This window comes from Pan paniscus, chromosome 19 (assembly GCF_029289425.2).
Source record: "Pan paniscus chromosome 19, NHGRI_mPanPan1-v2.0_pri, whole genome shotgun sequence".
In the NCBI taxonomy this organism is placed as follows: domain Eukaryota; kingdom Metazoa; phylum Chordata; class Mammalia; order Primates; family Hominidae; genus Pan; species Pan paniscus.
In genome coordinates, this window is record NC_073268.2 from 17,245,388 (window position 1) to 17,312,546 (window position 67,159).

At 52.5% G+C, this 67,159-nt stretch overlaps 5 protein-coding genes across 19 annotated transcripts; 4 read left to right on the forward strand and 1 right to left on the reverse strand.

The window, feature by feature from the left end:
* Window positions 1-9,286: 9,286 nt before the first annotated feature.
* SP6 (Sp6 transcription factor) lies at window positions 9,287-12,862 on the forward strand. Its single transcript, XM_055101378.3, has one exon. It carries the CDS (start codon window positions 9,344-9,346, stop codon window positions 10,472-10,474), a length of 1,131 nt encoding a protein of 376 aa, XP_054957353.2. The 5' UTR covers window positions 9,287-9,343; the 3' UTR covers window positions 10,475-12,862.
* Window positions 12,863-16,414: 3,552 nt separating this feature from the next.
* Window positions 16,415-20,079, forward strand: SCRN2 (secernin 2). 9 transcript variants are annotated; one of them, XM_063598963.1, is made up of 8 exons: window positions 16,415-16,562; window positions 16,927-17,100; window positions 17,398-17,579; window positions 18,127-18,326; window positions 18,764-18,979; window positions 19,074-19,239; window positions 19,320-19,500; window positions 19,723-20,079. In XM_063598963.1, exons 2-8 carry the CDS (start codon window positions 16,927-16,929, stop codon window positions 19,924-19,926), a joined length of 1,323 nt encoding a protein of 440 aa, XP_063455033.1. In that variant the 5' UTR covers window positions 16,415-16,562; the 3' UTR covers window positions 19,927-20,079. The 9 variants fall into 9 exon arrangements, with proteins under 9 accessions (XP_063455033.1, XP_063455035.1, XP_063455036.1 ...); XM_063598965.1 differs by having other exon boundaries at window positions 19,768-20,079; XM_063598966.1 differs by having other exon boundaries at window positions 19,320-19,434.
* Window positions 20,080-20,186: 107 nt separating this feature from the next.
* On the reverse strand, window positions 20,187-26,218 carry LRRC46 (leucine rich repeat containing 46). The gene is made up of 8 exons (XM_003827479.6): window positions 25,778-26,218; window positions 25,572-25,677; window positions 23,244-23,352; window positions 22,372-22,418; window positions 21,996-22,105; window positions 21,669-21,738; window positions 21,296-21,438; window positions 20,187-21,021 (listed from the first exon to the last, which is right to left on the reverse strand). Exons 1-8 carry the CDS (start codon window positions 25,785-25,787, stop codon window positions 20,651-20,653), a joined length of 966 nt encoding a protein of 321 aa, XP_003827527.2. The 5' UTR covers window positions 25,788-26,218; the 3' UTR covers window positions 20,187-20,650.
* MRPL10 (mitochondrial ribosomal protein L10) lies at window positions 26,180-34,319 on the forward strand. 3 transcript variants are annotated; one of them, XM_003827480.5, is made up of 5 exons: window positions 26,180-26,317; window positions 29,110-29,279; window positions 30,573-30,737; window positions 30,995-31,139; window positions 33,312-34,319. In XM_003827480.5, the coding sequence occupies exons 1-5, from the start codon at window positions 26,266-26,268 to the stop codon at window positions 33,563-33,565; spliced, it is 786 nt and encodes a 261-aa protein (XP_003827528.1). In that variant the 5' UTR covers window positions 26,180-26,265; the 3' UTR covers window positions 33,566-34,319. The 3 variants fall into 3 exon arrangements, with proteins under 3 accessions (XP_003827528.1, XP_034797429.1, XP_034797428.1); XM_034941538.3 differs by lacking the exon at window positions 26,180-26,317 and adding an exon at window positions 26,324-26,466; XM_034941537.3 differs by lacking the exon at window positions 26,180-26,317 and adding an exon at window positions 28,523-28,636.
* Window positions 34,320-35,924: 1,605 nt separating this feature from the next.
* Window positions 35,925-50,419, forward strand: OSBPL7 (oxysterol binding protein like 7). Of its 5 annotated transcripts, none has more exons than XR_608649.4 (24): window positions 35,934-36,102; window positions 37,403-37,564; window positions 37,672-37,797; window positions 37,986-38,039; window positions 38,669-38,782; window positions 39,152-39,262; window positions 39,382-39,499; window positions 40,421-40,524; window positions 40,908-41,000; window positions 41,085-41,217; window positions 41,298-41,392; window positions 41,578-41,673; window positions 42,426-42,563; window positions 43,164-43,257; window positions 43,944-44,191; window positions 44,375-44,512; window positions 46,957-47,020; window positions 47,120-47,198; window positions 48,313-48,457; window positions 48,571-48,715; window positions 48,801-48,927; window positions 49,131-49,253; window positions 49,392-49,571; window positions 50,083-50,419. XR_608649.4 is itself a non-coding variant. In XM_003827477.5 (23 exons), exons 2-23 carry the CDS (start codon window positions 37,490-37,492, stop codon window positions 49,498-49,500), a joined length of 2,529 nt encoding a protein of 842 aa, XP_003827525.4. In that variant the 5' UTR covers window positions 35,925-36,102; window positions 37,403-37,489; the 3' UTR covers window positions 49,501-50,419. The 5 variants fall into 5 exon arrangements, 1 of the variants encoding a protein (XP_003827525.4); XR_010110533.1 differs by having other exon boundaries at window positions 35,941-36,371; XR_004667127.3 differs by having other exon boundaries at window positions 35,941-36,102; window positions 50,000-50,419.
* The last annotated feature ends 16,740 nt before the right edge of the window (window positions 50,420-67,159 follow it).

A 67,159-nucleotide genomic window follows, 5' to 3' on the forward strand; every position in this document is an offset into this window, starting at 1 on the left:
CCCATAGCTTTCCCAGCTCCTCTCTCCCGCCCATCACTGGTGTTGGGAAAACACATTGTCTGGAGGTGCGAATAGAGGAGGAAAGGGGGTCTCCTGCCAAGTAGGGTGCTGGCTGCGTTCATTGCTGTCCAGGCAGGGTCTACACACACCCCTGACTGATCCAAAGGCCAGGGGAAGGTGTGTGGGCCTGAAGGTCCAGGTTGAGGGCTGGGTCTTTTTCCTCTCCCAAACTCCCCCCCAACCCCAAGATTCTCCCATCTTTTGGACTGGACCTGCTACCTAAGCATATGGAACCGATTGAAAGAATTTGTATGCTCACCTTATAATTTATGCAAATCAACTCTGTAATTAACTATAATTTGGAGGCATCCTTTGGTATTTGAGACATTTATCCATGAGGAAATGCCCTAGTGATAATGCTCCCGTATTAACATTATTTACTCCACCTGTGTGGTCTCCTCAGCTTGTTTCCCCTCCCCACTCTGATTTTCTGTGCTGGAAGGTGGGGAGGGACAGGGAAGCCCCTCCCTGGAGCCTGCCTCAGTCCTGACGCCTGGGTTCCCCCAGGGGGTTGTGCTGGCCCTGTCCTCCCAATTTTGCCTAAGATTGAAGAAAGAGGTCCAGCTCTGCCTCCTAAGCCCTCTAATACTCTATTCTCTCCTGCTTGATGGGTGGCTTTCTGCTGAGCTTTTACCTCTTCAGGGCCTCAGTGTTCTCATCTCTGAAATGGGGAGAGGAAGGACCTGTCAGGGCCTTTATGGGATAATTGCTGAAAAGTTAATGAAGAGACTGGGAATCCCCAGTCTAGAGGTTGCTGAGGGTATAGGGGAGGAGCAGGAGAAGAGTTTTGGGTGAAGACTCCCTGGCTCATCCTGGGAGGGAGGTAGCATGTAAGTCTTGGGGTACTGGGTGCTGGTGTGTGTAGAGGGGGTACAACTGCTCCTGTCCTCTGCCAAGGGCATTGGGCTGTGGTCAAAAACAGGATGTCATCCCGTGAAAAGTCCCCAGGCCACTCTCCTATGTGGGTCAGAGTTCACAGCTTCAGTGAGCTTTGGGAAACAAGTCTTACTCTTCTGTTTCATCTCCGTTCTCCTTCCTGGTCTTTTGTCCATCTCTGCCCTGGGACATGTTTGTGTTAGCCAGTATACCTAAACTTACAACCACCCTAAAATTAGGCTCATATAAATAGAGATCTGGGGGCTCCCCCTAAATTCACCTTCAGGCCCCTTCTCCCTTTTCCAGGCCACCTGCCTACCCTCTTCACCCTCCTGGAGTTCCAGGAGTCCTGAACTGTCTGTAGCAGTTCTTGGCTGGACTCTGCCTCTGGTCTTTCTGGTCTTAGGTGACCTCTTGTCCATCCTAAGCTTCCCCACTCCATCCAAAGTCAGGGAAAAGGTCCTCCCTTCCCATTTGACAATGAGAGATCCCAGGTCCAAAAGATAGATTACACTGGGTCCTCTTGGGGGATCCAAGTTGGGAAGTGAGTATGTAAAAAGAGGATGAAAAGGGAGCGAGAGAAATTGTGGCTCAGAGAGGCCAACAACACTGACATGAAGCTCTGCAAGGAGGAACTGACTTGAAGACGTGTGGTGTGTGTGTGTTTGGTGGGGGGCATGAGCCTTTCAGGTCTCAAAAATGGAACTTCTTTCTTTCTTACCAAGTCCATGGAGGAAAACTCAGGAAGAGGGGATGGAATTTGGAGAGTTCCAGCCATCCCAGCTCTCCACCCTAGCAATGCTGTCATTTCCTCCATCCTGCAAGAACTGCTTTGTCCCTCTCCCACTGCCCAGCCAACTCTGCGGAAGGAAGGAAGTGCCCCCAGCCCCCACTCCCAGCTGAAATCCTCCTTTCCTGGCAGACCTCACGGACTCAGATCTCACCCCCTACCACTCCCCTAGGAGAGCTGGGGGCCACTGTTTCCTGGATTATCCTAAAAGCTTCCGAGGCCGTGAGGACTTGGCAGCATCCCTGCTCCCTCCTTCACCTCCCCCTTTGGCACTGCCTGTCACCTCCTTTATAAAGCCTGGCTCTTTTATCACCGCCACTTGGCCCTCACTGCCGCCGCCAGCTCTGGGCTCCATGGACTGGTAAGAGAGGCTGTTCCCTGTCCAGTACAGGGGACCTCCACAAAGAGGATCAGGTCTCCACTCTAAAGTGGGGGTCATAGAGAAGGGTCTGGTTCTCTCTGAATTGGGAAGGGGGAGATAAGAGGGAGATCTTGGTGGGGTTTGCATGGAGAACCAAAGGGATCCCTTGGAGGTCTTTTGACTGGGCTGGGGTAGTCAGCCCAGTGGAGAAGTGGGGTAGGGATTCATAGCTGGGAACTTTATTCCGAGAGAAAGGAAGGGCAAATAAATGTTAATAGAAATACAGGGCACACACACTCACTGCCCTGAATGACAGAACACCTGCAAGGATAGTAAGGGAGAAACCACTATCCACATCCTATGGGGAACTGCATTTACGGTGGAGGAGAGAAGACACCCTACACTCAAGCCCACAGGTACACACAGGCATAATATGTACACACATTTGTAGATATACACACACCGACATACAGATGCACTATCCTCAGGTGGGTTCATCTTCTAGACTGAAAAGCGATGGTGGTAGCTAGGGATTTTGAAATTTATAATAAAATTAGTGTCCAGCATTGTGCTTGGCCTTAAGTAGACCCTCGATAAGTGTTTGTTGAATGAAATAAAGGATGAATGAAAGAAAACTATTTGACCCCAGCTTTAGGCTCTATCTGGTTTTCTAAGAATCAGGAGAGTATGGTGGGGAGAGGAGGGGAAATAAGGAATATGTTGGCATCCAGGGTCATCAGCTTGCAGGCTTGGAAGTGCAGCCCGGAGGTGGGAGTGGGAAATAGAGGAGAGGAGTGAGTGAGAAGAGGAAAACAGGACCAGACTCTGGTCTGGTCCCAGCTCTGCTTCTAACTTGCTACTAACGTCCCTGTTTTGGGGTTTGGTTTCCCTACCAGTAAAACGAGGGCTTGGACGAGACAATTTGGGGCTAGACCAGCTTTGATATTCTCATAGTGCAATCTCTACAGGACAGTTGAAGTTTGGAAGGGATCACAAGTGTAGAGTCTGACTTGTCTCAGCAATTCAAGATGGGATCTGTTTGTCCATTAGACTCAAGATAGGAGATGGCTTTGATCTAGGGATTCATTTAAGAATGCTGTTTCCTCCGCCTTCAGGCTCTAGGGGAGCCAGACTTCCAGGGTCATCAATTCTGCCATATTGAGGCCAGATGGACTAGTAGGCAGAATACAGGCTTTGGAACCTGAGAGATCTGAACTCAGTTTCTTCTTCTGTCTTTTAACAACTCTGTAATCTTGGGTAGATCATTTAACTTCTTTGATCTTTGGCTTCCTCATCTGTACAATGGGAATAATAATAATTACTTTGCTGCATGCCCATGAGAATTAGAGATATTTGTGTAAAGCATCTGGAACATAGTAGGTGCTCAGTAAATAAATGCTGTTTGTGATAAACACGGAGACTAATGAGGTTTCTCCAGGTACAAAGTGGATCACTGACTATAGATGAAGCTTGAGAAGAAGAGGGGTGGCAGGAATGGGGGTTGGACGCTTGCAGGGGAAATCTGACTATTTATTTGAGAGAATGAGGAAGAGCAGCAGAAATGGCCCAAGTCCAAGACAGATCTCAGTTTATACAGGAGATGTGATGGGCTGTGTTGTTCAATTTTGAGTAGCAATAAGTATATGGGCAATAGGCTGTGGTGACCTTGCTCATTAAGTTAACATCAGACCATGCGCCGTCATTCCGTGGGAAAACATTTAGCAAGTGGGAAACCAAAAGGGCTGGAAGCAGAGGACTGCAAGTAGAGGGGGACTGGAGGAAAGATAGTGCCAGTACCCTGAGTGAGCAGCAGAAACCTAGGCAGAGCAGGAAATCAGAATGGCTGGGAGTTTCCAGAGACAACTGCATTGTTGTTGAATTTCCTGCTGATGAGCTGCAGGCAGATGGAGGGTCTTTGCTGGTGGAATTCCAGATGGCTACAGGTCTGGTTGGATCGGGGCAGGGCTAAAGGGGGCCTAGAGTGAAAGTAGCAGGGAGTGTCTACCATCCTCAGGCTGAATCCCTGTTGCTTTCCAGGGAAAAGGCAGAAGGGGCCAGGAAGAGAAGGCAATCTGATGCCTATAAATGGGAGGGGAACTTGGTCCCCTACCCAGAGTCAGACCCCTGCACAGGCTTTAGCACCTTAGGAACAGTAGATGCAGCACCAGCAGGCAGCTTGGAGGAGGAGGCAGGAATGCCCAGAGGTCAAATCAGGAACCAGAGTCCCCCACTGGGGGCTCTGTTTTGGACCTGATGAGTGTCTACTCCATTCCAGAGGTAGCTGTGAACTAGGATACAAACCCAACTGGCCAGGATTTGTAGGCTGAATGGATGGAGACAAAGCTGCGTTGATGAAGAGGATTGATTGTCAATTTAGCCATGGCCACAAAGATCCAGAGCAGTTCCTGTGAATCCACATCCAGAGACCCAAGTAACAAGAAGGCAAAAAGCAAACCCCGACTGATCAGAAATCTCAATCCCCCGATGTCAGGCGGCACCTCCGGCTTCCAAATACCTGTCACTTCTCTAGCTTGGTGGCTGCTTTTACAGCATTTCGCCAAGGAAGAAACTGAGGCTTAGAGGCACCTGACCTGCCAGGGTCAGTTTAGCAAGTGCAGGGCTGGGGCTAGAATTTAAATCCGTCAACTTCTAGTCCACAGGTCTTTGTGTATACACCTTAATCCAACCAATATTTACTGGGAACTGACTTATTTAATAATTATAACAAGGATATCTTCCATTTACCCGGCGCTTACCAGGGGCCCCTTAGGCTAAGCATTTTTAGGCATATCAATTTCTTTAAGCCCCCAGGAGACCCTACCAATGTGTACCCAGGTTGTCCGGATGAGGGAAATGAGCCTTAGAAAAGAGGGAGATGCACAGATGAATCCGACATCGATTCTGGATAAGAACGTGTGTGTGTCTGAGGGGTACCATGCACATACGCATACACACATGGATTGATTTTCACCCCGCTTATGCACTCAGTTTAGCTGTTTTTGAGTTACAGTTTGAGTGTGTCCCAAACGGGCATGCAGGACAGGTAAACCAATGGCGGGGGGGAATAGGGGCTGTAGAGGCGAGATTAAATCAGCCTAAATTCAAGTATGAAGTCGACTGTAAAGAGGAAAACGAAATTTTAAAAAGCCGACGGCAAAGCGCACAGAGGAGACCAATCTGAAAAATGAAAGAAATAGGGAAATTCATCTGCATTGCCCTGTGAAAAAAGGGGTCACATGGAGAGATCAACACTGCGGCATGGGAGTGAAGCATGGGGCCACTTCAGCGGCCAGGCAGAAGAATGCGTGGGTGGAGGACGGAACTTCCCTACGCACCGGTGCTTGGCGGGTCTCGGAAATGTCGACCCATCCAGATCTTGAGGGAAGTTTTTATGAGCTCCGCGAGCGCGCTGAAATTTTACCAGAATATTGCACTGGGCATGTGCATTTTTCTCAAAGGAATCCAAGACCCCTCCCCAAAGTTAAGAACCTTGGGTTTAGTTATTCTGGTGAGAATTAGGAAGGAATGGTGGCAAGGGATAGCTCAATTCCTTCCAGAAGTGTCCCTTCCCAGGGCCATTCAGGCGCCTGCCCATTCTTCAGAACCGGGTGCTCGGGGGCGAGGGTGTGCGTAGGCTGAGCATTTCCCGAAGGACAGGAGGGCGAGGAGAGGCGAATTTGAGAGGTGGATTTCTTAGGCACTGGGGTTGCTACCTAAGGGGAGGAGCAAAGTGACAGCTGCTGGGACCTGGGACCGGAGTAGGGGGGCAGAAGAGACCGGTGGTGGGCAGAGGCTGGGAGAGGGGAGGAGAGGAGGTGGTCACCCAGAAAGGTCAGAGAGGGATACCCCGAAAGGGAGAGGGAAAAAAGGACGGGGAAGGGTGGTGGTGGAGAGAAGCGGCGCGGGGTGCGGGGGGTGAGGCAGGGCAGGGGACGGGGGTCGGGGGTCGGGGGTCGGGGGAATGGCGAAGGAGGGCAGCCAAGACAAATTTCACACGGCCTAGGCCTAGAGGCGAACTGGAAACATACTTGGCGCTCAATCTTGTTTCCTTCTTTCCTCCCAGTTCCGGGGCAGGGCTGCCCGTTCAGAGAGGGTCAAGGGCCATCGAGGCAACCTAAGGGTTGCTGCCTAAGGGTGGCTCTGTCTCACCCCCAGGACCTGCCCCCTTATCCATACCCCCTGGGTCTTAGTCCTGCGTCCTCTGCTAGACCGAGCCAGCTCCAGGGCAGTTTTCCACCCGGCGGGGCGGGTCTTAGAACCTGGGAATCACCCCGCCCGGGCCCCTCTCCCTGGGAGTGGAGGGGACCAGGGAGGAGCGAGGGAGCGGGCGGCGCACGCCCTAGTTATCTTTCCTCTCCCACTCCCGCCCGCCCCCTCCTCGCAGCCCTGGCTGGGCCTCCGGTCCAGCCGAGCCCTCAAGGGTTAAAGGCGGCCGCAGGTGAGGTGGGCGGGGCCGCGAGTCCGGGGGAAAAAGCAGCGCTGGGGAGAGGATGAAGGCAGAGAGCGCGGGTGAGTCACGGGCGGAGCTGGCCTTGTTCGCTCGCTGTCTCCTGCCCGCCCTCCGTCCTCCGCCCTCTCGCCGGCGCTCACCTCCGCCGCCTGCCGCCTGCCGCCAGCCGCTGGGTCTGGCTCGCCCTGGGCTCCTGCCCCTCACCGCTGGAGAGCTCGCCGGCGCACAGGGCCCATGAGCGACCGTCTGTAGCGCACCAGCCAGCCGTGCCCGGAGCCCGCCGCAGCCTCGAGGTAGGAGCGCGGGTCGGGGTGGCCAGGGGTGAGCGCTACGGAGATTGTCTCGAAAAAACGCACTCCGAACGCGCCCCAGCCTCCTATGGCCTTGGGAGCGGTGTGGTCCTAAAGGATCTGAGAGGTTAGAACCCCGATGGAGGGAAAACTGGGCGGACGGGAGAGACTGGAGGGACTGAGGAGGCTGGAAACCGGGGCAACTGGAGCGACTGGGACAACCAGAGGACCGGGACATTGAGAACTGGGAGTACTAGCCGGTGATCCAGAGAGGCAGAGCCGAATGGGGCATAAGGGTGCACCGACTTGCCTTCCCACTTCGCGGAGCGAGAAGCCTGCGATGTACGCTGTGCTCTCTCCTTTCCTGAAATCTTTCTAGGCCTGGAAGTGAACCGGACACATACTTGGCACTCAATCCTGTTCCCTTCTTTCCTCTCAGCTCTGGGGCAGGACAGCGCTGCCCGTCTGGGGCAGGTGGGTCAAGGACCATAGAGGCAACCTAAGGGTTGCCACCTAAGGGTGGCTCCATATCACCCCCAAGACCTGCCCCCTCCTCTATTCTCCTGGGTCTTAGTTTTGCATCTTCTGCTAGACTGAGCCAGCTCCAGGGCAGTTTTCCACCCAGTGGGACGGGTCTTAGAACCTGAGAATCACCCCGCTTTGGGTTTCTGAAATCTTGGTAGCAGGCCATTGCATCCCAGGCCTGGGCTCTCCAGCTCTCTGCCAGGAGAAGCCACTCTGGAGCCCAGATTATCCTAGCCTTCCCATCCTCCAGCCCCTGGGGCAGTTCCCAGGCACCAAAAGCTGTTAGGGTCCCTGGCTTCACAGCTCCCGCTCAGCCCCTTGTGTGCTGCCCCACCCCGGCCTGGGGCTCCGTTCCTGCAACTTCACCCTGTTTTTGTCTTGTGGTGAGGCAGCAGGAGCCTGAGTAGGTGCCCCCGTCCTCCTCTCCCTCTCTCTCCCAGGCTATCAGTGCCACCTCCCTGGTCCCAGAGGCAGAAGATGGTAGGGTCAGCTAAGCCCTGCTGTAGGAAGGAAACAATCCTGCCCTAAGTCACTGGTCTCCTCCCCCACCAGTAGAGAAGACCCAGGCACACAAACCTGCCCAGCTGAGGCACCAGGGCTTCCAGGCCTTAGGGAGAGGTGGTGAGAAAAGAGTGAACTTCAAGCCACAGATATGTGATTGAGAAAGCGTTGGGGGTCTTTAGCGTTCTAAGGGTCTACAGAAAGACTGGTTTACAGAAAGTAACAGACTGAGAGTCCAGGAGTTAGGAGACCTGGTTTATTGAATGAATAAATGAACATCCTTGTCCAAGTCACTGTGCCAAGTCATTCAGTCTGCTTCCTTCTCTTCAAAATAAGAAGATTGGCCTGGAGCAGTGGTTCTCAACATTTGCTGCATATAAGAATCTTCTGGTGGTGGGGGAGAGCTTCTGAAAAATGATCCATGCCTAGGATGCACTCACTTATGTCATCTTTTTGGGCAATTCTTGCTCTTAAGTTCTGTGGTTATGACTTCTCTTGTTGCCCTCCTCTTCCTGCACTCTGACCTTGTATCACTTAAAGGGGTGCAATTGTATCTTCCAGAGCTTGCTGTCAAGCTCTTCTCTGGGGAAGCCATTCCCTCCCAACTTTATATCTGGGCCTCCCCTAGCATGGAGAGGAAGATGGGTAGCAGTCAGAGAGTTGCCTGGCACTGGTATGAGTCACGAGAGGGATGGAAATTTGGTTTTCTCTGGTGGGGGTATCTCCCAGATTCCGGGGGTATTTGGTGGCCAGAGAGCTGCTCCCCAGGGAGGTGAAGTCCCTGCTTGAGGGAAGGGGGTGGGGGCATGTGAGTCGGTTTAGTGGGCCCGATGTGACCAGGCCAGGCGGGGAGCAGCGTAGACAGTGAAATGCTTTTCATTACTGAACATGCTTTGGGAATGGCATGAGAACTCTTTCAAAGACTCAGGACCCGTTTGGGGCTTTATGAGGGGCAGGTCACCTGAAGCTTTGGGTTTCAGAAATAGACCATCCCCTCTCCCATCTGTATCCTGAGTTAAACTGGGGAAGCTGAGATGGGTCTAGATCCTCCATTTGGGCTGACAGCAGGTCTGCAGGGGGAAAATGCCACTGCCCCTTGTGCTGGCCTGGGCAGCTGGGGTGGGGATGGTTCTAGCACTGTGCTGTAGGTGTATCTGACCTACCATCCTGGGAGTGGCCCAACTCTAGGGATGAGCTGGGTCATACGGCAGGGATCACCCAGAGGAAGGTAGACCTCCATCATCCTCTGTGCTTGGATGAGAACCTCACATCTTGGACCCTTCCTCGCACTCCCGAATTCTCTAAACTCATCTCTAGTCCTCGTTCAGAGGTGCATCCTTCTTTTACACCTGGGGCCAGAGAAGAGGACCTGGGTTAGGAGGGAAAGTGAGCTGGTTATTTCCCTTACTTTTCTGCTTCTTCGCCTCCTTTAGGTCCCGTCTGAGGTGCCCCTGACCGTCCCTGCCCTCACCCCACCCCGGATCCCGGCAATGCTAACCGCTGTCTGCGGCTCTCTGGGCAGCCAGCACACGGAAGCGCCGCACGCCTCCCCGCCGCGCCTCGACCTGCAGCCTCTCCAAACTTACCAGGGCCACACGAGCCCTGAGGCCGGGGACTACCCCTCCCCGCTGCAGCCTGGAGAGCTGCAGAGCCTCCCGCTGGGCCCGGAGGTGGACTTCTCGCAGGGCTATGAGCTGCCAGGGGCCTCCTCGCGGGTAACCTGCGAGGACCTGGAAAGCGACAGTCCCTTGGCCCCGGGCCCCTTTTCCAAGCTCCTGCAGCCGGACATGTCACACCATTATGAATCGTGGTTCAGGCCGACTCACCCAGGCGCGGAGGATGGCTCGTGGTGGGACCTTCATCCGGGCACCAGCTGGATGGACCTCCCCCACACTCAGGGCGCGCTGACCTCACCTGGCCACCCGGGGGCGCTTCAGGCGGGCTTGGGGGGCTACGTCGGAGACCACCAGCTTTGTGCCCCGCCACCCCACCCGCATGCGCACCACCTCCTTCCAGCTGCCGGAGGGCAGCATCTCCTAGGGCCGCCCGACGGGGCTAAGGCCTTGGAAGTAGCCGCCCCGGAGTCTCAAGGGCTGGATTCCAGCCTGGACGGGGCGGCGCGTCCCAAAGGCTCCCGGCGGTCGGTGCCCCGCAGCTCAGGCCAGACCGTCTGTCGCTGCCCCAACTGTCTGGAGGCGGAGCGACTGGGGGCTCCGTGTGGGCCCGATGGGGGCAAGAAGAAGCATTTGCACAACTGCCACATCCCGGGCTGCGGGAAAGCCTACGCCAAGACGTCGCACCTGAAGGCGCACCTGCGCTGGCACAGCGGCGACCGTCCCTTCGTGTGCAACTGGCTCTTCTGCGGCAAGCGCTTCACGCGCTCGGACGAGCTGCAGCGCCACCTCCAGACCCACACCGGCACCAAGAAGTTCCCCTGTGCAGTCTGCAGCCGCGTCTTCATGCGCAGCGACCACCTGGCCAAGCACATGAAAACCCACGAGGGCGCCAAGGAGGAGGCGGCTGGGGCGGCCTCGGGAGAGGGCAAGGCCGGCGGCGCAGTGGAGCCCCCCGGGGGCAAAGGCAAACGCGAGGCCGAGGGCAGCGTGGCTCCCTCCAACTGATCTCCTCGGTGCCGCCTCCCTGCGGGTCTCCCGGGGGGCACTGGATGCGAGCCCCCAGGTCCGACGTCCTTGGGGGTGGCTTGAGGAAGAGGGGAAGGTGCGTATTTATTCAGGGAGGAGGAAAAGTGGTGCAGGGACAGGGAGATGGGGCGCTAGGGGTTCTTAGTCTCTGGGGCTACTAGGCAGGATGAATTTGACTGGGCCGGTAGGAGCTGCGCAATGCCCCTCTGTTCTCCCCTGCCTCACAGTTTCCCTCGCCCCTGGGCTGGGGGGTTGGGGTGGGACACCCGTACCGCGGCTGGCTGGCGGGGACAGGCTAGAGGAGACAGCAAGTCCCAGTCCCCGGAGCAGAGAGAAGTGGGGCCGGCCCGGGGCGCTGGTGGTGGCTGTCTGGACACGTCCTTAGCGCCTGGGAACCAGGACATAAAAGCGCCTCCGGAGCCGCCCTGCGGCGGGGTCCCTTTCATCCCACTTAAAGTGCTTCTGCCCCTAGGGTTTCCGGAGGGAGAGCCGAGATGGGATGGGGGAGCCTGGGGGTCCCCCTTGGCAGGGGTGTCTCTCTCTGGTTTGGAGGGTTGTTGCTGTAAAAATAACTCCTTTGATGAGCTTCCTTATTAACCCTTTCAGACCCAGTCAGATGGAACCATGAAGGAAGAGGGAAAGAGGGCTGCCATTCCTGACAGCCTCCCAGCCAGGGCTGGCGATAAAGGACAGAGTTAGATGTAGGGGGCGAGTAGGGAAGTCCCCTTCTAAAATGAGAGATAGGGATTTGGTGGGGTATGGAAGGAACTAACCCTTTCCCTCTCCACCTCTGATTCAGCCCTTAATTCTTGGTCTATGATAAATAAAGTTCAGTAGTCTCACATTCCCCATCTATTACCCTAGGTGTGTTTTCAAGGCAGCCAGCGGTAGAATCCATGTAGTTCCCACCAGTTGCCTTCCCCTCAGGGATGGAAGGAAGAGGGTTTCTTGGGCTGGTTGAGGGCAGATTGGGGGTGTCTCAACAGAGGGACCTCCACTGGTTCCCACTCAGAGTGGAGGCCTGCAGCCTACCTGACCATCTCTTTAGCTGTCACCAGGAAAATAAACCCCACTGTCTCTCTAGCTGGGCCCTTGTTTTTCCCTTGCCCCTGCCATAGCGTGTTCATTAGGGGATTCCTTCCTCCCCCTCATCTCACAGGGGAAGGGAGAGGAAAGAGTTGTTCTCCCACTGGAAGGGGTTCTGCCTTCTGAGGTGACATCCAGGAAGCTGTCCCCACTCCCTTCTCCTTTAGATGCTAGAAACACATTTTGATTCTGATCATGGGGTGGGGGAGAGAGGAAGGGACGGAGGGGAGAAGCCCAGCAGAAGCTGAGCCAGGCAGAGGGGCAAGAAGCTGATATGAGGAAGGGTCTGACAGGCCACAGCCCTTGCAGCCGGAGGGCTTTCCCACACTCGAGAGAGGGGCCTTACAGTCCCTCTGACACCCCTCCCCCTTCCCCTTGCTCCCTTTCTTCACCCGGAGCCCTCTGCAGAGATTAGCTGTGTATTGATTTTTAAGTTATAAGCAAAGGGTATTTTATTTAATATTAGGTTATGTGTGTGCATGTTGTGTGTACCTGTGTGCATGTATGTGTGTTTCTCTACTGAGCCTGGGGTCTCTAGCCAGGGAGACCCCATCTTATTCACCATGTCCAAGATCCTGGGATCTGGGCCCAGCATCTCTTCCTCCCTTGTAGATGCTGGAGCCCAGCCAAGGTCTGGGAGCTATATGGGAAGTGGGGGCTGGGATCTGGGTGGGAATATGTGTTTGTATACAAAGGGGCCCTCCTTAAAAGGGACAGGATGACCTTCCCGAGGAACTCATTGGCCTGGGGTAGTTTAAGAAGTAATGTTCTTTCTTTCTTTCTCTTTTCCCTACCTCCTGCTGACCCAACCAGAGATCCCCTTCCTTGCTGAGAGGGTTGGGGGCAGGAGGAGAGTTGGCAGTGCCCGCAAGTTGCCTGGCCAGGTGGAGAGGGGGAGAGAGGAAGGGCACTGTGGGTGTAAGATGCCTTTCTCCTCCACCCATCGAAACCAGCCACCCCCTCCCTGTGCCAAGACAGCCTTTTCCAGTGGCCATCCTAAGGGGAACTCCCAAATGGGTGTTGGTGGTGGACATAGATGCTCCCCCCAATGGAAGCCCCAAGCTCTGAGGTATGCTGGTAGAGGCTTTGGATAGGTTTTCTTCTGCTCCCCTCTTTTATAGATCTAGGCTGCTTGGCTGCCTGTCTTTCTAGGCAGTCCCCCTAGAGGAAAAATGTAGGAATTTATTTTTTCTTTAACTGCTGTGAACTCACTTTGAGGGGGTAGGAGGAGGGAGAAACAGCCTGTGTTTTTTATGCAATAAAGTCATCAACTACATCATGCTTCCTTTGTGTTCCAGCTCTGTTTCCTTTTTGACTCAGTGTCCCTCAGCAGTGAGGACCAGGTCTGGGCCACAGAGTGGGGTGGATGCTTCCCAGTGATCCTGCAGCCCCTTGGAAAGCCTCATGTCTATTGAGTTGGGTTGGAGCTGGGGTCTGATCCTGCCCCAGAGGTGGCTGGTACAGAAGGAGGGAGGTTCTTCCTCTGGGTTGATACCCGGGCTGTCCCTCCCTGGTCTCATACCTGTGGTTATGAGAAGTTTCTAGATATCTCTTTCCTCTTCCACATACAAGCCCCTTCTTTCCCTTCCCCTGCTAAGAACACTGGTTCCCTCTTTCCCAGGCACTGGCTCCCTCACTCCATCCCCATGGAGGGTGCATGTCAGTCCATCCCCTGCCTGTGACTGAGCTGGGGGTGACTGGCAGTGATTACTTCACCCAGGATGATCCTTATCAGGGACAAGGCGATGAAAGGCAGCCGAGCTATCTGATGGGCTCCCGCCCAGCTGGAAAGTATGAGGGAAAGGCTCCTACTGTAGCTCACAGCTAGAGACCCACCATGGTTACACAACCACAAGGCACACAAACATACCCGCACTGGACCCACGTGCACCCGCCCCCAGAGATATGCAGAAATATCTATCTGTACACATCTTCCCAGGCCTCCCAGTGCTTGATACAAAGTTGGTGCCTAATTCACATCAAATGAGTAGAAAGCCTCATGATTCCAGAGCCCCAAAGCCAGGAAGGTTGACAGAAGATAGGTTTTGGGCTCTAAGGGGGCTGGGGGGCGGGGGTTACTGTGTTCTTTCACCTCATTCTACCTTTTTGCCAAAAGTATTATTTTCCCCTAGTGGGATTTCTAGATCCACCACTCTAACCCTAACCCAATTTCTCGAAGCCAAATCTGGTACTCAGGCTGGCCCATCCCATAACTTAATTTGGGATCCTGGGGTCACAATGTTTATGGCTACCTTAGGATAGGGGCATCAGAATGAATGATTTAGGGGTTGTAGAGGAAACCAGACTGGTTTGGGGCCAATTGTTTTGTTTCCACCTGCTGCTAGATTTAGAAGGCTGGGAGGAGGAAGGACAGGAGTGTTTTCCCAAGACCTTATGCCAGCCCCACTCCTCCAGGTGCCTCTTTTGTCTTCCTGGTTCTAGGGGAGTTAGACCCCAGGAACTTGGTGAGTCCCCTCCTCCTTTACCCCCATCGCTGCCCCCAGGGACAGGAGGGCAGCTGTGCGGCCGGCTGGGCCTGTCTGGGCAGGGCTGGGGCCACCCCTCCTCCCCATGCAGCTCCTCCCGCTGACCTGCATTCTTAGCAGGGGCCTTTGGTGGGGCTCTGACACTTGCTTCCTTGCTGGAAATGCTGCCTGGCTGGCCTGCCCCCCATCCCCCCCACGACGGAACCCAAAGCCACCTCTGACCCCCCTCAGATGGGGTGCCTGGCAGGAGGATCATGGAGGGCCAAGGAAGGGGTTAGGGAAATCAGAACATCTGGGCTGGCTCTCTGGGTTCCTCTCCTGGGAAGTGGAAGTAGAATCTACTCCTAACCTCTAGGGTGGGTGAATGAAATAAGAAATGAGAAAGTGACAGAGAAGACAGCCTGGGAACTGCAACCTGGGGGTGCGCTGTGGCCTCTCTCTGCCTCTCCTCCTGCCTGTTTCCGCCCCACAGTGGGAAGCCGGGGAACTGCAGGAGATGAACCCGCCTTCCTGCAAGCTGCTTCAGGTGCCCAGATTTCTCAGCACACAGCTTCGATGTTTGCTTCTGGAATGACATTAATTGGCAACCTCACAACCCCTCCCCGACACTGTATCAGAAACAGCCTTCACCTTCCCATTAATCCTAGCGTGACTGACCGCCAGCACCCTAGCAGAGTAGGCTTGAAAGAAGGCCAAACTCCACTAAAACACTGTTAGAATTGTTTTCTTTCTTTCTTTCTTTTTTTTTTTTTTTTTTTTTTTTTTTGAGACGGAGTTTTGCTCTTGTTGCCCAGGCTGGAGTGCAATGGCGCGATCTCAGCTCACTGCAACCTCCGCCTCCCAGGTTCAATCGATTCTCCTGCCTCAGTCTTCCCAAGTAGCTGGGATTGCAGGCATGTGCCACCACGCCTGGCTAATTTTGTATTTTTAGTAGAGATGGGGTTTCTCCATGTGAGCCAGGCTGGTCTCGAACTCCCGACCTCAGGGGATCCGCCCACCTCAGCCTCCCAAAGTGCTAGGATTACAGGCATGAGCCACCACACCCGGCCCACTGTTAGAATTGTCAAGCAAATACAGTAAAGTCAGAGGATACAAGGTCAATGTACAAAAGTCAATAGTGTTCCTATACACTAATAACAAACTATACAAAAAAGAAATCAAGAAGATAGTCCCATTTACAATAGCTATCAAAATAATAAAATATTTAGGAATAAATTTAACCAAAGAGGTGAAAGATCTGTACTCTGAAAATAAGATATTGATGAAAGAAACTGAAGAAGACACAAAGACATGGAAAGATATTTCGTGCTCACGGATTGGAAGAATTACTGTTGCTAAAATGTGCATACTACTCAAAGCCATCTATAGATTCAGTGCAACCCCTGGAAGCAGATAACCTACAGCATCTCCCCTCTCTCCATTCTGGAGGGCTCCACAGAGCAAAAGGGTGTAAGATGCATTTGTCTTAATGATGGCTATGGAGAGACGGTTTGTAGAGAAAAATGAACTGAAAATCAAAACATTTGGGATCAGAGTGTACCTCCACATGACTGTGTGTCACCTTTGGCCAAGACTTCTTTGTGGTTTCAGTTTCACTACAGGTAAAGGCACCAAATCTTTGAACTAGAAAGTTCTAAATTTCCTTTTAAAGCGATCTTCCTATGGGTTTGAGCACTATCAGACAGATAGGTCCTCTGGGATCAGATGGGTTTTGTGCACACTTTCCCTTATTTATTTATTTTAAGAGACAGGGTCTTGCTCTGTCACCGCGGCTGGAGTACAGCGGTGTGATCTTGGCTCACTGCAGCCTCAATCTCTCTGGCTCAAGAGATCCTCCCACCTCAGCCTTCAGAGCAGCTAGGCACGCACCACCACGCCCAGCTAATTTTAAAATATTTTCTGTAGAGGCGAGGTCTTGCTGTGTTACCCAGGCTGGTGTTGAACTCCTGGGTTCAAGTGATCCTCCCACCACCGCCTCCCAGAGTGCTGGGATTACAGGTGCGAGCCCCCCCGCACCCAGCCTCCACCACTCTCGTATTCTGTATCTTATTCCCCTGGGCGCCTCCAGCCTGGGATTGCGCCTCTGGGATTCAAACCAGGACTCAAGTATCTGAGGTTCTTCCTTAATCTCCAGATGTCCCAGCAGTCCCCTTTCTCTGACAAAGTCTCCCTTTTCACGCGGGATCCTTTCCACCCCCAGCTCCAGCTCCCCGCAGTGACTCCGTGGGGTTAGCAGCCTTTGTCAGGCCTCAAATGGGCGCCTGGGTAGGTAGGACAGGGAGCCAGGTGGGACTCGCAAGGCCGCTCTGCTCCGGGAAGTGGTGCAGGCGCGCGCCCTGGTGGAAAACGGCGGAGCTGCAGGCTCCGTTCCGGCTCCGACCCCGAGGCCGAAGGCCTTCCAGGTCACCTGAGAGTCTCCGCCCAATGGGGCGGCCCTGGCCAGAAGCGGAGGAGGTGGCACCCGGGACCGAGCTGGGGTCTTGGAGGGAGAGAGGGTGAGGGGAATACAGTACTGGGGGTGAGAGAAGGGTTGGACAGAAGAGGGTCGGGTATCTGGGCATGCGCAGGGCCGCAGGACTCTTGGTGGGGTAGCGAGGGGGACGGTCCCACGACTGCTCCGAAGGGCCGGGACTCCCAGTGGGGGCGGGACCCCCGGAGTGCCCGCCTGCGGACTCCCAAGCCTGGAGCCTGGGGAGAGGGTGGGCACCTCCGTTCCCGCACACCTGTGCATGGTGTGTGCGCCGAGCGTCCAGGAGCCACGGCGGTGTCTTCCTTGCGCGTCTTTTACACGTGTGGGGGTAGGCTGCTCCTCGGGGCCGAGCCGTGGCCAGGGTTATGGAGAGGCCCGCCTCTCCCCAGATGGCATCGTCGAGCCCTGACTCCCCATGTTCCTGCGACTGCTTTGTCTCCGTGCCCCCGGCCTCAGCCATCCCGGCTGTGATCTTTGCCAAGAACTCGGACCGACCCCGGGACGAGGTGCAGGAGGTGGTGTTTGTCCCCGCAGGCACTCACACTCCTGGGAGCCGGCTCCAGGTGGGTTAGACTTTATGGGGTGCTGGGAGGTGTGGCAGATCTCTGCATTCTTTTAAGACCTTCATCCCTGCTCCCCACACCTGGGAGGCTGCCAGAAGTAGTGGAAGAGCATGAGCTTTAGGTCTACCAACCTGGACCTGAGCCCATTATGTAGCCTCAGTCTACCTCAGTTTCCTCTTCTGTAAAATGGGAATGAGACCTTCCTCAAAGGGATCTATAAGGTAATTGGCAGAGTGCCACACTCGAGGGGCCGCCCCTCTATGAGTGGACGCTTCCTTTCTCCTCCCTCACCTCCAGTGCACCTACATTGAAGTGGAACAGGTGTCGAAGACGCACGCTGTGATTCTGAGCCGTCCTTCTTGGCTATGGGGGGCTGAGATGGGCGCCAACGAGCATGGTGTCTGCATTGGCAACGAGGCTGTGTGGACGAAGGAGCCAGTTGGGGAGGGGGAAGCCCTGCTGGGCATGGACCTACTCAGGTGCAGACCCTGCCCTTCCTCATCTGCCTGACACACCAGAAAACTAGGGGCTGAGTTTTGACCTGGGCCCATCCATCCCTCCCCCAGCCTGGTTCACAGGGGCCTCCTCCTCTCTGCAGACTTTGCCCTTGTGCCTTCGTGAAGAAGGCTGCAGCAGCAGCCACCTTTGGGCCTCTCCTGGCCCAGAAATAGAGCAGTGGTTATTTATTTATTTTCAGTTGAAATCTTACATAGAGTCCCAATTTATAAAACCAGTAATAGTGGATGGAGCAGCTCTGGGTGGAGAGAGGTTAGGGGCTCAGGACACTTCTCTCTCTGAAACTGTGTTTCAGGCCTTTTCATGGAACCCTCAAAGCATAGCACATGGAACCAGAGCATTGAAGGCCACTGGCATAATTGCATTTGATACGATCAGTGCCAGCAGATTTGCTGTGTGACTTGGGCCTATCACCAAACCTCTCCGGGCCTCTTCTGTCCCCTGGAGCTTCTGCCACCAGCCATTGATCCCTCTGTCACCCTTCTGTCCCTTGGCCCTCTCTCTTGCCAGGCTGGCTTTGGAACGGAGCAGCTCTGCCCAGGAGGCCTTGCATGTGATCACAGGGTTACTGGAGCACTATGGGCAGGGGGGCGGCTGCCTGGAGGATGCTGCGCCATTCTCCTACCATAGCACCTTCCTGCTGGCTGACCGCACTGAGGCGTGGGTGCTGGAGACAGCTGGGAGGCTCTGGGCTGCACAGAGGATCCAGGGTGAGGTGTTCCCTTTCTCCCAGCTTTGGGAAGTGGGAGAGATGGTAGGGGCAGGGAGGGGCCCGATCCAGGTGCAAGCCTGTCGGGACATCCAGGGAGATGGGAGATGAGCCCACTTGGGAATTCTCCTCCCCTTCACTTGGTTAAGTCTTCCGTGTGCTACAGCCTGTTGCTTCCTCTGGGAAGCCTTCCTGGACTTCCCTGGGTGGTCAGGTTTCCTGCTTATATGCAAGCAGGTACTTCTTTTTCATCGCATTCAACACAGTTGCATGCTTACGTTTATCTCTGTGATTATTTTGTCTGCCTCCCCCACCACAACGTAGGCTCCATGAGGGTAGGTAGTTCTCTTCTCCACCATGTTCTCAGCACCTCGCCCAGTGCCTGGCATAGAATAGATGCTCAATGGTAAATGAACCACTCCCCCATCTCCTCCACAGAGGGGGCCCGCAACATCTCCAACCAGCTGAGCATTGGCACGGACATCTCGGCCCAACACCCGGAGCTGCGGACTCATGCCCAGGCCAAGGGCTGGTGGGATGGGCAGGGTGCCTTTGACTTTGCTCAGATCTTCTCCCTGACCCAGCAGCCTGTGCGCATGGAGGCTGCCAAGGCCCGCTTCCAGGCAGGGCGGGAGCTGCTGCGGCAATGGCAAGGTTAGTGAACGGTGGAGGGGGCCGGGGGCCAGGAGGGCCACAGCAGTGCCAGCCACTCTCCCCTCCCACAGCTTCCCCCTCTACTCCTTGGCAGGGGGCATCACGGCAGAGGTGATGATGGGCATCCTCAGAGACAAGGAGAGTGGTATCTGTATGGACTCGGGAGGCTTTCGCACCACGGCCAGCATGGTGTCTGTCCTGCCCCAGGATCCCACGCAGCCCTGCGTGCACTTTCTTACCGCCACGCCAGACCCATCCAGGTGGGAAGAATGAGGGTGGGGAAGGCTGGGGAGAAGAGAGGATCTGATATATCTCCGTCCTTCCATCTGTGCCCCTCTAGGTCTGTGTTCAAACCTTTCATCTTCGGGGTGGGGGTGGCCCAGGCCCCCCAGGTGCTGTCCCCCACTTTTGGAGCACAAGACCCTGTTCGGACCCTGCCCCGATTCCAGACTCAGGTAGATCGTCGGCATACCCTGTACCGTGGACACCAGGCAGCCCTGGGGCTGATGGAGAGAGATCAGGTATCCCCCAGGGAGTAGGGGCTACCTTGAGGGGATGATAGACCTCCCCCACTCCCAGTGGGACTCTGGAAATATGAAGGAACTTGGGAGTGGAAGAGATTTCAGAGCTGGGGAGAGCAGTTCCTCCCTTCAAAGCCAGCAACTGCCTTTGGGGAATGTCGGGGGGTCTCTCCTTTCTCCTGCTTGTGTGAGGTGGTACACAGTCCCCCCTTCACCTGGCAGGAAGCCTGTCCCGGACAGACTCATCTCAGCTTTCCCTTGGGGCAGGATCGGGGGCAGCAGCTCCAGCAGAAACAGCGGGATCTGGAGCAGGAAGGCCTCGAGGCCACACAGGGGCTGCTGGCCGGCGAGTGGACCCCACCCCTCTGGGAGCTGGGCAGCCTCTTCCAGGCCTTCGTGAAGAGGGAGAGCCAGGCTTATGCGTAAGCTTCATAGCTTCTGCTGGCCTGGGGTGGACCCAGGACCCCTGGGGCCTGGGTGCCCCGAGTGGTGGTGAAGTTGGAGCAATCCCTTCACGCTCCTTGGCCATGTTCTGAGCGGCCAGCTTGGCCTTTGCCTTAATAAATGTGCGTTATTTTCTCTTCAGTGAACTTTATCCCAGGACCAGTGGGGGTGGGAGAGCCAAGTGAGGCCCAAAGGCAGCTGTGGGCTGGCTGCGGGGCCTGTGGTTGTGTACTCATTCCTATGAGTGGGTGAGTGATGGGGACTGGGCAGGAGGACAGGGAGGGGACAGGAGCTGGCTGCTGTTGGGGATGACTAGGACCACAGCTCCTTGGTCCTTGGCTTGGACCGGGGAAGGGCATTCCCTAGGGGTGGCAGTGAGATGGCATGCATCTTCCATGAGGTGGTGCCCGCTTCCTGCCCAAGTGGGAGCCAGAAAGCCAGCGGGGGCCTGAGGCATGCCTGCCCTGTGGGTAGCTCCCGAAAGATTCCAGACTCGCTCTTTAGAATCAGGTGGCTCACTGAGCTCTGTATTTTGTTTCCTGGAGCTTTCACTGGTTGCTTCCCCTGAGATACCCCAAGTGACATAAAAAGCATAGTCAGGGCCTAGAGACACTTTACTGGGGATGGGCTTCTGTCACAGGTCAGAGGTCTGAGAAGGGGGGCAGGCCCCACTCCTCTCCATTAGTAGAGAAAGGTTGACAGAGAATCATTTCTTGCTTCTCTTGGCCGTAGTTTTGGTTGTTCTGGGGGCCTCAGCCACAGAGGCCTTGGGGGCTGTGGCTGCTTGTGCCCCCTTCCTTCCCCAGAGAGAGCTTTGGTGGCCCCTGGGAATCAGACTGCATGGTTTCTTGGTGGGAGAGGAGGCCTGGGGTGAGGAGACGGCCTCAGGGACTGTCTCCTCCCCTTGCGCAGGAGTGGCAGAAGGGCTGCTGTCCCCAGCCATGGGCACCCCAGGTAGCAGGGGCAGGTCGGTGAGGGTGGGCTGCATCTCCATCCTCAGCAGGTGCTCTGTCAGGGCCGTCTGTTGCCGGTGCTCCCTGTGCCTGCTCAGCTCCTGCTCCAGCTCCTTGAGGAAGCCTGGGAGGGGTCGGGGGTGGAGGGTACAGGGTGGGTGGAGCCCTGGGCTCAGCAGGAGGGTCTCTGGGCTCAGGGAAGTCTCTGGCTGGCCCCTTGTCCCTTGTGGGAAGGAGCCTGAGGCTGGGGCCCAGGACTGACACCTGGCTCTGGCCCAGATGTTGATCTGAACTTGGGGCTCCCCTCCCCAGACGCCACTGCCGCCTTAGCTTCCCTCATGTCCCACAGGGCAGAGGTGGGCTCTGGGGAGGCTGAAAACCTTGGAAAGCAGGGTCACCTCGTTCTGAGCAGAATGGGCCACTCAGCTCTGGGAACTCCTCATCGCTTGAGGCTTCATCCTCCTCATCCGAAATCCAGCGCTCCACCACAGGCTGCCCGTCCAGGTCCAGGAGAAGTGGCAGGGCTTCTGTCACCAGCTCGCTGCAGAGCAGAAGGAGCAGAGGTTACCCAGGAGGGCACCCTGGCGTGGAGGATGCAAAGACACGCACCACAGCACTCACACCCGGAGGGGTGGTGGCTCATGAGCTAGGTAGGAGGTGGGGGAGAAGGTGTCATGGACAGGACCCCAGGTTTGCAGGCTGAGAGGGGCCTGGGCTGAGTTAGCAGGTAGAGCTCAGCCATGACCTTTCTTCCCACCCTCCAATCCTTACCGGTAGCCATCCTGGTTGGTGCAGCTGTTTCCAGACAGGTTGAGGATGAGAAGGCTCTGGGGGAACTCATCTGCACACAGCAAAGAGAGAGGAAATGGGGTTCTCACTTGATCTTAGCCAAAAGACCATGAAGCGATGGGAATGGGGTTCTCATACCCACTTTCTAGTCCAAAGCCAGTACCTCTAGGCACAACCCCTTGAACTCCCTGAGGATGAAATGTGGACCTGCAGGGGCATGGCTAATAGAAGCACGGGCAGATGGGTGCAGAGGGGAGGGCAGGCCCCACAGGGGATGTGTTTGGTGAGCCAGGGCGAGTGGGTTCCTACCCAGCTTCAACGTTTCTATCAGGTTCTCAGAAAGGTCCAGAAACTGGAGGCATGGGAGGTCGAGGAGGTTTTCCACCTGCCTGATTTGGTTTCCTGCCAGAGACAGGAAGCTGCAGGGGAAGGAAGGGGTACAGAGGCAGAGCTGAATCATGGAACAGCTGGAAGAAAACAGGAGGGCACCTGACACTGGGGCCCCTGGGCTAGGCAGCTGATGACCAGTGGGGACACATGGCCTTCTGGGGTGAGGGAGTAGATCTAGGCTTGCTGGTCCTTGACTGACAAGGACCCAGGCTTGGAGAAATCTGAACCAGTTCTTTGGGATATGGCTAGGTTCCCCCAACCCCTCTTCCCCTGCCTGAGCCCTGGCACCACATACCGCAAGGAGGGGATGCAAGCCAGGTTCTCAATTTGCTGGATCTTATTCTGCAAGAAGAAACCGAAGTGGGGAAACCAAGCTGAGATCAGATGCGTCGGGGGCCCTTTACAGGGACAAAGCGCCAAGACCATGTCTACTCTGCAGCTGGAGATCTGGCACTTTGGGAGTGATCACCCCACTCCTTGAACAGGTTGCCACTACCTTAAGAAAGATGATTTTCTTTCCCCATGTGGATGGTTAAGGGTGTAAACCTGGGGTATCTAAACCTGACTAAGTATACTCTTCTGATTCCACAACCAAAGAGTGACCTGGGAATCAGAAAAGGAAACTAAGAAGCCACCAGGAAAATGGAAAGGGCCTTGGTGGTGGCTTGCATACACAGAGAGAACAATGAGCATACAGGAACGTGATGGTTAAAGTTTCTATGGGGAAAGTTGAAGCGAGCTGGGAATACTCAACCAGGGGAGGGCTGGAGATCAACCAACCACCACCACCACCACCACCACCAAACAGCCTTCAAGTAGGATCTGAATGATGTACAGGAATCTTCATAGTTTCCTCTTCTTCAAAACAGGAAATGGGCTGGAGCTATTTAACGTGAAAGATTTAGAGTAGATGCCAAGAAGAACTTCTAGATCAAGAGAAGTGCCTAAAGAACAGTGGAAGGAGCACAGGTCATGTTCAGGATCTATTTTGAGGGAATTAGTTTTTCAATTCAGGACCCTATGTCATTCATCTGGGAATGGTTTAAATGAAGGTCTGCCTGCCTGAACACCAGGGAATGGGCAAGATGACCTGGTTGGCTCCTTTCAGATGAGACAGATTAGGTCCACAGGGGTCAAGGGGAGGGGAAGGGTGGAGAAAGAAGTTACCCCTTGCAGATAGAGACTGTGAAGATTCTGGAGGCCTTCTAAGTTCCTGATAGTAGTAATCCCCTCCCGGTCCAGGCGGACAGTCTGCAGTTCATCAAGAGTGTGAAACCTGGGAAAAGAGTCAGTAAGGGTGGTGTTAGAGCACCACTCATGTGGTCTCTTAGCAGGGAGGATGGGAGATGGAGGAGGGAAGGGGTTTCAAGGAGGGGTAGTTGGCTGAGTGATTTTAATCAGATGTGAGAAACGTCTTGACATCTTGAGGTGGTGTCTAGATCATGAAACTGGCTTGACTTGCAGACTTGTATCTCTATTGTTAGCACTGGGAAGGGTGAGAGAGAGGAGTAAGGGCCCTCTGGGAAATTGGGGGATGGCAGCTTATGGTTCCTGGAGAGATTCAGAGGCAAGAGAGACTTTCCTCTGGCCAGCTTGGATGGTGGAGGCAGGGGTGGGACAGAGATGAGACACTGCAGAAAGATCCTTCCTCACCTTCCTTTTGAGTGGTTCATGGAGAAAAAAGCACTTGTTCCATCCACCCATTCATTCATTCCACAACATTGCTGAGTGCCTACTAGAGACAAATGACAGAGTCTATGCCCACCACTAATAAAGAAGCAGGGCAGGCTGGCCATGGTGGCTTACCCTGTACTCCCAGCACTTTGGGAGGCCGAGGCAGGAGGATCGCTCGAGCCCAAGAGGTCGAGGCTGCAGTGTGCCATGATTATGCCACTGCACTTCAGCCTGGGTGACAGAGCAAGACCCTACGTCATAAAAAAAAAAAAAAAAAGGCTGGGCGAGGTGGCTCACTGTAATCCCAGCACTTTGGGAGGTCGAGGCGGGTGGATTGCCTGAGGTCAGGAGTTCAAGACCAGCCTGGCTAACATGGTGAAACCCCATCTCTACTAAAAATACAAAAAAAATAACCGGGTGTGGTGGTGCACACCTGTAGTCCCAGCTACTCGGGAGGCTGAGGCTGGAGAATCGCTTCAACTCAAGAGGCAGACGTTGCAGTGAGCCGAGATCACACCATTGCACTCCAGCCTGCGCAACAGAGTGAGACTCCGTCTCAAAAAAAAAAAAAAAAAATAGGAAGAAGGCCAAACATCTATGACAAGTGGATAACAGAGGCAAGTACAGGGGAAAGGAAGAAGGAGGAAGAAGGGAAAGAAGGAGAAAGATTAAAGAAGAGGAAGAAGAAAGAAAGAAAGAATAAGGCCAAACATCTCTGACAAGTGGATAACAGAAGTACAGGGGACAAAGGGAGTACATAGGCTGTGCACTAAGTTCACAGTAGGAGGAATCAGGGAATGCTTCCTAGAGGAGGTGACAGATGAGTAGGCATTAGCCATGAAGGTAGGGGGATATGGGGAGAAGGCATTTCAAGCAGAAGGAATAGTATATGCTAATACAGCCCTTCTGAAACTCCAATATGCCCATGCAGATCCTAATTCAGTAGATCGGGCGGAGGGGCTGAGATGTTCCACTTCTAACAAGCCCCCTGTGATGCCAATGCTGCTGCCCTACCCCTGCACCCCCTCCCGTCCACACATACTCTGAGTACTAAGGTACTAAGGTGTGAGTACACAGTGTGGGAAATTGTACACTTGTGGAGAGTGGCCAGAAATAAGGCTGAAAAGCAGAAGTCAACTCATGCTTAGGTATTGCGATTTATTTGGGAGGAAGTTTCTATCAGTGAATGCCTGATTAGATTTGTTATTTAAAAGGATCACTTTGGCTACTCAGGAGGCTGAAGTGGGAGGATTGTTTGAGGAGTTCAAGATCAGTCTGGCCAACAGAGCAAGACCCCATCTCTAAAAAAGTAATTAAAAATACTTTACTTTTTGTTTGTTTTAGAAATAGGGTCTCACCCTGTTGCCCAGGCTGGCATGCAATGGCATGATCATAGCTTACTGCAGCCACAGGTACCTGGGTTCCAGTGATCCTCCTGTCTCAGCCACCTAGGACTACAGGTGTGCACCACCATGCTCAGCTAGTTTATTTTTATTTTTAGAGATAGGATTCTGTCTCTATTGCCCAGGCTGGTCTCAAACTCCTGGGCTCAAGTGATCCTCCTGCCTCAGCCTCCCAAAGTGGTGGGTGTGTAGGAGAGAGGTGAACACGGCCTTATCTAAGACAGTTGAGTGAGGATGGTGAAAAAGAAATGGAATTATTTTGAAGAAGGGAAAATCAACTGGGCATTACCACTGATTGGATGTGTGGAGTAAGTAAGGAGAGAGACAAAGATCAGTTGACAAATCAGTACACGTCAGGGACCTGGTCATCCTGAGTGTTTCAGCCTTCTAGCACCCCTTTTCTCCCCCATGCACTCACATCTTCTCTGACAGTTCCCCATCTTCAGGGAAAGTCAAGTTCCGCTTAGTGATAAGGGCTTCAGTGATGCAGACGCCCCCTTCCTCTGGACCCTGGGCTGACTTCCCTGTGAAAAGATGAGTCCAACTGTGACACTTCCTCACTCTTGGAGGCCTTACCCCGCTGTTTTCCAGCTGCTCTACCCACCGTCCCACCTCCCTACTCACCTCCAGACATGATCTAAAATAAAAGGCTGCTGGTCTGAGGCGGGAGAGGAACGAAAAGAGAGGTCTGGGCGGCCCCTAAGGATGGCAGAACTCAGGATGGCAGGAGGAGAGAGAAACTCAGAGACTTAGGAGAGGAGGAAAGGGGGTTGATTCAGAGAAAATTGCTGGGGTGAGGTGGAAGACAACAGTAAATTGATGTGAAGGGTCTGGAGTTTGAGGGGTGTGGAGGGGCTTTGCTGGCAGCAAGCTGGGGTGTTGTGGGCAGGAGTGGTTGAGAAAGGAGCAGTTCCTAGGAAGCCGGAGTCGTTGCTAAGAGACTGGACGCCGAGTGGGGAGGTAAAGGCGGGCTCCGTTGGCCCGGCCTAGCGCATGCGTGTTACAGCTACAGCCGGCGGGTACGCCCACTGCTTCCGGCCCCGGGGTTCGCTACCCCACAATCCTTAGCTCTTTCCGTCTCCACTCGGCTTCCGTCCATTCTTCCGGTGGAGATGGCTGCGGCCGTGGCGGGGATGCTGCGAGGGGGTCTCCTTCCCCAGGCGGGTAAGGAGTGGCCCAGGTCCTCACGGCGTGTCTTGCGGCCGCTCTCTAGTCCTCATCTGCCCTCCTCTACTACTGATTCTTCCCATAATCTCTGACCCCAGCTAGATCGCTGGCCTCCTTACCCCGTCCAGTTCCTTGTGACTCGACTGGTAATCACAGCAACAACGTCCAGATGTTGTCTGTCTCCAGCGTTTCTTTTGCCTGGACCACTCCTCGCCCAGACCTTTGCATTATGTCTCCATCTTAATGTGTCAGTCTAAATGTCACCTCAGGTCTTCCCTTGACTCCTTAGCCCCGTCGCAATCTGTAATTTTGCATTTGTTTAGTTGCTTGTTTCCTCTATTAAACTCCGCAAGGGCAGAACCATGTTCATTCAGCATAGCCAGCAGGTGGCATGGTGCTGGATGTTAGTAAGCGTGCAGTAGATATTTGTTTAGTGAATGGATTTGAGCACTTAATATAGGCCAGGCACTGTGATAACTATTTTTATATGTGTTAGCTCATTTAAATCTTTTAAATCATTTAAATCTAAAGCACCCTGTGAGAAAGACATTCTCATCTCCTCTTTACAGACGCAGCAACTGAAGTTCAGACCAGTTGGGTGGCCAAGGTCACAGCTAGTAATTGGCGGAAGAGAGATTAAAATCCAGTTTCGGCTGGGCGCGGTGGCTCACGCTTGTAATCCCAGCCCTTTGGGAGGCTGAGGCGGAGGGAACACCTGAGGTCAAGAATTTGAGACCAGCCTGGCCAACATGGCGAAACCCCAACTCTACTAAAAATACAAAAATGAGCCGGGTGTGGTGGCGCGTGCCTGTAGTCCCCGCTACTCAGGAGGCTGAGGCGTGAGAATCGCTTACACCCAGGAGGCAGAGGTTGCAGTGGGCCGAGATCGCGTTGCTGCACTCCAGCCTGGGCAACAGAGCGAGACTCCATCTCAAAAAAAAAAAAAAAATCCAGTTTAATTTGATTCCAAAGCCTGCCTGCAGTCTTAACAGTTAGGTTTTGTGGCTGCTGGCAATAAGACCTCTTACCCCAGCAAATATCTATACTCTCAGACTGTTAGAGCCGAGCCGCCTTCTATCTGGACCTTTTTCTGAGGTCACATCCCAGTCTTGGAAATGACTGAAAGTGGGAAGTTCTAGTCTTGGCCCTTGTGTTGAGGATTAAGTGGTCACTTTGTCTCAGGGCTTTTGAGTGCCTCCCTTGTTTTCTGTGGGGTGCTCTGTAGCATTACCTGTAAACAGGAAGAGAGGAGGAAAGAGAAACTTGTCTGAGAGCTGTGAGAATGGTGTAACATTTTTTTCTCCTCTTCAAATCATAGGACAGGGTGTCAGAGCAGCGGTTAGAGCGGTGGTTTTCAAACTTTAGCATGCGTCAGCATCACCAGGAGGGCTTGTTAGAACACTATTTGTGACCCGTCTTGGTAACATAGTGAAACCTGGTCTCTACAAAACAAAACAAACAAAAAACACTGTTTGCTAGGCTCCACCCCAGAGTTGCTGATTCAGTAGGTCTAGGCAGGGCCTGAGAATTTATGTTTATTTTTCTTTCTTTCTTTTTTTTTTTTTTTTTGAGACAGTCTTGCTCTGTCACCCAGGCCGGAGTGCAATGGCACGATCTCGGCTCACTGCAACCTCTGCCTCTTGGGTTCAAGCAATTCTCATGGCTCAGCCACCCGAGTAGCTGGGACTACAGGTGTGTGCCGCCACGCCTGGCTAATTTTTGTAGTTTAGTTAGAGACAGGGTTTCACCATGTTGGCCAGGTTGGTCTTGAATTCCTGACCTCAAGTGAGCTGCCCACCTTGGCCTCCCAAAGTGTTGGGATTACAGGCGTGAGCCACCACACCCAGCAAAATTTCTAACAAGCTCTCAAATGATGCTGATGTTGCTGGTTGGGGTGGAGGTGGGGCATACCTTGAGAGCCACTAGATTAGACCAGGGGTTGGCGTATTATGGCAGGGCCAGTCACTGTGTTTTATAAAATTCTATTGGTACATAGCTTCTGCTGTCTCTTTACATATTGTCTGTGGCTGCTTTTGGCAGAGTTGAGCGTTAGAGACAGATTACATGGGCCCCAAACTTAAAATATTTACTGTTTGACCATTTTAAGAAAAAGTTTATTTAACCTTATCCCCTTTTTCTTTTTCTTTCTTTCTTTCTCTCTCTCTCTCTTTCCTTCCTTCCTTCCTTCTTTTTTTTTCTGAGACGGAGTCTTACTCTGTGCCCAGGCTGGAGGCATGATCTCGGCTCACTGCAACCTCCACCTCCCGGGTTCAAGCGATTCTCCTGCCTCAGCCTCTCAAGTAGCTGGGATTACAGGTATACACCACCACACCTGGCTAATTTTTGTATTTTTAGTAGAGATGGGGTTTCACTGTGTTGGCCAGGCTGGTCTCAAACTCCTGACCTCAAGTGATCTCGCCCGCTTCGGCCTACCAAAGTGCTGGGATTACAGGTGTCAGCCACCACACCCAGCCCCCCCTTTTCTTAATGTGTTCAAAATATTTTCTCCTTTGTTCTCATTTTTTTCTCACATTTCTGCACATTGAGAAGAGCTGGAGAAATGGGAGCCTCAAGAGATTAAGTAATTGACCTCGGGTCACTTACTGAAAGAGAAGAGAAGCTTTGGAAATTCAGGACTTTTGTCAGACAATTCCTTGTCCCACTCTTGTGCTGAGTCTAGCTCTGTGAGCTGTGCTTTTCTCTGCTAGAGGGTGTGTTTTTTCTCCATTTGGGATAAACTAGGGCCTCCAAGAGGTTGCCTCTAACCATGTTGCTATATCCCCTCCCAGGCCGGCTGCCTACCCTCCAGACTGTCCGCTATGGCTCCAAGGCTGTTACCCGCCACCGTCGTGTGATGCACTTTCAGCGGCAGAAGCTGATGGCTGTGACTGAATATATCCCCCCGAAACCAGCCATCCACCCATCATGCCTGCCATCTCCTCCCAGCCCCCCACAGGAGGTAAGGAGGAATTTGGATACATGTCACTTGGTGGTGGGATGGTGGATTAAAGTAATCTTGTCTCTGGCCATAGTGAAGTAGGACACTCAGCCATTGTCATGCACGTCATTATTTCAGTTTGACTGCCTGATCCAGATATTTTAAGATGAAATCCACACTTGATTCTATATTGGCTTTTGGGCTCTGGATTGGGTGGGCCTCCTGAATTTCCTTCTTGTCTCCAAAAATGTGTGTGTGAGAGCTACCCTAGCAGGTGGGGCTGGGGAGAGTATCTCTCCGATCTTTTTTTTTTTTTTGAGATGGAGTATCGCTCTTGTTGCCCAAGCTGGAGTACAATGGCGCGATCTTGGCTCACTGCAGCCTCTGCCTCCCGGGTTCAAGTGATTCTCCTGCCTCAGCCTCCTGAGTAGCTGGGATTACAGGCATGCACCACCATGCCTGACTAATTTTTGCATCTTTAGTAGAGACAGGGTGTCACCATGTTAGCCAGGATGGTCTTGATCTCCTGACCTCGTGATCTGCCTGCTTCGGCCTCCCAAAGTGCTGGGATTACAGGCATGAGCCACCCTGCCTGGCCATTTTTTTTTTTTTTTTTTTTTTTTTGTGAGACAGAGTCTCTGTCACCCAGGTTGGAGTGCAGTGGGACACTCTTGGCTCATTGCAGCCTCTGCCTCCTGGGTTCAAGCGATTCTCTGCCTCAGCCTCCTGAGTAACTGGGATTATAGGCACATGCCACCATGCTCAGCTAATTTTTTGTATTTTTAGTAGAGATGGGGTTTCGCTATGTTGGTCAGGCTGGTCTCGAACTCCTGACCTCAAGCAATCCGCCTGCCTTGGCCTCCCGAAGTGCTGGGATTATAGGCATGAGCCACTGCGCCCAGCCAAATTTCTCAATTTTAAACTAACACTGCAAAAGAGTTATATTTATGATTGGCAAAATAATTCAACATGAGTACAGTGTCAGATTGATAATTGAAGTAATTTTAGCAATATTATTGTCAAGCACTGTTGACTAGGGCAGACTGCAGGACTGTTTTCGGGGGAGTGGAACTGAGCATCCTCAGGTTTGAAAAACACTGCTAAAGACTGCAATTATCTAATGAAAGTGAAAAGGTTAGAGTAGTGGGAGATGTTACATGTCTCTGAGAGTCAGAGGCCCAGTTATCCTACTTGTTCCCCGATCTTTTGCACATCTGGACATCACTGGAAGCCCTAGAACCTACCACAGAGGGAGCAAGGTTGCCAGGAGAAGTGGCAGCTGATGTACCCTTGGTCATTGCTTTCCAACTTCAGGAGATAGGCCTCATCAGGCTTCTCCGCCGGGAGATAGCAGCAGTTTTCCAGGACAACCGAATGATAGCCGTCTGCCAGAATGTGGCTCTGAGTGCAGAGGACAAGCTTCTTATGCGACACCAGCTGCGGAAACACAAGATCCTGATGAAGGTCTTCCCCAACCAGGTAGGGAGCAGGCCCCTTGGCATGGGTTGCCTATCTTCCCCCCACCCCCACCAGACTCAGACCTCACCATCTGCTCCCCAGTGATGATACTTCTTACTCCTCCTCTCCATGAGTCACCCTCTAATCTGGTGTCTAACCTATGATTAGGGGCTGAGAAGACCCTTGGGTTGCACCCTCAGCCTAATGTGGCCCATGACCCACGAGGTAGCTCTTCCTCCCACTTGTCCCCGATAAGCCATTTTTTCCTGCTGTCCCAGGTCCTGAAGCCCTTCCTGGAGGATTCCAAGTACCAAAATCTGCTGCCCCTTTTTGTGGGGCACAACATGCTGCTGGTCAGTGAAGAGCCCAAGGTCAAGGAGATGGTACGGATCTTAAGGACTGTGCCATTCCTGCCGCTGCTAGGTGAGCAAGCACCCCTGCCAGTTAGGGGTGGGGTGAAGAGGGGCCTGCTGCCATCTGCTAGGCTTGTCTTGGTAAAACCGTGAACGTTCTTGGAGAGAGCATCCTTTCATGGATGGAGCCTGAGTAAACAGCACATTTATTGAGGGCCGACTGTCACTCCCACACCTGTGTTGTCTCACTACCCCGGGTCACTTCTGCACTGGAGGGAAGACTAGGAAAGGCAGACATGGAGCAGGGAGAGAAAATTTAGATACCTTGAGTCTAACAGTGGGGTAGTAGGTGCTGAAACCCTCACAGATGAAGATATTTAAAACAAGTAGCCCAAGTAAAGGGTGCCGAGGGCCAGTGACCAGTGTTTCCCAGACTCCCCTGATGCTGACTCACTTAAGGGGCAGAGAATACTGCACATGTCCTTGGAAATCCAGATTTCACAGGTCTCCGTAAGGAGGGGGCGGGACAGGAATCTGATTTTTTTTTTTTTTTTGAGATGGAGTCTCACTCTATCACCTAGGCTGGAGTGCAGTGGCACAGTCTCAGCTCACCGCAACCTCTGTCTCCTGGGTTCAAGCAATTCTCCTGCCTCAGCCTCCCGAGTAGCTGGGATTACAGGCACCTGCCACCACACCCAGCTAATTTTTTTTTTCGTATTTTTAGTAGAGATGGGGTTTCACCGTGTTGGCCAGGCTGGTCTTGAACTCCTGACCTCAGGTGATCCGCCACCTCAGCCTCCCAAAGTGCTGGGGTTACAGGCATGAGCCACCGCTCCCGGCGAATCTGTGATTTTAATACTCCCTCAACACTCCATGATATTTATTCAATTTTTTAATTGTAAAATACACACAAAATTTACCATCTTAACCATTTTAAATGTACAGTTCAGTGTTAAGTACATTCATAATGCTATGCAACATCACCACCATCCATCTCCAGAACGTTTTGTCTTCTAACAATGAAACTCTACACCCATTAAACAATAGTTCCCCGTTACTTCCCTCCATTCCATGATTCAGGGTCTCACTCCCATTGCCTAGGCTGGAGTGCAGTGGTCCGGTCATGGCTCACAGCAGCCTGGACCTCCTTGGCTTAATCCATCCTCCCACCTTAACTTCCTAAGTAGCTGGGACTATAGGCGCATGCCACCATGTCCAGCTAATTTTTGTATTTTTTGTATTTGTATTCACCATGTTGCCCAGGCTGGTCTTGAACTGCTAGGCTCAAGGAATTATGCCACCTTGGCCTCCTGAAGTGTTGGGATTACAGGCGTTAGCCACTGCACCCAGCCTGATTCTTCGTTTTTTTGAGATGGAGTTTCGCTGTTGTTGCCCAGGCTGGAGTGCAATGGCGCAATCTCAGCTCACTGCAACCTCCGCCTCCCAGGTTTAAGCGATTCTCTTGCCTCAGCCTCCCAAGTAGCTGGGATTACAGGTGCTTGCCACCATGCCTGGCTAATTTTTGTATTTTTAGTAGAAACGGGGTTTCACCATGTTGGCCAGGTTGATCTCAAACTCCTGACCTCAGGTGATCCACCGACCTTGGTCTCCCAAAGTGCTGGGATTACAGGCTTGAGCCACCATATCCGACCTCATCCTGATTCTTTTTTTTTTTTTTTTTTTTTTTGAGACGAAGTTTCGCTCTTGTCACCCAGGCTGGAGTGCAATGGCACGATCTCAGCTTACTGTAACCTCTGCCTTCCGGGTTCAAACGATTCTCCTGCCTCAGCCTCCCGAGTGGCTTGGATTACAGGCGCTCGCCACCACGCCTGGCTAATTTTTGTATTTTTAGTAGAGACGGGGTTTCTCCATGTTGGCCAGGCTGGTCTCGAACTCCTGACCTCAGGTGATCTGCCTGCCTCAGCCTCCCAAAGTTCTGGGATTACAGGCATGAGCCACCACACCTGGCCACCTGATTCTTATTTACAAGGAAGTTTAGGAAACACTGACTTAATAGGGGTCAGGGCCAGGTGGATATATTAAGAGTTTTCTGAGGGAAGAGTGAAGAAGTAGGGATCGATCCCAAGCAGAGTGGGTGTGGTGTGGGGCACAGTGGAACCCAGGTCCTGGGGAAGGCAGGATTTTGAGAAGGGCAATGGAGAGCAAGTTCCTAGGGTCAGAATATTGTTTTCAGAGAAGAAAGGCATCTGCAAGGAGCCTAACTGACCCTGTGTTCTTCCAGGTGGCTGCATTGATGACACCATCCTCAGCAGGCAGGGCTTTATCAACTACTCCAAGCTCCCCAGCCTGCCCCTGGTGCAGGGGGAGCTTGTAGGAGGCCTCACCTGCCTCACAGCCCAGACACACTCCCTGCTCCAGCACCAGCCCCTCCAGCTGACCACCCTGTTGGACCAGTACATCAGAGAGCAACGCGAGAAGGATTCTGTCATGTCGGCCAATGGGAAGCCAGATCCTGACCCTGTTCCGGACTCGTAGCCAGCCTGTTTAGCCAGCCCTGCGCATAAATACACTCTGCGCTATTGGCTGTGCTCTCCTCCATGGGAGATGTGGAAGAACTTGGGGTCGGGGAGTGCGTTTGTCACTTGGTTTTCACTAGTAATGATATTGTCAGGTATAGGGCCACTTGGAGATGCAGAGGATTCCATTTCAGATGTCAGTCACCGGCTTCGTCCTTAGTTTTCCCAACTTGGGACCTGATAGGAGCAAAGTCTCTCCATTCTCCAGGTCCAAGGCAGAGATCCTGAAAAGATAGGGCTATTGTCCCCTGCCTCCTTGGTCACTGCCTCTTGCTGCACGGGCTCCTGAGCCCACCCCCTTGGGGCACAACCTGCCACTGCCACAGTAGCTCAACCAAGCAGTTGTGCTGAGAATGGCACCTGGTGAGAGCCTGCTGTGTGCCAGGCTTTGTGCTGAGTGCTGTACATGTATTAGTTCCTTTACTCCTGACCACATTGTACCCATTTCACAGAGAAGGAGCAGAGAAATTAAGTGGCTTGCTCAAGGTCATGCAGTTAGTAAGTGGCAGAACAGGGACTTGAACCAAGCCCTCTGCTCTGAAGACCGCGTCCTGAATTTCTACACTAGAGCTTCCTCATCAGGTTACCTAGAAGTGGGTCCCATCCACCATCCAGGTGTGCTTGGATGTTAGTTCTCCACCCTCGAGGTGTACGCTGTGAAAAGTTTGGGAGCACTGCTTTATAATAAAATGAAATATATTCTACTTCCTTTATTTTGTGGTTTACACGGTTGTCCTCCCTATAAACTTACTCTCAGGGGCTTCTCTGTCATCTGACTTTCCTCACTCTGGCTTCCCTTCCTAGGAAAATCCTCTTCCCCTATACCTGTTCCCACAAATGGCATCCCGCGCATGCTTGCCCTATTAAAGGCAGCTGACAGCTGTACCCACTAGCTAACGTGTCTGGTGGTTCTGGACAAAAGGCCTGCGGGAAAACTAGGATTCTCTATTAATGGGGAATTCTGAGAGCTCTAGGGTAGGAGGCCTCATGCAAGTCTTCATGAACCAGAAATTCCTAATAAAGGAGACGGGATGCTTAACTCGGAGTCCACCATCATCCTTGATTGGAGCACATTCTGGGTGGATGCAGGGGTGACCCGGGGAAGGTGGCTGTTCAACATTCCTTCTCGGACTTGAAGCAATGCCACTGCTTCCTTAGTCTTGGACAGGCACTGTCTGGCAGGGTTGACCTGCAGCAGCTCTTTTGTGGCCTGGGCCAGGACCAGCTTCCCCCAGTGCCTCGCCCTGTGCTGTATGCCCAGGGATGTTCAATCACTGGGAAGTGGCTTAAAAGGCCCTTGAGGCTCCTGGATGCCAGAGCTTGTCTGGTCAGTGCTGCCCAGTGCTCCTGTCCCTCCCAGAACCCTGCCAGGTGCTAACAACACCCTCCTCCTGGGGTGGCTGGAGCAGCGCTGAGGCTCTGAATAAAGGCAAGACAGTGGGTGTTCCCGAGAGATATGTGAGACCCTGAAACGTAAACCAAGCTCGGTGCGGATGAAGTGGAAGGGATAAGTGGCCTATGTCACTTTTGGAGTCAGAGAAGAAACTTGAATCACATCCTTCACCTGAGGCCCCACCTACTTCTTTCCAGAAAACTTAGCTGCGCTTGAAAATGTAGGTCTATGCCACATTCATTTGAATGAATTTTAGATCTTTGTTAAGAGCCGATTTTTCATTAGAATTGAGCAGCTGGGCACAGTACTCCAGCAGAAGGGTAAAAGGAAGGGAGGGGACCAGCATTGCAGCCCTTTTAACAGCAGCTGTGACTGCCCCAGGCCTGCTCCTGATCAGAGACTGCAGGCTGTGGGGTGTCTTCGTACACACAAGCACTTTCAGATCTCCATGGGGCCTGACCTAGTGGGGCATCACCCCAATGAAGGGCCTCAGTGTGGGGACTGCTGGCTGTCCCTTTCCTGGCTTGACTGCCCCTGCTGACTGTGCTCTTGGCACTCTCTTATGGTCCCAGAGGGGGCATCTGTCCCTCCACCATCAACCTGATACTTTTGCTGGCTCCAAATTTTGCAGTCTATTTTCAGATGTAAAATGAGAGGCAGGGGGCGGGGATTAATTAGGAATTGGCCTTGGGTACTAACAGGGTCACTGCCATGCTAGTCTGAATAAATCCTTTATCACCACTGGCATACAGCCAACAGTTCCCCAGTCCTCTGATCTATCTGGAACCATGCCCAGCGGGGACTGTGCCCCCACTCCCAAGCCACATCGATGCTAGGGCAGTCTGCTCAGCCCTGAGTCCTCCGGGGAGCAGGGGGGCAGAGCTGAGCGGCTGCCCGGAGCTTGGCGGGAGGAGGGGACAGGGGAGAGGGAGGTGGGGAGATCCGGCTAGAGGGGAGGCTCCGACGTCTCCTTCCTTCCTGGTTCCTGCAGCAGCTGCTGCCACTGCTCAGCGCGGTGAGGAGGGAGCCGGTGACTCGGAGACGGTGACTCAGAGGCAGAGCGGCGCGAGGGCCAAGGAGTACTGGCGTCCATGGACCCTGGGGTAAGGGGGCTGCGTGGCAGCAGCTGACATTCCTGAGAAGAGCTCCCTCCCACCTGAAGCTGATGGGTCTGCTCCTGAATGGAGGTGGAGAGGGGGCACCCACCTGGCTCACCTAGACCCTTCACCTGCCTACCGATAGAGCCTCCCCCTCTACCCACAAGCAGTGAGGGGCCAGGATCCCCACAGGGCCAGGAGAAGGGCCCAGAGATACCTGAACACCGGAAGAGTTTGAGAACTTTCAATGGCTGAATGCAAGAGTTTCCTCCCAGGTCAGCCTCTTGCAGCAAGGGTCCCTCTGCCCCAACCTCCTGGGCACCCGTTCCTGCCACATCCCTGTCCCCTCTGGGCCTCAGTTCCTCAGGTGCTTGCTAGCTCCATTAGAAGATCTGGGCTGCTTCCCCCACCTCAAACCAGCCTCGCCCCTCCAGGCCCCTCCCCCGTCTCACACATGCAGAGCCTCATGCATTATTGATCTCCCGGTGGAGCCAGGATGGCCAGGGCCAGTGCCAAGGGTGCCTGTGGGCACTGCTGCAGGACCTGTGCAGACCTGGGCATGTCCTAGGCCCCCTCTTCTCTCATGAAGTATCTCCGTTAGCCCAATGTCCTGCCCTCTCTGGGTGGGTGGCACTTCTCAGAGCCCCAAGGACTGTGAGGGTAGACAGGGGATGGTGAGGCTTTAGGGGGCACTGAGGGTCCAAAGAGGGCATCCTAGGGGCATGTTTGGTGGGAGGAGACATGGGAAAATGGGGGCTATCTCAGGCCTCAGTTTCTCCAAGCACTAGATAATATGGAGATTAATTGGTGGGAGGCTGGGGAGTTTTCTGCAAGATCATGGCAGAGAAGTCTCTGAGCTACCGTGGCAGGGTGGAGGGGTCCTGAAGGCAGAGGCAGCTGGATTGAGGAGGTCTCGCTTGTCCAGTCTCTGAACCCCTCTGTCTCTTCTTGGAGCCTCTTCTGTCACTCCCTTGCTTCACCTCTGAGCACTCCCAGGGAAGCCTCTAAAGAAAGCACTGAATGTTTCTTGGAGCCCCAGAGTATGTGCCCAAGGCGGGGCTGGGCATATGTCTTGTGGTTTTCCCTGGGCACCTGCCCGTCTGCTGTGTGCTAGTTCACTCTCAGGGCAGTGTCCATATCAGGTGAAAATGGGTGGGGTCGGGACAGAGGGGCAGACTTGGGAGAGGCATGGCAGGTGAGCAGAGGGTATGTTGGGGAGCCCTTATCTCAGAGGGTGTGGGAGGGGCTGGAGGTGGGGAAGGTGATAGCAGAGTTTGCGTTAAGGGGGTCTTTCTCTTGCTTCAAGGACCCCGTCAGGAGCAGGTGACATCCTTCCCCTTCCACCCTGCTCCCTGCTCTACATCCCCAGCAGGGAGTGGCCTCTCCCTTCTCCATGGACTTCCAAGAGAGGGACCCGCCCTTCCTGCCTGAGAGCGCTCAGTCCTCAAAGCCCAGCAGTGCTCAGCAGGTCAGAGAGTGGGAAAGCGGTGGTGGGTGGGCCAAGCTTGAACCAGACAGGAAGGGGTCAAGGCGGACGTCTCACCAGTGCTCCCCTCCCTCTGTCCTGGACTGCAGGCCTCTGAGCTGTGGGAGGTGGTGGAGGAGCCTCGGGGCAGGCTGGGGACAGAGGGTGTCATGCCTGAGAGGCAGGAAGGCCACCTGCTCAAGAAGAGGAAGTGGCCTCTGAAGGGCTGGCACAAGGTAGGGTGGGCAGGCAAAGGGAGGGTCCAGACATGGGGGGCGGGGTGGGAATGGGGGGCAGCTGCTGGGCAGTCCAATGGTGTTTGCATGATGAGAAGGAAAAGAAAAGCTAATTTGTGTGGTTGCCTTCTCCCTCATGCCCTTCCTCTCGGCCTCCCGGGTCCTGTCACTCCTGGGCAACATCACAGAGATACTTTGTGCTCGAGGACGGGATCCTTCATTATGCAACAACCCGGCAAGACGTGAGTCCGGGCAGTGGCTTGGGGTTGTGGGAGGAGTCTGGCCCCAGTATGCCCTGGGCAGGCATGGGGTATCTGGAATCGACCAGAGCAGGGTCTGAATCCCAGGTCCACCACTTGCCGAATGTGTGATCTCGGGCAAGTTACATCCCTGGGCCATAGCTTCCTCACCTCTAATGGGAGAGCACCATCCCCCAGGTGCAGAGCTGTCATGGTAAGGGAGGTCATACGCACAAGGCTCTCTGGACAGGGCAGAATAAGTGCCCAAGAAATGGGGGCTTTACCACCCTCATCCTGGTCCCATTCTCAGGCTGGGAACAAGGAACTGAAGGCCTGGGTACCCAGGATCTCTCTGGGAGGGTGTTGCCTTCCACAACCCTGCAGACCCCTGAGGGTGGGAATAGTTTTTCTTGATCTGTGACTTCTTAGAGACCAAGATGTTACTTGACGTAGGGGAGCGTTCTGCACATGGGAGGATGATTGACAAGTCTCTACTGATAGTGTGACTTGGACATGAGGGTGAACCTGCCACCTGGCCCTTGAGCCTAGAATGGCATCAGGGAGATGGTGGCTCTATGGCTCTGAGAGCCTAAAACAGGTCCCCTGTCCCCCTACCAACGCTTCACCCCCAGATCACCAAGGGGAAGCTCCATGGCTCCATCGATGTCCGGCTGTCGGTCATGTCCATCAACAAAAAGGCCCAGCGCATTGACCTTGACACTGAAGACAACATCTACCACCTCAAGGTGACATCCCTGGGAGGCAGGATGTGTGTTGGCCCCCAGCCTGACAGAGGCATTGGAACACACAGGGGCAGGGGCTGAGGGTCTGTGGAACTCAGGGTCTGTCTCTGAGTTTGACAAGAAGTAAGTTTCCATCCTGTAAAAACAGCCAAGGGCAAACCTGCACTTCTTGGTTGTTGTATGGACAGGCACAGAGCTAAGGGCTCAGACACCTGGGCGCCTTGCGCTCTGTCTCCCTGCAAGTGAGCCTTGCACAAACCAGGCTCTGTAAGAAGAGACCCTGCTTGTCTGGGGACCAGAGCCCTGACTTCTTGCTCTTGGAAAGTGGTCCCTCTCTTCAGATAGCCCTCCCCCTCTCCATCACTTCTGCAGATCAAATCCCAGGACCTATTCCAGAGCTGGGTGGCGCAGCTGCGTGCCCACCGCCTAGCCCACCGCCTGGACATACCCCGTGGCTCACTGCCCAGTACTGCTCACCGGAAGGTAAGGTGGACCCTGGGGTGGGGGCAGGTAATGTGGCAATTCAGGGGCGGGGGCTATGGAGAACTGTGAGACCCAGGGAGGTGGGCATCATCCTTCCTGACCCTGGGCTCACCCCACAGGTTCCTGGTGCCCAGCTTCCAACAGCAGCTACTGCCTCAGCCCTACCTGGGCTTGGACCGCGGGAGAAAGTGTCTTCCTGGCTGAGGGACAGTGATGGGTTGGACCGCTGCTCTCATGGTGAGGGGCCCTAGGCACAGCACCTCCAAGGGTAGGGCCCAAGCTGGCAGGTCTAGGAGGGGAAAATGTTACCTCCATCCCCGCCTCAGGGAGCCCCAGTTTAATGAGACAGCCTCTGCCTCCAAGGAGATCCAGTCTACTTGGGCCCTGTCTAGGGGAATCCCAGTCTTACAGTAAGAGTAAGAGTCTGTCTGGGCACATAGACAGACGTGGATGCAGGGACAGGAGTTGTGACAAAGCAGATACTGAATGCCCACACAGGGCAGGGGCCTGAGGAGTAGCGCCAGGGAAGGAGTGTGCTCCAGGAAAGGGTTCCTGCAGTAGGGTCTGTGAAGTTGGTCTGGAGGGAGAAGTGTAAACCAAGTAGAGAGAGAGAGAGGGTGAGCACATCCCCAGTCTGCTCAAAGGCAGCAGAGGTGAGGCATGGTCTAGAGACAGAGCAAAAATTAGGCTTCAGACCCTCCCAGGAAACCAGGGGGCACCACACCAACAGGGGTAGCGACCTGAGCTCTTGAACAGGGAACAGGGAGCAGTATCGGGATCTCCATGAAGTCAGTGTTGGGAGAGTCATGTCCTTGAGGCTGGGTTCGGTGGCTCATGCCTGTAATCCCAGCACTTTTGGAAACCAAGGTGGGCAGATCACCTGAGGTCAGGAGTTCGAGGCCAGCCTGACCAACATAGTGGAACCCCATCTCTACTAAAAATACAACAAATTAGCCAGGCATGGTGGTGCGCGCCTGTAATCCTAGCTACTCGGGAGGCTAAGGCAGGAGAATCACTTGAACCTGGGAGGCAGAGGTTGCAGTGAGCCGAGATCACGCCATTCCACTCTAGCCTGGGCAACAAGAGCAAAACTCCGTCTCAAAAAAAAAAAAAAAAAAAAATGAGTGATGTTCTTATTCTTGTTCTTTCTCCCCGCAGAGCTCTCTGAGTGTCAGGGGAAGCTCCAGGAACTACACAGGCTCCTCCAGAGCCTGGAGTCCCTGCACCGAATCCCCTCAGCCCCTGTTATCCCCACACACCAGGTAAGATCCAGGGGTACACACAGGGTCCTGCTCAGGCCCCCGATCCCATCACTTCCCCAGGATGGGTCCTATTCCTCCTACATCGCTGCGGTTTCCTGGAGAGCCATGCATCGCCTGGTTTCCTCCCCACCCCTGCCCCATGTCCAAACTGTATCAAGATTGTCTCCGTTCCTCCATGCCCACGCCTCTGCCAGGGTGGCTGTCATCTTCCACTGGGATGTCAGTTGTCTCTGTCGCCCTGCCTGAGCGGCCGCATCCTCTGTGCTGGGTAATCTGCGCCCTCCTCCATGGCGCAGGAGGCCGTCTACCTCTCCCAGGCTGTGATGGTTTCTGCCCCTTTTCCCCACCCTGTGAGTAAAATTGCCCCCACCTTGACTTGCCAGGCCTCGGTGACAACCGAAAGACCCAAGAAGGGGAAACGGACCAGCCGCATGTGGTGCACCCAGAGCTTTGCCAAGGATGACACCATTGGACGGGTGAGGTCGGGCATGCACCTCACGTAGATGGGGCAGGATGCTCTAAGGAGGCCGGCCCCTTCAGCCCTTCCCCTTCACCTACAGGTTGGTCGTCTCCATGGCTCTGTTCCCAACCTGTCTCGCTACCTGGAGTCTCGGGACTCCTCGGGCACCCGTGGGCTGCCACCCACAGACTATGCCCACCTGCAGCGCAGCTTCTGGGCCCTGGCCCAGAAGGGTAAGTGCATGCTGGGAGGGGCTGGTGGGGAGTGGACAGGAGCGAGCGAGGACTCTGATGGTCTGCCCCACTCCCTGTAGTGCACAGCTCCCTCAGCAGCGTCCTGGCCGCCCTCACCATGGAACGGGACCGACTGAGGGACATGCACCAGGGCTCAGAGTTGTCAAGGATGGGGGTGAGGCCTGGGGGACAGGGTGGCTGGTGCGGGGAGAGGGCTTCAAGCTGAGGACTGCCAGCCTGGGGTCTGATAGCAGATCTGGGTCAGGGTGGGGGGTTGGCAGAGGCAGTCTCTGCAGAGATGCGGCAAGGTGGGGTGGACCTCATCCTCCTGGCACCGTGTCCCTCACCCTCTCCCTGCAGGTCTCTGAGGCCTCCACTGGCCAGAGGCGCCTCCACTCACTGTCCACCTCCTCCGACACCACGGCGGACTCTTTCAGCTCCCTCAACCCTGAGGAGGTGAGGAGCCAGGGTGGGTTGTGGGGGCCGATTCTCCTGTACCTTCTCTCCCAGCGAAAGCCAAGGCCCAGGGCAGTGGGCAAAGTTGGTTTTTAATCCCAAAGACAGCCCAAAAATCCTGGCTCCATTGTCTTTCCCATAAGGTAAGCGGCAGCCCCATCTCGATCATTGTGTAACAACGTGCAGGGTACTTTTACTTTTAATTCGGGGTTCTCTGATGCAGTGATTCTCACCCTCAGCATAACAAAACAGGCTCAAAGGATCTAATGGGTGGGCTCAGGCTCCTGCAATTATAGACGGGCTGAACTGAGACTCGGGCTCTGAGCACAGACGCTGGGGCTACGTTCCACGGGTTCAAATCTGGCTCTCCTGCCTGCCGGCTTTGTGATCCTGAGCCTCAGCATTCCAATCTGCAAAGTGGGGGTGATAATTGCACCTACCTCACAGGGTAGGTGTCAGGATTGAGTGGGTTAGTGCACACAGAGGGCTTGGAGTGGGGCTCAGGGTCAGTGCCAGGAAGTGTAAACAGTTATAATGGAGCCTGCGTCTCCTCACTCCCAGGCCAGGGCTCATTTTACTATGCCTTTGTCCCGCTCTCACTCCTCTCTGCCTCTTCTGCTCAGAAGGTGTCTGACTCAGCAAAAGTGCCCGGTTATGCCTCCCTCTCAAGGGAAATGTCAGGCAAGTGGGTACCCTGCTTGATCCCCCCGGCTTGGCCCCGGAGTCTGACATCCATCTGGCTGCTCCCACAGCAAGAAGCTCTGTACATGAAGGGGCGCGAGCTCACCCCCCAGCTATCGCAGACCAGCATCCTGTCCCTTGCTGATTCCCACACGGAGTTCTTCGATGCCTGCGAGGTTCTCCTCTCCGCCAGCTCTTCTGAGAATGAGGTGAGGGAGGAGAGAAGCTGGCAGTGAGGCGGGGCGGGGGGGACCTTGGGAACAGAAGGGTGGGGTCCACAGAGACCATAGATTCCTCAGCCCCTTCTCACCACCTCAGCTGCTATCTCTGGGACTATGTCCAGATCAGCTGAGTTTGTGTGGCCCGGCTCAGAAATCTCTGCTAGGGACTCTTCTCCTAGAGGAGTGTGACATTTTTATCCCCATTGGGTTCTCCTGAAACTACTGCCACAGTTGCAACCCCAGTCATCTTCCTATGACCCTGTCTCAGCTTCAGCACTCCCTTGATTCCCTCTTCTAAAACCCTGACCCTCAGTAATCCCCAACTTCCCTTCCCTCTGTGTCCCATCAAGTCCCTGAGCTTTTTCCCACCAGCCGCAGGGTCCGGCCCTCCCCTTCCCAAGGTGGCTGGGCACACTCCATGATGCCAGGCATCCCGGGGCAATGTCTTAGGGCTCAGAGTGCCCCCAATACATTCTCTTCCCCTTCCCACCAAAGGGCTAGTTGGGCAGATTCTTGCCAGGCCCTGGGCACTGCCCAGCTGCCCGGGGGAGGCCCAGTCTGCCCGGCCTGTCATCTGTCCTGGCCCAGGGCTCAGAGGAGGAGGAGTCCTGTACCAGTGAAATCACCACCAGCCTGTCTGAGGAGATGCTGGACCTCAGGGGAGCTGAGCGCTGTCAGAAAGGTGCCAGCTGGGTGGGCAGGCAGGGAGGGGTGGGAGGCGGGTGGAAAAACAGGGTTTGTCCATGGCCCAGGCCCATGCAAAGGCCATCCCTTGTGGTGACTGATGGGCTAGTGGCTTTGGATGCTGACCCCAGGAGCTAAGGAAGGCCAGGTCATGAACTGGGAAATGTTCCAGGAGCAGCTCTGCTGGGGTGGGCCAGGCTCAGGCCTTGGGGCTGGCCTCTGTTGCAGCAGGCTTGCCTAGGGCCTTGGAGGGAGGCAAGAGATCCCACTTTGCTGCTTGTTAGCAGTGTGGCTCTGGACCTCTCATTTTACTTCTGAGAGCCTATTTCCTCATCCATAAAATGGGCTGGATAATCTGCCCTCTGACCTCTGTTTCTGTGTTTATAAAGGGAACAAAAGGCAAGGGTGAGGACTCGGGAGGGGCTCCTGGGGTGCAGGGTTTCTGGCAGTGGGAACTGTCTGCCCCTTTGCATGGCTCCCACCCCTGCCAGCCAACTGAGTCCCTGGGAACTTGTCAGCAGTTAGAGCCCCAGTCACCCTGCCCTGCTGTGAGTCGAGACAAGGGCTCAGGGGCGAATGTCCCAGGGGCTTGGGAGGCAGCTGGGCCCTGGACTGGGCTGTGGGCTTGCCATGTCTGGGATGCCTGGTGCCCACATGGAGAGTGACATGGCAGGGCGGCCCCAGGGGGGTGTGTTCCAGGGAGACCCATGGGGCCACCCCGCCGTCGCTGCCTGCCGGCAGCCAGCGGGCCTGGGGCTGACGTGAGCCTGTGGAACATTCTGCGCAACAACATCGGCAAAGACCTGTCCAAGGTGTCAATGCCTGTGCAGCTCAACGAGCCGCTCAACACTCTGCAGCGGCTCTGCGAGGAGCTGGAATACAGCAGCCTCCTGGACCAGGCCAGCCGCATCGCCGACCCCTGCGAGCGCATGGTACCTGCTTCCTGTCCTCACGCCCAGCCCAAGGCTGCTTCCTTCTCCCTGGGACCTTTTCTCCCAGAAAATCCTGGCTGGGCTGTTCCTTACTGCTGAAGTTCCACCCCAAGATCCCATACTTTGCTTGCTTGGGGTGGCGGCCCCGTCCTCAGTACCCTGCACCTTCCTTGCCCCCCACAGGTGTACATCGCAGCCTTTGCTGTCTCGGCCTACTCCTCCACATACCACCGAGCCGGCTGCAAGCCCTTCAACCCTGTCCTGGGGGAGACCTACGAGTGTGAGCGGCCTGACCGAGGCTTCCGCTTCATCAGTGAGCAGGTATGGCCTTGGGAGAAGAGGGCTGGCCTTGGGTGTCTGGGGCAAGGAGGGACCTGGGCTTTGGGACCAGAACTGGGGCAGAGGGACCAGGGCCTGGGAGAGGAGCGTGGGCAGTTGGCTCTGTGCCGGGCTCTGCGGTGCTCCTGGCCCACGTTCTGAGGTCCAGCCATTGGATCCCAGGAGCTCCACCTGGGGGCTCATGCTTTAGGGGGCAATCTTGGGCTAGGATGAACTGAAGGAGGAATTGGAGAGAGCTGGGAGTACAGGGGCTGGGGAGAATGGGATGTTCCTTCTAGATGGTGTAGAGGAATGCATGGAGCAGGCTTGGGAAGGTTAGAGATGGGGCTGGAAGACAAGGTGGGCCAGATGCTGAGGAGCCCTGCCAGTGAAGGGAAAGAGGCCTTGGGCTTTTGTATGTGTGTTTTTAAATCCTGAAGGCATTGGCACCATGGAGGATTTGAGGCAGTGGAGTGGCTGCTGAGAATCGCAGTGTGCAAAGCACACCCGGGTGGTGTGTGCCTGGTTGGCGGAGGCCGACAGGGTCCATCCTGTCATCTCTGTAGAGCTAATGAGTCCCTGCACTTAGGCTGTGGTGTGTTTGGTTCAAGAGCTGTTTATGTGCTGCCCCTGACAGGGGCTGGTGTTCAGCAGGGTACTCTCCCGTGTAGGGAATGGGGAGGTTTTTGTTGAGAGGGAGAAGTCTGGGCGGCCTGGTCTGGGGAATTCAGTGGGTGCATGGTGGTGCCAGTTAGTGAGGTGGACAATGTGTGTGGGAACACACTATGTGGGCTCGACTTCCACAGGAGATGGCCAGGAGGCTCTGGAGTCGCTGGCCTGGAGCTCCTCCAAGAGCACCAGGTGGCACTAACAGGTCAAAGAGTGGCCAGCTTAGAGGGAGGAGGACATCAAGGGAGGACTGCCCTCAGGAGGACTGCCCTCGGGAGGACTGCTCGCAGTGTCTAGGGAGGAGGGCAGGCAGGAGCGCTGGGGGCCCCGAAGGGGAGGGGTCGCGGGTCCCTGGGACCTGAGGGGTGTCATCGGCTTCCTGCGTGAGGAAGGTTTCCGAGACAGGATGGGGACAGAGACTGGATTACAGAGGCTGTAGAGTGTAGGTTTTATAAAAAATAGAGAAAAAAGCAGACTATTTTCCAAAAATTTTACCATGAGGGACAGAGGAGAGAGAAGTGGCAGTTGTTGGGGGATAAAGGTCGAGGCAGTTTGTGTGTTTGTTTGTTTGTTTGGATTTGAAGTGTTTTTGGAAACATGGTGAAGATTGACACAGTACACTCGTGCGTACAACAGAAAATAAGCCTCCCTCTCATCCCAACACTCCGAAGGGACTACTGCTACCAGCTTTTGGGATTCCTCCCAGAAATGTTTTACGCATATGTGAACAACGATGTGTGTGTCTAGAAGAGAAAGATTTACTATTTTTTAAGGTGGAAGAAACAGACAATCTTTATATTCAGAGAGAAAGAGAAATAAAGAGGGAAAGACTGAAGGTGCAGAAGGAGGAGGAGTGGGCAGCCTGGGGGGCATCAGTGGGAGCAGGCTGACTGCGGCTAGACAGAAGGAATCGCCCCCCTGACCCACTTCTGTTCTGCCACAGACTGTGGGAGGCGAATGAGGTTCGAAGGGCCTGGCTTGTGCCTGGGTCCTCAGAGGAGGATTGGTGAGGGATGTCAAGGCCCCAGATACAGGACATTGTAGATTTAGCAGTTTCTTAGTGTGGGTCGTGTCTGTGTTTTGGCAACAGAGTCAGAGCCAGGGATGCACAGAGGAGGCCGGTGCTGGCATTTCTGGCAAGTGGGGGAGGTGGCTGAGGGTATTAGCTGAGAGTGCTGTGAAGGACAGGATGGGGCTGGCAGACCATGGGAGGGCAGTGCAGTCGGGGACCTGGACATCTTGGCTGGAGCTGTGGGCGACAGGGAACGGAGAGAGAGGCAAGGCAGGCAGGCTGTGGGATGTTGGAATTGAAGGCTCCAGATGTGGAGCCATTCCAAGTGGGAACAAGGCCAAGTGTTTCCAAGGGTGTGGGGTGGAGGTTGCAGGGCGATGATCAGCTTTGGGGTGGGGTGGGGGGAGATGGTGGGGAAGAGGGTCATCAGCAAGGGCTGGGTTTCAGGCAGGGCATGGGGTGGAGGCCCCACCCATCACTGTTGTGGGGAACTTTTCAGGCTTGAGCAGGGGTTCTGGAGGACGCCATAGACAAGGCCAGCCAGGGGAGCTTCTGAGGAAGAGCGAGTGAGAAGGGAGAACATAGGGGCCTCATGGGAAGAAGAGAGGATGATGGGTTTAGGAGGTGGCCAACGGTGATAGGGACAGGAAACCTGGAACCAACTGGTCTTGTGGTACTTAGGGGAACTAGGGGTGGGAATAAGGGACTTTGGGGTACCCTAATGGTGCTCGGGGACAGCCTCAAGATAACTTCTTTGCTCACCAAGGTCTCCCACCACCCCCCTATCTCGGCCTGCCATGCAGAGTCTGAGAACTTCGCCTTCTGGCAAGGTGAGGAGTAGAGGGCAGGGCCGGGGTGGCCCTGGGCAAAGGGAACACCCTCTGGCCTTATCTCTGTTGTTCACTCTCCCTCCCCTAATCCAATTCCAGATATGAAGTGGAAGAACAAGTTCTGGGGCAAATCCCTGGAGATTGTGCCTGTGGGAACAGTCAACGTCAGCTTGCCCAGGTGGGATTCTTAGACTCTCAGCAGCCAGGCCAAGCCACAGGCAATCCTTCAGGCTGGAGGGGGCATGGCCTTAGGGACAGGATAAGGACGGGATAGGAAGGTCTGGCCTGAAGCTGCTTGCAGTGGCGTCAGTGTCTGTAGGTTTTACACCTATATTTACAGCAGTTGCCAATAGAGAAAGATGAAAAGCCTTGGAACGTAGTAGAGCTGGAAGGGCCCATCGAGGTCATCTGACTCAGCGGTTTTCACACTTTTTTGACCATGACTCACAGTCTCACAGTCAGAAATGCCTTTGAGACTTCAAGCCAACGTGTACACATACACACACACAGAAACCTAAATTGATCTCAGGACTCAGGGGTCACAGACAAAATTTGAAAAACTCTCATCTAGCTAATTTTACAGGCAGAGGTCTGAAGCCAGAAAGAAAAAGGGTATTGAGAGTGGTCTGGGTGTTGTGGTAGAGATCCTGGATTTTGGAGTCAGAAGCCATGAGTTCTGCCACTCAATAGTGATGCAAATTAGCACCAGCCTGTAGTCCCAGCTACTGGGGAGGCTGAGGCAGGAGAATTGCTTCAACCTGGGAGGCGGAGGTAGCGGTGAGCTGAGATTGCACCACTGCACTGCACTCCAGCCTGCCTGGGCAGCAGAGCAAGACTCTGTCTCAAAAAAAAAAAAAAAAAAAAAAAAAGAAAAGAAAAGAAAATAGTGATGTAAGCAGCAAAAAGACTTGACACTTCAGAGCCTTGAGCCTGCTTGCCTGTGACATGACAGTAAGAAGTAATACCCAAGAGAGGTGAGGATTAAGCAGGATAATGGATGTGAACGTACACACGGTTCCTGGTGCCCAAGGGCAGGACACTTTGTGTATTTTCATCCCTGTTGCTCAGGCACGCAGGGGCTTTGTAGATGAGTGGAGATGTTTTCGTTGAATACATTCTGTGAAGGCCACTCTTCCTTGTGAATATAAGTCATCCTTCACTGCAGAACTGGAGTTGGGACCCCAGGGTTCCTGTCACAGACCCACGTGACCTGCTTCAGCAAGACAGGAGGCCCCTGACTCACTTGTTCCCTGGGGCCAGCCAGCTGCCCTTCCATACCTTGTCTTTCTCAGGTTTGGGGACCACTTTGAGTGGAACAAGGTGACATCCTGCATTCACAATGTCCTGAGTGGTCAGCGCTGGATCGAGCACTATGGGGAGGTGCTCATCCGAAACACACAGGACAGCTCCTGCCACTGCAAGATCACCTTCTGCAAGGTGTGTGTGCCACCCTGACCCTGCCCATCCATCCCCGGCAGCCTCAGTCTCTGGAGGTCACCCTGGCTAAGGGGGAGGGGACACCTCCCTAAACCCTGCCTTCCCCACCCCAGGCCAAGTACTGGAGTTCCAATGTCCACGAGGTGCAGGGCGCTGTGCTCAGTCGGAGTGGCCGTGTCCTCCACCGACTCTTTGGGAAGTGGCATGAGGGGCTGTACCGGGGACCCATGCCAGGTGGCCAGTGCATCTGGAAACCCAGTAAGTGGAGGGGTCACAGAGGGCTGGGTGAGGCTGGAGCAGCTCAGGCATGGTGCACCTGCCCCAGCCCCTTGCCTTCCCCCAGACTCAATGCCCCCCGACCATGAGCGAAACTTCGGCTTCACCCAGTTTGCCTTGGAGCTGAATGAGCTGACAGCAGAGCTGAAACGGTCACTGCCTTCCACCGACACGAGACTCCGGCCAGACCAGAGGTCAGTGCCGGATGGGTGCCGGCCTAGAACCATCTAGTTCACTCCCTCCACAGAGTACAGAGCTGGGGCTTTGTCCTTCCTTCACTGAGTGGCCTCAGAGAAATGGGGCTTGTCTAGAGGACAGAGTTGGGCAGAGACAGAGGCCTTGGGTTTGGGGGCCCCTGCAGATGGGCAGTTCCCCTGAGTTTGATCTGGATCCTCAGGTACCTGGAGGAGGGGAACATACAGGCAGCTGAGGCCCAGAAGAGAAGGATCGAGCAGCTGCAGCGAGACAGGCGCAAAGTCATGGAGGAAAACAACATCGTACACCAGGCTCGCTTCTTCAGGTACCTCAGCCTCGCCCTCCGCCCTGGGTCTCCCCATGAGCCCTGCTTGGAGCAGGGCAGGTGTGGGAGGCAGCACCTTAGGACCCTAGCCTGCCTTCTAGATGTTCACCCCTCACTGCCACCGCCTTCTCCCACCAGGCGGCAGACAGATAGCAGCGGGAAAGAGTGGTGGGTGACCAACAATACCTACTGGAGGCTGCGGGCCGAGCCAGGCTACGGGAACATGGATGGGGCCGTGCTCTGGTAGCCCTGGCCCCGGGGGCAGGAGGCTCTGGTTCCTCACTCCTCCTGCCTCCACCCCCTACCACGGACACATGGGTGAGGCCAGGCTCCCCGCCTCACTGCCCTTGAGACCAAAGGGGCAGCCCTGGCCCTCCCTCCCCTCTGCTGGCCAGAGGGTCTGCATCTCAGCCCACCCCCAACCCCACCGTTCGGGGTGAGAAGCAGAATCTGTGCTTCCCCAGTCTCCTTGCCCCAGACAACCAGCATGTAAGACCCTTCCCGCTTCACCATTCCGATTCCTGTCCCCTTTGGGGTACTTGGGGGAGACTCTGGCTCCCAGGATCTGTTCCCTATTTCAGTGCCTTCCTAGGACACAGGGGACCCCTTGACGCTCCCCAGGCTTTCTGTGCCCAGGGCTCTGTCCCCAGCGGTGAGGTTGCAGTGAGTGAAGGAGAGGAGGTGATCTGTTCTCCCTCCCCTTCTGCCCATCTCCAGCATCTTCTTCCCCTTCCCTGGCCCTGCAGGGCCTTCTCCAGCTCCCTTTGGTTGGTCCCTGGCCATCCCTCCTGTCCTGGATCCCTTCTCCCTAACTGCAAAATGCCTGCAGCTTCCAGCTCCTTCGTCCCTGATCCTCAAGCGGTTCCCTCCCGTCTCAGCTCAGCGGATCCCCCAGAGTGGAGGAGGCCTCTCCATGAGGAGGGGAGCAGCCCAAGGCACCTGGCCTCCGACCCACCGGCAGCGAGTGCACAGGTGTGAGTGTAAGTTCATGTAGGAGAGTGTATGCGTGTGCGCCTGTGCCCTGCTTGCAGGCAAGCAGGGCTCCCTCATGTAGCCCGGCCTTCCCCCTGCTGGGGGTCCACCACATCGCTGCTCTTTCTCACAGTCTGCCTCTGATGAGGGCGAATTGCTATGACATTCCAAGCTCCAATAAAGACTGTCCCAGACTTTGGCCTGTGACCATTCATTGAAAAACATGTGGGCTCATGGTCAGTGGAAAGCCCTCTGCCACTGTCATGGGTAAAATGAATTGTGTCCCCAAGAAACATTTCTAGCCCCCAGGCATGTGCTTGTGACCTTAGTTGCAAATAGTGTCTTTGCAGAGACAAGTTAAAATGAGGTCGCATTGGATTTGGGTGGCTCTACTCCAGTGACTGGTCTCCTTGTAAGTAGAGAGAAATTTGGGCACGCAGACGTACACAAGGGAAGACAAGTGTGTGAAACAGACACACGGGAGTCGGCCACGTGGAGACGTAGGCAGAGATGGGAGCGATGCATCTGAAAGCCAAAAGTGCCAAGGCTGCTGGCAACCGCCCGAAGCTTGGAGAGAAACTGAGAGAGATTCTCCCACTGAGCCTCAAGAAGGAGCCAACCCTGCTCACACCTGGCCTCAGCTATGACAGAATACATTTCTGTTGTTTTAAGTCACCCAATATGTGGTGCATTGTTACAGCAACCTCAGGAATTGAATACAGCCACCACTAACCTGAGCCAAAAGCCAAGAGGCCATCTGCCCTCCCGCTTGATGCCCTGTCACTTCTACCCCAGGTGTCTCTCTGCACTGGCCCCTTCTCTCCATTGCACTGGCTCGGCTGGGCCCTCATCAACGCTTGTCTGGACTATTGTGGTGGCCTCCAGGGTGGTATTTCTTCTTCTTCTTCTTCTTTTTTTTTTTTTTTTTGAGACAGAGTTTTACTCTTGTTGCCCAGGCTGGCGTGCAATGGCGCGATCTCAGCTCACCGCAACTATGCCTCCCCGGCCCAAGCAGTCCTCCTGCCTCAGCTCCTGAGCAGCTGGGATTACAGGCATGCGTGCCACCATGCTTGGCTAATTTTGTATTTTTAGTAGAGACGAGGTTTCTCCATGTTGGTCAAGCTGGTCTCAAACTCCCGACCTCAGGTGATCTGCCCGCCTAAGCCTCCCAAATGGCTGGGATTACAGGCATGAGCCACCGCGCCTGGCTTCCAGGGCGGTATTTCAAGAGAAAATGTGACACCTCATGTCTGCTTAAAATACATCCCCTGCTTCCCAGTGCCTAGAGGAAAATCCAAACTCTTCAACCGGTAGAAAACCACATGGCCCCTGGCCCCCTGTCTGGCACAGAGTGCTGGCCCCCACACTCAGCACCCTAAGTCAGGTCTGTGCTAGTACTCCACTTTGATCCCCCAGGATCAATGAGTGTTCAAGGGCGGAAGGGAGGGAGGAAGAACAGGACCAGCTGCCTTTCCTCCCCGCTGCCCTCGCCCCTGGGGCCAGCTCTGATTCTGAAGCTGTGTGATCTTGGTCAGGTTGCCTTCCCCTTCTGTTTAGAGGCTTCAGTCTCTCATTTGGCTCCTTTTGTGTCTTAAAGAAGAACATCTGTGAGGTGACCCAGGCTCCTCATTTCATTCGTTCTCTCTTAACCCCTCTCCCCACTCCCACCCCACCACCTGCAGCAACAGCGACCCCAGTCCTGCTCTGGTCCGATGAGTGTCCCAAGAGGAAGTCATGCTTTCTTTGGGGGGGTGGCAGAGTGGCAGGAACAGAGGGGACCCCTGAGCTACGACAGCCCTTCGCATTGTCATCTTTTTCTTCCTCCTCATCCCCTGCGGAGGAGCAGTGGTCCACATTTCCAGTTTATTTACAGAGAATGTCAAAGTTAAAATGAACACACTTGTCCTGTCACCACATGCCAGAAATAACCTCAACCCATTCCAAAAAAAGCCAAGGCCCTCGCACATTCAGGATATTTTTAAATAGCATGTGCTGCCCTGCTCCGGGCCCTTTCCCCTCAGAGCACCACAGCACCTGACCGACCAGCCCGTAACAAACTGCCACATATTTTAAGAACCGGAGTTTAGGCTGGGCACGGTGGCTCACACCTGTAATCCCAGCACTTTGGGAGGCAGAGGCGGGTGGATCACGAGGTCAGGAGTTCAAGACCAGCCTGGCCAAGATGGTGAAACCCCATCTCTACTAAAAATACAAAAATTACCCAGGTGTGGTGGTGCACACCTGTAATCCTAGCTACTCGGGAGGCTGAGATAGGAGAATTGCTTGAACCCAGGAGGCAGAGGTTGCAGTGAGTCGAGATCGTGCCAGTGCATTCCAGCCTGGGCAACACAGTGAAACTCCATCTAGAAAAAAAAAAGAGAACCAGAGTTTAAAAGAGACCAAATTCCCAAGTTATTTTTTCAGAGGAGACAAAAAAAAAAAAAAAAAAAAAACTCAAAACTCCTCTGCCTCTGTGGCTGTGCCCTCTAGACCAGCATCCTCCCCCAAGTCCTTTCCCAGGCACAGCCCAGGTGCCACCTCAACAGCTGGAAGCGGGGGGTAAGGTTGTTTTTGCTTCTTCTGGGGCCCAGCAGATGAGGGGGCAGTCCCATCTGAAGGACTGTGGTCTCAGAAACGTTCCCCATCTGGCCAGGGCTTTGTGGGTCACCACTGATGGGAGCTCAGGCCAGGCTGAGGGGAGCCTGGGGTTCTGGCCCCAGTCTGTGCTCCATGGACAGAGTGTGAGGGGCCCACACCAGCCAGGGGTTCAGGGAGCGGTGCCAGCTCCTGGCTGCCAAGAGTCCCAGGGTGGGGTGCTCAAGTCACTGATCTGAGAAGGGAATGGTGGGCCCCCTTCTCAAGCCTGTCAGCCTAGTCCAGATGTCCCACAGGAGTACTCATTACCACTGGGTCGTGGGGAGCCAAGCACAGACCCAGATCTCCTGCCTTGGTTGGAGGACATGGTGGGCTTGGGACAAAGGGGAGAATTTGGGGGCTTAATGGCCCTTGACTAGGCTTGGAGTGCAGTAGTTTGGAGAACCAGGGATCCGCTTCCCTGGATGAGCAAAGGAGGATGGAGCTTGGACAGCAAGGGAAATGGTCAGGCCAAGCAATGCTGGCAGAGGGAGAGGAAGGTAGGCAGGAGGTGTCTCAGTCCTCATTTTGCCTCTTTGGACCCTCCACCCCCAAACTGCTCCACCCAGAGGGATTTAAGCAACTTTAAAAAATTTTATTAATCATTATTGAATAGCTGATAGGGACACCTAGGTTGGAAGGAGCAAAAAAAAAAAAGTCAAATATAAATAAAACCCCCAATTCCTTGCATCTTCTGAATAAAGTGTGTGTGTGTGTGTGTGTGTGTGTGTGTAATAAACAGAGAGGGGAAAGAGTGCTGAACCAGGTGAGAGGCCCAGGCATTCACATTCCCTCCATGAGGTCAAAGTGGAGGGGTGTTCAGGGCAGGAGGAGGCTGCTGGGCCAGCACTGTGCCTCCCAGCTTCACCTGGATGGCATGCAGCCCAGGGGGATGTGTGCAGGGGAGTCCCACCCTCCCTGTTTCGGGGAGAATGAAGGTAGTGGGGACAGTGGTGGGGTAACCCCCAGCCCCTGACCAACGCCTGCTGAGAATGCAGAGATCTTACGTCCGACCTCAATTCCACTGGCTCCAGTCTGCCCCTGGAATGGTGCACAGCTCTCCTATTCTACGCTGCCCTGGTCTAGTCCCAGTTCTGACACAGGCACCTTAAAGATCCTGGATTACATTGCCCGGCCATATCCAATCCCTTTAGGGAATGCTCAAGGGACCTTGCCATTGGGTCATTAGTTTAATGGTGTCTCCTTACTGCAAAGGACACGTTTTATAAGTGATTTCCCCTTTTAGAGACCCTCTAGTACTAGCAGAGGTAGAAAAGGAGGAGAGGCTGGGACCCATCTCTGTTCCCCTTAAGGTGGTCAGGGAGGGCAGTGTAGGACTTCAGAGAGACATTCACAGGCTGGCCTGGGCCAGGTCTCGCTCATCCAATGACCTATTTCTGGTACAGACACTTAACCAGATCACCTGGCCTTATGTGGTGGACCAGGGACTGGTCTTCCTGATTCTTGCCACACATACCCTCATCTTCTCCTCATCTGTACCTTAAGAGGCATTACCATCAGAGGGGAACACTGAGAGTTATCAAGATCCCGACAGGCCAGAGTCAGGTCTGCATGGGACTCAGGCAGGTGGTTCCAGGGGCTGGGAGAGCATGGCTCCACGGTTGGGGGTTCTAGAGCACTACTCATGTCTCTCTCTCTTTTCTTTTAGAGACAGGGTCTAACCCAGGCTGGAGTGTAGTGGCACGATCATAGATCACTGCAACCTTGAATACCTGGGCTTCAGCAATCTTTCCGCCTCAGCCTCCCAATTAGCTAGGACTACAGGCGCACATTACCACATCTGGCTAGTTTTTTTTGTTTGTTTATTTAATTTTTAGTAGAGATAGGGTCTCACTATGTTGCCAAGTCTGGTCTCAAACTCCTGGGATCAAGCAACTTTCCAGCATTGGCCTCCTAAAGTGCTGGGATTACAGGCGTGAGCCACCTTGCAGGGCCCACGTCTCATTAACACATGTCATCACATGGTGCAAAGTCTTCAGGTTGCTGAAAGATGCCTCCAGGCCCTAAGGTATGTGGAGGGGTGGCTTTGATGAGCAAGTCCAAACCGTGGGCACTATGCGCCAGGATGCCAGGCCCCTGGGGATGTTGGGCCTTGCTGACCTCTAATATGAGAGGCCCCTCAAAATGAAGCATCTGTCCAGAGGAGGGTAGGTGGGTGGGCTGGGCTCTGGGAGGGGTGTGGGTGAAGAAGAGATTGGAAGGGCCGGGGCAGGAGCAGGAAGAAGAGAGAAAAGCCTGAGAGTCAGCCACAGTCTGTCTAGGACGAAGGTGGTGAGATTCTCCAGGCATCCTCAAGAGGGCACCCCGGGCTCTTGAAAGAACCAATTTAGTCTCATCCCAAGCCCCACCTGACAGGTGGCTGCACCACCATCTGCGTGGAGTATCAGGCCTCCAAGGATGTGGCCCTGGCTGGACCCAGCCCAGCAGTGATCAACAGCAGCAGCAGACACTGTTACAGCCACATTCCTATGGACTGCCGGCCATCCCTGCCTGCCCATCTTCATCTTCAAAGAGAATGCACAAGTCAGGAAACCCCTGTTCTGGGAGACCCAGGTGTCCCTAGCCACTCCCAAAAGCTGCCCAGATGGTCTGGGGGAAGGAGGTCAGGCCCCCTTTGCTGGTGCCTCTTCACGTCCAGGTGACATCCCTCCCAAGGACAGCTGGCCAGGACACCCCTCCTCCAGAGCCCTCATAAGATGGTCTTTTCCCTAAGTTTCCACTAAAACCTCTCCTGCTTCTGTTACCCCAGAGCCCGTCACACACTGGGATGGGAACCCCTGCATTTAGTTCTGTAGGCTAACGTTGGGTGAAGTGTGTGTGTGTGTGTGTGTATGTGTGTGTGTGTGTGTGCGTGTGCACACATGGTTTGAAGGAGGGAGTGTCCACGGTGCCCTCCTGGGAGGGATGAGAATGAGGACAAGAAGGAAGGGAGCTATTGAGCCAGTGCCAGTTTAGCAGAGAAGCCTTGGCTTCTGTGGGAAGCCATCTCACCTAGGACCCCTGAGGAGGGAGGGCGAAGGTGGGAGATGCGGAAGGCAGGTCACATTGGCCTTCCCTCCCTTCTCCTCCATTTAGCAAGATGTTACAGGCCCAAGAGAGACACTCTCCTCCAAGCTGGGCCTAGTGGGCCACAGCCCTCACAGGCTGGCACATTCACCTCCCACCACCTCCCATGCAGCCTGGGTGGGGAAGAGCCCTGGACCAAGAGCTAGGAATCCTGAGTTTTGGCCCTGGCTCTGTCATTTATTTCTTTCACCTCCTGAGCCTCAGTCTCCTCCTTTGTAGCTTGGGGATGATGCTGCTGGCCTTACCCCTTCACCGGTGTCTTGTTTGTCCTAGGACAGAGAGGACTGAGGGTCGTTTTAGCTGTGGAGCACAGGACAAGGGTGGCTTCAGATGACCTGGGCCAGGGTCACCACCAGCTCTGCCACTCCCACACCTGGGGGCTTCCCAAGGCAGCAGCAATTCCCCCTGAGAGAGACAGAAGCAGAGTTTAGCGTGTGAACCTGCAGACACCAATTGGTGCCTTAACTCTCCTGAGACTTTTGCCAAAAATAGGAGGATGCAAAGTGTCTCCCCAGAAAGGCTGGGGGCTCTGGCATTGGTCAAAGGGGAGGGGACAGCACCCCTTATCTCTGTGGTCCCTCTCACCATCAATTCCTGAGAAAACTGAGCATCCTGTGTCTGTCAGGTGACTGATCCCCCTCCCTAGTTAAGGAGGCTCAGGCTGTGGGAAGCTCACACACAGGAGAGACATCTCCAGCTACAAGGGGGCAGAAAGTTCTGGAAGGGCAGGAAGTCCCAGGCTGGCAAAAATGCAGGTTGAGGGGGCAGAAATTGGCGCCTGCCCCCAAGTACCACACCTGGGACCGACATAGGGTGGCCCCAGGATGGGATGTGGCCGGGGGACACATGGGTCCCAAGGTGCCTGCAGGCAGGCGGGTGTGAAAGTCAGCCTCCCAGGAGCAGATGGGACAGAGCCCGGCCACCCAACCAGACTGGCTCAGGTGCAGCAGGCCCAGTGGCCGTGGGGCAGAGCCTGAGGACCAGAGATGCCCAAGCCGGAGGGACGTGCCATGCCACAGCCTCGGTCGCCTGTGCCTGGAGCGGCGAAGGCCCCACAAGGGTATTTTATTTTCAAATACCTTTGCATTTCTTGAATAAACCCACCTGGTCATGAGGTATTATCGCTTTTATGTATCACTGGAATCAATTTTCTAATAATTTACGTGGACTCTGCATCTATGCTTATGAAAGAAATTGGACACTAATTTTTCTTTCTTATAATATTAGATTTTTCTGTAAACGTTTTCCTGGCTTCACAAAAGAGTTCAGAGGAGTTCCCTCTTCTTTTTCTATTTTCTTGAAGACTTTGATTATATTGCTGATATTTCATTCTAAAATGTGAAAATATTCACACCTGTAATCCCAGCACGTCTGGAGGCTGAGGCGGGAGGATGGCTTGAAACCAGGAGTTCGAGACCAGCCTAGGCAACATAGTGAGACCTTGTCTTAATAAAAAAAGAAAAGAAAGAAAGAAAATATTCACTGATAAATCAATCTGGGCCTTTATTTGAGGAAACACTTTGAATAACAGAGACAATTTGTTTAACAGATATTGAACTATTCAAGGCTTTTACCTTTTCTTCTGCCAGTTTTGGTAAGTTTTTGGTTTTTATTTGGAAGAGTGTGTCCATTCAAATTCAAATAGTCAAATTTGTTGTTAAGTTGAACTTCTTTTAATGCCTGTAGGATCTTTTGTGATTATCCTTTTTCATTCTTGATATTAACAGGGATTTTAAAAATCTCACACTTAACCTGAAATGAATTGATTTATTATATAATCTAAATCATAGTAACATTTGCACAGTGTAAAATCCTCTTCCTGTCAAAGAAAACTAGGACAAAACTCTTTTAAGGGTTTTCTATTTTTAAATTTACTTTTACATTTATCATACATATGTGTGTGTTTTAAAACTTATAAAATATGGCTGGCCACAGTGGTTAATACCTGTAATCCTAACACTCTGGGAGGCCAAGGTGTCAGGATTGATTGAAGCCAGGAGTTTGAGACCAGCCTGGGCAACATAGCAAGACCACTCTCAATGTAGTTGTTTTGTTTTGTTTTTTTTTTTTTTTTGAGACAGAGTCTCACTCTGTCACTCAGGCTGGAGTCCAGTGGCACAATCTCGGGTCACCGCAACCTCCACCTCCTGGGTTCAAGTGATTCTGCCTCAGCCTCCCAAGTAGCTGGGATTACAGGCGCCGCCAGCATGCCCAGCTAATTTTTGTATTTTTAGTAGAGACGGGGTTTCACCACATTGGCCAGGCTAGTCTCGAACTCCTGACCTCGTGATCTGCCCGCCTCGGCCTCCCAAAGTGCTGGGGTTATAGGTGTGAGCCACTGAACCCGGCCTATCAAGACTACTATCGATTAACTAAAAATAATTTTTAAAAAATGTTAAGTGTATAAATTGCTTATTATAAAAAACAATGGTTCTTTGCTTCATTCTTTCTCAGCCCCTTTGTCATTCACCCCAAACCCTTTCAGCTATTTTTTTCTGGTATTTCCTCCCTATATAGGAATACCATACTCCTCCTGATATTAATGTCTTGATTTATCAGTTTTAAGCAATATTATTAATAATTGATCTATTAAGGAAGATGAGGATTTAGCACTCTTACACTAGCCATATGCTCGCTTCCTCCCCATTTATCTTCTCCATATAATTATATGATAATTTTTGGTTAAAACAAAACTCAGGGCCAGGTGCAATGGCTCATGCCTGTAATCCCAGCACTTTGGGAGGCCGAGGTGGGTGGATCACCTGAGGTCATGAGTTTGAAGCCTGCCTGGCCAACATGATGAAACCCTGTCTCTGCTAAAAATACAAAAAATTAGCTGGGCGTGGTGGCAGGCACCTGTAATCCCAGCTACTTAGGAGGCCGAGGCAGAAGAATTGCTTGAAGCCCAGAGATGGAGGGTGCAATGAGCTGAGAACACACCATTGCACTCCAGCCTGGGAGACAGAGTGAGACTGTGTCTCAAGAAACAAAAAAACAAACAAAAAATAAAAACACAAAACAACAACATTCAGTGTTTATCTTACTGTGACTATGTATGAAAGTGCACTTCCAGCTTATCATTTACAATTATCACCGTATGCTGGAGGTGGCACCCATGCCTACGGTGTTGGGGAAGGCAGGAAAGCTTGAAAAAAGGAGGAGCAGGGCAAAGGTTGTGGTAATGATTTAGGTCAGATTTGGTGAGGACAGCCACCTAAACCAGTTAGGAGCTGGCTCAGCTTCCTATAACAGGAAGAGTAATTCCTGGGTGATAACGCTGACTGAGTTAATTTAGGGGAATAATCCATAATCCAGTGTCATAAAATTCCTCTTGCTTGAGCTCAAAAAAAATTTCTGCAGCCCAGAAATCTTCCTGAGACTTTGAGATATCCAGAGAAATACTCCATGGGAGAGATCCAGGCCTTGATAATGTTTCTGTTTATTGCCCTGATTGATTTTTTTTTAATTGAAAGAGGCCAGGTTGGGCTATAACTCTTCTGAGGATGTTGTTGGAAATACTTTTTTCCCACTATTTTCTCTCTGCCATTTGTGGTGAAGGGGTAACAATGAAAACTGGGATCTTTGTCCAGGATTGGGTGGAGAAGGAAGGCCTAATCACCCAAGCCCGGACCTAGTACAGATTCCTTGACTCTCACCTTGGGAAAAATCCAGAACCAGCAGAACCAACAGGTAAGGGCCTGGAACAGTGTTGCAGAATTCTGAGGCCAGGAAGGAGGAGAAATTATTTTGACCTCAGGGAAAGGGAAGGTAACAATACTTGAAATGACCGTGATCTGTCCAGGGTGCTGATTGGTTGGACCCATTTAAGGCTAATTATGAAATTGGCTCCCATGGCCTCTTGACTTCTGGTCTCAAGGAGAACTTAGGGTCCAGATTCTTCTCCTCCCAATTCAATTAACTCAAAGACAGCCTGTCTTGAACCCAGTAGACCAGGAACCCAGTAGACCATGTGTGTTAGTCCACTTTCATGTGGCTGATAAAGACATACCTGAGACTGGGCAATTTACAAAAAAAACAGGTTTAATGTACAGTTCCACGTGGCTAGGGAGGCCTCACAATCATGGTGGAAGGCAAAAGACACTTCTTACATGGCAGTGGAAAGAGAAGAGAGCTTGTGCTGGGAAACTCCCCGTTTTAAAACCATCAGATCTTGTGAGACTTATTCACTATCATGAGAACAACACAGGGAAGACCTGCCTCCATGATTCAATTACCTCCCACCTGGTCCCTCCCACAACACGTGGGAATTCAAGATGAGATTTGGGTGGGGACACAGCCAAACCATATCACCAGGGAAACTTGAAAAGAGTTACAAAGCTCAAAAAGAGGCACAACTAAATAATACTTTGTTGAAGGGTATATGAATATTGGATTAAGAATTTTTTTTTTATTTTTTTGAGACAGGGTCTCATTCTGTCACCCAGACTGGAGGGCAGTGGCACTATCTCGGCTCACTGCAATCTCGGCTCACTGCAACCTCCGCTTCCTGGGTTCAAGCGATTCTCGTGCCTCGGTCTCTTGAGTAACTGGGATTACAGGCACCCACCACCATGCCCAGCTAATTTTTGTATTTTTAGTAGAGACAGAGTTTCACCATGTTGGCCAGGCTGGTCTGAAACTCTTGACTTCAAGTGATCAGCCTGCTTCGGCCTCCCAGAGTGCTGAGATTACAGGTGTGAGCCACTGCGCCTGGCCGGATTAAGAATTTCTTAACAAAGAAATAACAAACTCAGGCCGGACGCAGTGGCTCACACCTGTAATCCCAGCACTCTGGAAGGCCGAGGTGGGCGGATCATGAGGTCAGGAGATCAAGACCATCCTGGCTAACACAGTGAAACCCCGTCTCTACTAAAAACACAAAAAATTAGCCAGGAGTGGTGGCAGGCACCTGTAGTCCCAGCTACTCGGGAGGCTGAGGCAGGAGAATGGTGTGAACCCTGGAGGCGGAGCTTGCAGTGAGCTGAGATCATGCCACTGCACTGCAGCCTGGGCAACACAGCAAGACTCCGTCTCAAAAAAAAAAAGAAAGAAAGGAAAAAGAAACAACAAACTCACAATTCAGGATAGTAGTAAACTCTCAGGGAGACCTAGGGGAGACCAAGGGATTTGGAGAGGGAAGGAGTACACAGACAGATGCAGAATTATTGGTACCGTTTTGGTCTTAGGGTGTTTGATTCACAGGAATTTATTTTAATATTATAATTTATATCCCAAATATATGCCACAAATCTTATTTTATATGCATCAAAAATGCAAAATAAAAGATAATAAAGATATAGAATATGCCTCAAGGGAATCTCAAAAAGAATTAAACCTAGAAATGTGTTTATCTGGTACTGGAAAAATTGGGCCACCCAAAGAAATGAAAACTATTGCTCTCTAATCCTCACATCCTTGGTTTGTTACTGTTGAAAATATTTAGATTGGTTTTTGTTTTTTGTTTTTTGTTTTTGTTTTTGTTTTTGAGATGGAGTTTTGCTCTTGTTGCCCAGGCTGGAGTACAATGGTGCGATCTTGGCTCACTGCAACCTCTGCCTCCCGGGTTCAAGCAATTCTCCTGCCTCAGCCTCCCGAGTAGCTGGTATTACAGGCATGTGCCACCACACCCGGCTAATTTTGTATTTTTAGTAGAGATGGGGTTTCTCCATGTTGGTCAGGCTGGTCTCGAACTCCCGACCTCAGGTGATCTGCCCGCCTCAGCCTCCCAAAGTGCTGGGATTACAGGCGTGAGCCACTGCGACAGGCCTATATTGTTAATTTTAGTAACACGTTCATATTGAAAGTGACATTTTGTAAAATAATATAGTACATTATAGACTAATCTAGAAATACAACTTTGTCACTCTCTCATTTTATGAAACTATTTGATCCAAATTTTTCCTTTCATATCCCTTTTATTTTCACTGCTAGGGCTGTTTAAGCTCTTCTATCTCAGCTATTTGAGAATAAGCAATTTTTACATCATGTATGGTGGTATCCCTGGAAATTTTATCCCAAGACACCCATTTGCTATCTGTAATCTTTACAACATAACCACCTACTGTATTTCTTTTAAATTTTTATGAAAACATTATAAAATAACATTATAGAGGGAACATATAATAAATCCTCATATTTCCATCTCCTAGAATGAGCAATCGTCAAACATTTGCCCCACTTGCCTAATCTGTTCATTCTGTTTTGTTGTTTTAAACTCCAGACCTCACATCTTTTCAACCCTACATATTTCACTATTCATCTCTAATATGTGGACATTTTCTTCAGAACCACAGTGCCAGTATCATGCCTTAAGAAAATAACATTCTTTGGCTTTCTCTAACATCTAAACCATTTTCAAATTTTCCCAAGTGTTCCAAGCATATCTTTTTATAGTCAGTTGGTTTGAATCTAGATCTGGTTAAGGTCTGCAGATTGTATTTGATGACGTCTCTTAAATATCTTTTAACCCAGACTATCTATCCTCTCCTCATCCTCCTTCAAACTATTGTCTTGTTGAAGAAACCAGGCCGGTTGTCCTATGGAATGTCCCATAGTCTAGATTAGCCTGTTTATGCCTTTGTGATGGCATTCGACTTTTCCTTTATCCTCTGTATTTCCTGAGAACTGGAAGTTAGATCTAAAGGCTTGATTCGATTCAAGTTTAACTTTTCTTTTGGATAAGAACATTTCTTTCAGAGATAGTACTAAGTACTTCACATCTTGCCACCAGAAGGCACTGAATGTCAGGTTGTCCCATTCTTAGTGATACCAAGAGTGACCTGTGGCTTCAGTTGAAGCCTCCATTATAAAGCTACCCATCAACCTTTCTGTTGCCCAGGCTGGAGTGCAGTGGCACAATCTCTGCTCACTGCAGCCTCAACCTCCTGGGCTCAAGAGATCCTCCCACTTCAGCCTCCCAAGTAGCTGGGACTATAGGCATGCACAACCACACTCGGCTAATTTTTGTATTTTTTGTAGAGACAAGGTTTTGCCATGTTGCCCAGGCTGGTCTCAAACTCCCAGGCTCAAGCGATCCACCTGCCTGAACCTCTCAAAGTGCTGGGATTACAGGCATGAACCACTGCACCTGGCCCCAACCCTCTTAATATATAGAAAAATGCAGAAATGCGGAGAGGAGAAAATAATCACTCATATTCCTGCCACCAAAGACAATGATAAATGCTGTCTTTTGATGGGTTCCTCCCATTTAGTGCATTCAATTTTTTCCTTGCTGTGGTCATACTGATGCAAATTTTTATAAACCACATAAGCTCTTTCAGGCATGATTAAAACTTTATGAACATCAGTTTAATTGCAGCAAAGTACTGACTGTCAGCCATTAGTAAAACTTTTGAGCCTGAGGTAAGGTTGGCAGGTAATAGGAAATAGACTCGATTTCCTCCCGGATGGAGGGGTGGGTAAGCATGGGGGGCTCTGCTGCAGCGGGGCAGCTCCACTCACTCCTGCCGGTCCCTTGGGATTAAAGCCACACTCACTGCTTTCATCCGCTCATGGAGAGAATGGGGGCCCTTCGACACAGAATCCCAATTTTAGAACTGTATTTCATATAATAAATGCACAAATGAGAAGGAGGTATTTATTGTAGCATTGTTTGTTGTTGTTGTTGCTGTTGTTTTGAGATGGAGTCTGGCTCTGTCGCCAGGCTGGAGTGCAATGGCGCAATCTCGGCTCACTGCAACCTCCTCCTCCCAGGTTCAAGCGGTTCTCCCTGCCTCAGCCTCCCAAGTAGCTGGGACTACAGGCACCCACCACCACACCCGGCTAATTTTTGTATTTTTAGTAGAGATGGGTTTTCACTATCTTGGCCAGGCTGGTCTCGAACTCTTGACCTCAGGTGATCTGCCTGCCTCGGCCTCCCAAAGTGGTGGGATTACAGGCATGAGTCACCACACCTGGCCTAGCATTGGTTTTAATAGCAAAAACCTTAATATCCCATATGGGAATAAGCGAATAAATAACACAATGGAAATTCTAAAGCTACATTAAATATGCATAGAGAATGGTGTTCATATAAAAACTACAGATGGAACACATGCATGTACTTTTGTCTCCTGGCCAAACACAACTAAATAAGATCAAATGGATTAACTTTAGCATTATTTAGAGTACAATGATCATACAGCAAAATTCTTCCTTTTTAGAGGACAATTCTATTATTTTTGACAAATGCACACAGTTATAATCCACAATCACCCCCAAATTCTCTTGTGCCCTTTTGTTGTCAGCTCCCTTCCCCACCTCCAGTTGCTGACACCCACTGATCTGTTTTATGTCTCTAAAGTTTTCACTATTCCAGAATGTTACATAAATTGAATAACACAATATATAGCCTTTTGAGTCTGGCTTTGGTCAGCTTTCATACTGCATTTGAGATCTATATCGTCGTGTGTATCAATGGTTCATTTCTTTTTATTGTGGAATAGTTTTCCATTATATGGTTGTATCATAGTTTGTGTATCCCTTCACCAGTTGAGGGACATTTGGATTATTTCCAGTTCTTGGCAATTATGAAAAAAGCCACTATAGACATCCATGTGCCAATTTTTTTTTCTCCGTCACCCAAGCTGGAGTGCAGTGGTGCAAATCTCAGCTTACTGCAATCTCTACCTTGCAGGCCCAAGCAATCCTCCCACCTCAGCCTCCCAAGTAGCTGGGACCACAGGCGTGAGCCACCATGACTAGTTAATTTTTGTATTTTTTGTAGAGTCGGGGTTTTGCCACGTTGCCCAGGCTGGTCTCGAGCTCCTGAGCTCAAGTGATCCGCCTGCCTCAGCCTCCTAAAGTGCTGGGATTACAGGTGTGAGCCACCAAGCCAGGTCCCATGTACCAATTTTTGAGTGAACCTGTTTTCTTTTACTTGGATAAATATCAAGGAGTGAAATTGCTGGGTCTTATGTTAGGTGTATATTTGACTCTATAAAAGTTGTTAAGTGTATGTTTAATTTTATTAGAGACTGCCAAACAGTTTCCTAAAGTGGCTGTACCATTTTGCATTCCCACTAAGAACATATGAGAGCTCCAATTGCTCCCCATCTTCATCATTACTTGTTATTGTCAGGGCTTTAGAGTGTTTGTGTGTTTGTTTTTACTCATTCTAATAGATGTATAGTAGTATCTCATTGTGGTTTTCATATGCATTTCTCTAAAGAGTAATGATCTTCGCATCTTTTCATGTGCTTATCATTAATGTATCTTTGCTGAACCACCTGTTCAAATCTTTTGTCCATTTATTATTGGATTGTTTGTTACTTATTACTGAGTTTTAAGCATTCTTTATATATTCTGGGTCCAAGTTCTTTATCAGATACATGTTTTGCAAATACTTCCTCCCAGCTTGTGGTTTGTCTTTTTATTCTCTTAATGTCATTTGAAGGGCAGAAATTTTTAATTTTGATGAAGTCCAATTTTATCAATAGTTTCTCTTAGGGCTCATGCCTTTGGTGTGGTATTCAAAATTTTTTTGCCTAACTGAAAGTAAAAAATATGTTATACGTTTTTTTCTAGAAGTTCTATAGTTTTACATTTAGGTCTATGATCCATTTGGAGTTAATTTTTATAGTAAATTATCCTTTAGATAAATACAAAATGTAAAAGATATAAATTTTATCTTTAATATCAGCCATTTTTACCACTCTTCATTTCTTTGGGTAGAGCCAAGGTTCTGTCTGGTTATCACATTCAAAGTGTCCTTTTAACAAGATCTTTGTAGACCTTAAAAGGAAAAGGAGGCCAGGTGCGGTGGCTCACACCTGTAATCCCAGCACTTTGGGAGGCTGAGGCAGGTGGATCACTTGAGGTCAGGAGTTCAAGACCAGCCTGGCAAACATGGTGAAACCCCATCTCTACTAAAAATACAAAAATTAGCCGGGCGTGGTGGTGTCACCTGTAGTCCCAGCTACTTGGGAGGCTGAGACAGGAGAACTGCTTGAACCCAGGAGGTGGAGGTTGCAGTGAGCTGAGATCACACCACTGCACTCCAGCCTGGGTGACAGAGAGAGACTGTCAAAAAAAAAAAAAAAAAAGACAATGGCAAACACAGTGATTGAAATAGGAGGCTGTTGTGGAAGCTGGAAACAAACAGTGAGTGATAACAAACCTAAAATAACTGACTCTGACACAAGCAGTGGAGAAGGCACAGTCAGAACTCTGCTTTGCACATAACTCCCTAAAGACCCTGGTATATGAGGTACCAGGTACTTCTGGAAGTGGAGAAGAAGGTAGGGTTAAAAGAAAAAAAAAAGATTGTTTAAAAGCCTATTTAAGAAACAGGTACATTCTCAGATTCTCTTCCACACTCAACACAGCTGGGCAACTTCCCCTTCCAATTCCCAAAAGATGAAGGTTTATTGTGCAGAGGTTAAAATAAACAGTCTCTAGGCTGCGAGATGCCAGATGCAGCCGAGGGTTGGGGCTACCATTCAGGAAACAGGGGGACAGGGAATCTTTACAAGTTAAAATTCGAGACCACCCTTCCCAAACCTCTTCTTCCACTCAGCACCCAGACCCTGCCCACATTATTAAACCCCATAGGGGAGGGGTTTAAGAGTCCTTCTTACAGAATCAGACCAGCTCATGAGGAAAAAACTCTGAAGGGTTCCCCCTAAAAGTTCCAGTCAGATCACTACAGTGACCCCATTGTGGGTAAGCCCAGCCATGAACTCAGCCAGCCTTGTAAGTGTTTAGTGCCTTGTTCTCAAACAGGGGCAGACAAGGCATTCCCAGAATGACAGCAGATCACCAAGTGTGGCTTGTGACATTTCAAATGGGAGCAGGCTAGAAGACTTCAGAAGAGATTTCTTCAGAGAAGTTAAAATTGACTGAAAACCTGAAACATCTAAAGAAACCTTACAATGTGAAAAATGGGACCCAAAATAAACACAGTGAAAAGAGCAACTTGGAGGAAACAGAGACATCCAGGGAAAAGAAAATCTCACTAACGCTGAGATTAGATCAAAGAGATTAGGTCAAATATGGCATTCAAGAAACAAGATAGAATGTTATTTTTAAAAAATAATCTTCAGAGAATAAAAATATTCTCTTGGAAATTGAAAACAGGATAGCAGAAATTAAAATTTCAATAGGAGTTGGAAGATAAAATTAAATCTCTCAGAAAGCAAATGAAACAAATGGAATGGAAATGGGAGAGAAAAGACAAGAAAATTACAGGACCAATCCAGAAAGTCCAACTCCTG

What these genes read in the sequence shown, in the direction of transcription:
- OSBPL7 (XM_003827477.5), top strand. Translation starts at nt 37,490, where the DNA reads ATGGACTTCCAAGAGAGGGACCCGCCCTTCCTGCCTGAGAGCGCTCAG. An exon ending in CTGTTATCCCCACACACCAG is followed by an intron (nt 40,525 to 40,907) that starts GTAAGATCCAGG and finishes TTGACTTGCCAG; the next exon opens with GCCTCGGTGACAACCGAAAG. An exon ending in AGGATGACACCATTGGACGG is followed by an intron (nt 41,001 to 41,084) that starts GTGAGGTCGGGC and finishes CTTCACCTACAG; the next exon opens with GTTGGTCGTCTCCATGGCTC.
- SCRN2 (XM_063598961.1), top strand. Translation starts at nt 16,903, where the DNA reads ATGGAGAGGCCCGCCTCTCCCCAGATGGCATCGTCGAGCCCTGACTCC. An exon ending in CTGGGCATGGACCTACTCAG is followed by an intron (nt 17,580 to 18,126) that starts GTGCAGACCCTG and finishes CTCTCTTGCCAG; the next exon opens with GCTGGCTTTGGAACGGAGCA. An exon ending in GCCACGCCAGACCCATCCAG is followed by an intron (nt 19,240 to 19,319) that starts GTGGGAAGAATG and finishes GTGCCCCTCTAG; the next exon opens with GTCTGTGTTCAAACCTTTCA.
- MRPL10 (XM_034941537.3), top strand. Translation starts at nt 28,555, where the DNA reads ATGATCTCGGCTCACTGCAACCTCCACCTCCCGGGTTCAAGCGATTCT. An exon ending in CTCCCAGCCCCCCACAGGAG is followed by an intron (nt 29,280 to 30,572) that starts GTAAGGAGGAAT and finishes TTCCAACTTCAG; the next exon opens with GAGATAGGCCTCATCAGGCT. An exon ending in GCCATTCCTGCCGCTGCTAG is followed by an intron (nt 31,140 to 33,311) that starts GTGAGCAAGCAC and finishes GTGTTCTTCCAG; the next exon opens with GTGGCTGCATTGATGACACC.
- LRRC46 (XM_003827479.6), bottom strand. An exon ending in GATAGAAACGTTGAAGCTGG is followed by an intron (nt 21,739 to 21,995) that starts GTAGGAACCCAC and finishes TGCTGTGTGCAG; the next exon opens with ATGAGTTCCCCCAGAGCCTT. An exon ending in ACCAACCAGGATGGCTACCG is followed by an intron (nt 21,439 to 21,668) that starts GTAAGGATTGGA and finishes TCTGCTCTGCAG; the next exon opens with CGAGCTGGTGACAGAAGCCC.
- SP6 (XM_055101378.3), top strand. Translation starts at nt 9,344, where the DNA reads ATGCTAACCGCTGTCTGCGGCTCTCTGGGCAGCCAGCACACGGAAGCG.